Source organism: Manacus vitellinus, unplaced genomic scaffold, assembly GCF_001715985.3.
Source record: "Manacus vitellinus isolate BGI_N305 unplaced genomic scaffold, ASM171598v3 scaffold_26_pilon, whole genome shotgun sequence".
Taxonomy (NCBI): domain Eukaryota; kingdom Metazoa; phylum Chordata; class Aves; order Passeriformes; family Pipridae; genus Manacus; species Manacus vitellinus.
The window spans coordinates 7359249-7430895 of NW_021939960.1; the positions used below are offsets into that span (position 1 = coordinate 7359249).

A 71647-nucleotide genomic window follows, 5' to 3' on the forward strand; every position below is an offset into this window, starting at 1 on the left:
AAGCTGATCTGTGCTGAATGACCAGCTGTTCAAAAATGCCTTTGAGGAAACAAAATGGTTTGATTACAGCTTCTAAGTCACAAAATCAGGAAGAAAAAAAAGAGATTAGGAATGCAGAATATGCCAGAACTGGTTCTTTTCCACAACCACTGGTTTCTGAGGACTGGGATTTGCCTGTTGGGACAAATCTTGGCAGCACCAAGTAGGGCAGCAGCGTCCTTTTACTGAGGTGTTTCAAGAACTGCACATCCTGGGGACACAGGCAAAGCCCTCAGGGACAACCTGGTCTCCCAAATGCTCCACTGCTGTGGAGGGGGTGGCAACACAGTTAAGGAAATGCAAACTCATTTCAAATGCAAATACCAAGGCAACAGTTTGCATTAAAAAATTAGCAGCTCTGAATGTCAGGGAAAGAGTTTTACAGGCTTCGTCTGCCTCCTTTCAGGCAAGGTGTCCAAACGTGGGCAGGCTGCTATTCCCAGAAATCTGGGCTGGAATGGGAAGAGTTGTCTGGGAAGGGTCTCTAATCATTTCCACGGGAGCAGTGACATGGGGGAGCTGTGACCTTCTGTGAGAGACCTTTGTGGGAAGCCTGGGAGGACGGGGGAGTCCCAAAGTAGGATTGCAGCAGCAGAAATGGGCAGGGAATGGCCCAGGCTTATGGAGACAGTAAGAGGGTGATTTGAGAACAAGATACAGACTTGCTGGAAAGCAGTAGCAGAAAAGGAGATGTCTGGTAATGCCGAAGGCTGCAGTTTGAAAAACAGGAGGAGAAGCAGCAGGGATGGGCCAGGATTGACATTGCTTTAGAAAAGGAAGGTTCAATGATCTGTCTCAGCTTTTGACCTGATACTTCTCCCTCACATGCTGTAAAATCTCTTTTGCTCACTTTTTTTTTTTTTTTTGGCAACAGGATTTCAGGTTAAAAAGAAAAATACACACAGCTTTCCAATGAAACAGAAGCTGATGTTACCTCAACAGCTTCAGCCATCGCTTGCCAAGTTCTGCTCTGGCACAAACGGGTCTCTTCCATCTGCTGTGTATTTCCAGCTCTCTAAATTGATGTTCTGCCCATGTGATCCATTCTCTGTAACAGAAAACTTCATGGGCCGTTTCTAGAAGCTCCCTCTGTCTCTCTGTCCCTTTTTCTTGGCTGTGCAGGAGGTATTGAGTTTTCTTCTGCCAGCGTGGACCGTCAGTGCAGGCAGCTCCTGGGCTGGGACCCCACAGCAGGTTCCTGGGTGCAACTTTAAAAAATACAACCCCAAGTGGAACAGCATCTCCAGCACATGAAGAAACTGATTTGCAAGATTCTTGGTTCCTCCAGGGCATTGTGCTCCGATCCAGAGGATGGGAATTAAACTTTCAAAAATGCTACCCAATTTCACTTTCTTTTAATTTTGCACCCTGACCACCATTACAGTTAAGAATGGCTGTAGCTGCTGTTATTACAGACTTTTTTGCCCATACACATTTCTTTACAGAAAGGCAAACTTTCACAGAACTCTTCTTTAAAAAGAATTGTTCTATTGAAGTAAGACCGGAGGCAATGGATAACATTTTCTTTAAATTGTCCAATTAAAACCAAAGTGTCCAAGAGCTAATAATCAAAGCAGATGTTAGCTCAAAATCTAAACCAATTATTTTTAAAATCTGCTCTTGATGGACTTATGCTAATGAACTACTTTGTTATCATGAGAAATTGTAGCTTGTGCTGTGTTTTAACGGTCTAATTACAGAGATAACACTTGTTTTGTGTGCCCATGATAAGCACAGACTTTTAATTCACTCAGCAAATGGTAGTGTGGCAGGAATTGGCCAGGATTCTGCATCTGCAGCTCTACTGAGGGCAAAACCCAGGAGCTTTCAACATCTGAAGAACCTTTCAGAGCTTCTCTGTGTCTTGTCTACATGGGGAATTAATGAGTATTTTCAGCAAAGCATTTCTTTCAGTGGTTGCCCCTGTGTAGACCTTAAGGAAAGTTGGTTTGCCTGTGCTCTATCTGGTGGCTAGAGGTTCTAGGACTAACAGATATTTAGGATATTTACTTATTTTCTATGCCCCCCTTTACTGTTCTGGAGAGGGAGATACACTGGAGATGGTATCCCTCAGATGTGAAGAGCAGGCTGTGGTGATGTTTAGTTGGCTTTTGATTTCCAAACAGGGAACTCATTGAAGGCTCTTAAAAATCCTTGTGAAGAGAGTAGATTCTTAAACCCCAGCCAGGGGGAAAAATCTCTGCCCAGGAGGGAGAGGTCAAGATTTGCTTGGAGCCTTCTTTACAAGCCCTCTGACTGTCTGCCCACCCATCCGTGAAAAACAAAGCTTGTTTTTAACTTTCATTTGGCCAAAGGCAAGAGAACAGGATCTCTTTTTTCCTCTGTAGAAATTGTTCTTCTTTTTTTCCTTTCGCTTAGCACAAACCATACTTTGCACAAAAATGAAAACTGCAGTGTGAGGACTCACAAGAACAAGGATTTCCAGAAATCAGATACCAATCTCATCTGCCACCACATCTATGAGATGCCTGGAGATTTCTCGGACTACATGGCAATACAACATTCATAAATAGAAAAGTTTTGAGACTTTTTCCAAAGTCACGTGAGCAAAACTCTGTGTGTTGCCTCCAGTAGACTCTGGCTTGTATCAGATGCCTTCACTGTAGGAGCCCAAAACTCTGTTTATGCTCAGTCATAGTTAGTGAGTCCCAGTCCCTGAGCTTGTCTTGTGATGCCCTCTATATCCCACTGTCTAAGAAGGAGTTACCTGGTTTACTCAGTGGGATGTGAACAGTGTTTGGGAGCATCCTTGTTGCTGTCCCACAGTTCACATGTGATGCTGGAGCCCACCTATATGGCTCCTGTGAAGGATTCTGGGCATCCCACATGATGTGGAGTAGAGGAACACGTCTGGGTAGCAGTAAAGAGGAACCTCATCAGCTCTCACAAATGTGAGCAGCTCCAGTGGAGCTGCATCCATGGACCAGCAGGCAACAAACAACCACATTCACACAAAATCAGTTATCTGAACTCTTCATCAGAAGGGCTGAATAGGATAAAAAAACCACTGCAATAAGTATTTCTTCAGATTACAGAGGCAAGTTCTGCTGCTTGTGTTGCTCTTCTGCCTACATCAGCTGCCCTGCCTTTCTGCTTCGGAGCAGTCGGAGGAAATTGCCAATCTATAATCAAGGTATTTTTCAAGTGACTGACTGTTGAATAAATGGGAAGGCCATGGGGCTGTTTTCTCCCCTCCTTTTTCTAAAATCCATTTTTCATCCAGATCAATATCTGCAAAGACTGAAGGAGAAAACAGACTTTGGGAATCAAACCTGCTTGGAAGCAGGGCAGGACTATGACGCACTGCAGCAGTGTTATAATAGGGACCAGGATTTATCATTGCAGGACAAGGTTGCCTTCTCTTTCATTCTTCAGCTGGATCTTTCCTTTCAGTGACTCTCATTTCTTCCTAGTACAGCAAGAGCCAATTTAGGATTTACTCTTATAAAACCCCATAAAGTGGTAGGTAAAATTCTCAAATGTTGCTGAACTTTGTGTTGGTGATCTTGGCTTTTTTCCTACCTCCTCCAACTAAGCCTCAGCCACTGGACAGGAGTAGGAGCCTTGTCCCTGTGTGTCCCAGTGTGAGTGCCATTGGAGGAGGCAGTCTGGGATGCTGTGGGGAAATGGGGTTGATGAAGAGCTCCTATTTCTGCAGAACTGGTGGTATTTATCCCACCTTTGCTAAACTCCAACCCATCAAAACAGCTTTTCTTGCATTTTGTGTAACATCACTTTGCCGACTTTGTACCTGTGGAAATTTGATTTGCAAACAACCTGCCTTTATTCCTCTCTCAGACATGCCATTTCTGTATCAAACACCCTCCCTATCAATATCCACCACAGAGCATCAAAGGCCAGCTTCAGCCTCCCTACCCTCTCCCCATTAGGAGGGGATGGAGTAAATTAGCTCTCCAGCTGGTCCCAAAGGCTTCCAGGCTATGCTGGAAGATGAATTGCACCATTGCCTTTTATGACTAATGCAGAGCAATCATACCAAGACTTTACAAGTGCCATACATCTTCAAAGAGCTGTGTGTCCATTAGCTAAATAGCTCTGCTCAACACAGGACAGCCTGCAATAGTGCAAGATGGGGGGGAAATTGTACACATTTCCCTCCATCTGAAATACTCCTGAATCCGTGTGGGAGCTCCTTTTTATCACGATAAGCCTTTAGATGAGGTGAGCACAGTCTCTGTAATCTGCAGGACACAATGCAGGTGTAAGAACACAGGAGCCAATTACCACCACTGCACTAACAAATATCCCAAATTAACCAAGGGATGAGCTGTCGACTCTGGAAATAAAGCTCCTGCACCCTCTGCTGGGGAGAGGATCGTGTTTGCACAGCTTGGCACATCCTGGTCGGATGCTGGCTTTTCACAGGATATTAATCTGAAAGTCCTTATTTTGCCATGGAAATACCCAGAGGGATGTGGCTGAGATGGGGAAGACAAGAGGGGATCTTCCCCCACCTCAGCCCTTCCTGCCATGCTGAACTAGAAAGCCTGCAGACCTCAGATGAGAAGGAAGCTTTGAATAATATATTCGATGCTATCAATAAATTATGGAATAAAATCAAAATGTGTTTCTTCTCCTCCCACCCTCATCTTGAAGGGCAAGAGGCCAGGAAACATAAATACTCAGGTCTTTGGTATTTCCTATGCAGCAGCTTTTCCCACCTCACAGAATACCCCGTTCCTTACAAGAAAACGTTTTGTCCCATTTAAGAACCCTTTATTTTTGCCTGAATCCCTTTATTTTTGCCAATAAGGCTGTTTTCCTCTACAATAGCCAGAGTGAGACATCCTAAGGGAGACTTCCTAAAACTGGGGAAGACCCCAAATTTGCCTGCACTCTTCCCTCATTTAGGAGAAATGAAATCCAGATGCTTTGAGCTACTGAGCTGGGTTGGGGGGACATTGTGTGTGTGTGCTTAGTTCTGACAACAATCTCCTGCTTCTCCCCAGAAAAACAGCTCCAAGGCAGCTGGTTGCAAGGGATGCATCCCTGAAAGTCCTTAGAAATTCCACTGTGTTTGTCTAATTGGTGTTTACCTGTAGTTACCAAGGGTTTTCTGGGCTCTGAAGGACCCAGAAGCTGAGCTGGAAAAGGAGGAGAATGGGTCTGCTCCGTTTAGGGGATGCTGTGCAGCAGCGGGTGGGTTTCCAGCGCGGTGCTCAGCAGCATGTTCACTCTGCCATCTAGGGTCCAGCTCCGGGCAGGCTGCTCATCTCCCTCCTCCCAAAGAGGAGCTCTGGCATTTCTGCAGGATGGGCTGGAGAGGAGATTTCAGCTTTGAGCCTCTCTCGTACAGGCAGCACACGTTGGTAAGTTAATGCAGGTGGGTTTGAAGCGATGCCAGAGCCTGGAACTTTAGGAGAGGGAGATCCAGAGGTATCACCACCTCCCTTGGTCATGCCACTACTGAGCAGGAGCTGTTTTGTTTGAGCTTACTTTTATATTTGCTATTTCCCTTTCCACACAAAGAAAATATGCCTCTATGTGTTTATCCATCTGACAATGCTCCACTGGTGAATAGCAGGGAGCTGGGATTACATGATGCACCAGTTCTCCCAGTTCATCCATTGTGCCTTGGTGAGTGCTGCTGTTTGGTTTTAGCACTTAATTGAAAGTGTCTTCATTGATTTAAATTCACTGGCTCCTTCATACTCTGATTTCAGTAAAAGCTTCATCTGAGTCAGGAGAAAACAAAATCACATTTTAGCATTTATCTTTTAAGAAGAAATCAGGACCTGAAAACATATAGATGCCATGTTTTTTTCTTAGTTTGGAAAACCAACCCCAAACTTGTGCGCTGCTTTTGTTCTCAAAAAAGAATTGAGCAGAAAGCTGCAAAAATTAAAGTAATGCCAGTTCAACCAAACCCTCACACTGGTGCTGACCAGTGACACAGGGAGAAAAAGAAACAGCAAGGATTTCTACTAATTTTTGGTACTAGATAGTTGGAGTAATAAAGTGTGTCACTGCATCTAAAACATTTGTTTAATAAATCATTGGGAAATGTGTAATTTATAGGTCTGGTCATGGGGGAGTGTCTGGGACTGGCACAACCAAAGCCAAAGTGGAAAGAGGAGCTCAGGGATATTTGTTTTATTTAGCAACTAAGTTCAATGGTTTGAAGAGCAAACTTATGGCCTTTTTAATTGTATCCAGAAGTCTCCTCCCTCCACCTCTGCCTCGTGTTAACAGTCCTTCAAGGGCAAGGAGATAAAAAGTTTGCTCATGAGTTTTGTATGAACAATCTCATGTTCCATTATTCACCAAATTTCTTATTCATGCCAAATTACATAAGCTTTTAAAGTGTGTCCCATGCCCTCTTCCTTCCACTTCAATTTAAGTCTGCCTTTCTCTTTAACTATGTATTATTAACTTCCTTACATAAGAGAGTGACCACCTTGCTGAAAAAGGTTTCTCTTTCCAGAAAGACACTTTATGCCCAAAACCACCATTAGGTTACTACTGATGGAAATGGGAGAGAGCTGCCAAGAAGGCAATAAGGGTAAATTATATCCCAGAGCAGAGCTGGAGCAGCATTAAATGAATCAGAGAGATTTCATTCATGGTTCTGCCACTGAGTTATTGCACAGTTTCGGGAAGGAAAAAGGTTTCTGCCCACCCAGATTTGGAAACCCAGATGCTGGAATCAGGTGTTATTGGGATCAAAAGCTGGAGTTGGCCTTTTTTTCACCTTGGACTGAGAAGCACCAGCTCCAGGTGTCTTAAATGGGGTGCCCAAAAGTAGAACTGAGATTTTACAACCTGAGCCTTCATCTTGTAACAACTCCTGCTTACCCCTCCAGTGAATAAGGAAGAAATGTTTCTTTAATTTCCAAGGATAGTAAATGGTCTAATTAGTTAGCAAACAGAAATACCCAGACTGGGATTCTGCTTAGGTACAGAGCACAGCAGAGATTTTGGCAATGGGTTCATCCTGCAGAACTTCAGACCCTGTATCTGCATATACAATCCCAAACAACAGTGCTTGTTTGGGAAAAATTTTAATTAACTTATTAAACCTCGTTGGAATCAGTGAGCTGTGAACTTCCATGGGAGCATCCCTGAGTTACTGCAGCATTGTGTTATCACACCACCTTGGGATCCAGCTCCTGGCCTCCTGAGGGACCACATGCTAGAAAGCACTGAGGGCAAAATATCCCTGCCTAAAGGATTTGAATATAAATCATTTTCCCTTGAGAAACTCCAGCTTTGAGAAGAGCAGGTAGATGTGTTCCCTTGATAGCCAGGGCAACCACAATCCTAGGGGATTTAGGTGGTTTGCATTCCTATGAATTTCTTCTGAGGCTCCAACATTTACTTCTGTTGCCAAAAGAGGGACATTCACCACTGCAGGGTAAAGGGCCCTCCTGAGTTTTCTTCTGGACTGGACTATCAGGGTACTGGAGGCCAATTGGCAGGGAAAAGCAATGCCTCCTCCAGCCTGTTCTCCTCTCCTGGCTTGGTGAACATGTGAGCAAGGGCTGCAGGTCTGCCCAGCAGTTTTGCTCTGCTCTGGCTCCAGCAGAATCCCTGCTCAGGTTGGGGGGGAGATGCTGCAGGACAGCCTTTGGATGCAGCACATAATCCTGTTCAGATGATGGGGGAATGTGCCTCAGCAAACTGAGAATTCTCCTGCTCATCTCACTGGTGTGAAACATAATGAGATAAAATCTAATGACGTTCCTTAAGCACACTCAGTGTGCTGTACCCACTGGGAAATGCTCACACCTGGCCTTCTCTAATAGCTCTGGGCAGGATGGAGCTGTTGAAGGCTTCGAGCCAAGTCCTCTGGCACAAGCAGGGGCTGCTGTGCCTGAGCACAGTGTTCCTTCTGCCAAGCCTCTTTCACTGCCTTGCCCAAATGACTGGCAGGCTCTTTAAAACACAGGCCCTGGTTCTTCTAAATTCTCTCATTTCATCTTTCTGGAAGAAATATCAGTATGGAGGAAGGATTTTATTTTTTCCTTTTCTCATATAAAATGGAACTGCTGTTTCATCAGCCACCCTTACTGTGGGAAGCACTGTCAGTCAATCCACTTCACTCCTAGACAGCGCTCCAAAATCCAGCACGTGATTTCTTAATTTAGGGCTGATGCCTGGTAAGCAAGATAACTCGTGGGACAGATAAAAATCCCTTCCCAGTGCCATATATTGGCTCTGAGCCCACCTCAATGACACCAGCCTCAATTTTTAGCAGGGTGATGAAGAGCTGGCATGGGTAGTGAAGAATTCCAATCTTTTATCTGTCAGGATGTGGCTTAAAGAAAGTCAATATTACTAGAAGACTCTGAAGGATCAGTGTCCTTGTAACTAAGGGCACTTGAGATTTCTGAGCTTGATTTTATAAATCAGAAAGTATTGTTTAACATTTGGTATAAGAAATGGAGGTGTGAAGGTTTAATGCCAGGAAGGGCCAGGCCCTCAGCCACCATCTCACTCCTCTTCATCAGCCATTAAATATGTCCCCAAAACACCAAGAAATCCCCAGAAATAAAGAAACACAGAGAACAGAAGAAGTGCAAAGAAAAATAAATGTGTATTTCATCTCATGAAGGTTAAATCTCTGGTATTTTTACTGAATGCAAATTTTCCATTCTGATGCTTCGAGGCTTAAATTAATGACTGTGATTATTTAATTTCCCTCCGTTTCCCTTCCGATTGCAACCGTCGCTGCTGTTTTTCACATCACACATGTAGAGTTTTGCAGCTGCCACAGTCTTTCATGTGAAGGTACACTCTGAATCACACTCAGTGCTTCAGTGTAAAAGTCTGGGCTACGTCGCTCTCCCGCGGTGCTTTTGTAAAACCGTCTGTGACTGTGTCACTCAGCTTCCAGCTGAGTCCCTTAGGAGACTACAGGTCATTCCCCTGGCACCTGACCCTATAAAATGTACATTGCACGAAGTCATGATTGAAAATGTACAGAGGAAATTACACATTCACCAAAAAAAAAAAAAAAAAAAAAAAAAAAAAAAAAAAAAAAAAAAAAGAAAAAAAAAAAGAAAGAAAAAAAGAAAGAGAGAAAAGAAAAGCCCGATTGCTATTTTACAAGAGGAAGTGTGTACCATTCCATACATACAAAATGTTTTAAAATTGTACATAAGTACCAAAGGCATTATGAGAGATTCTTTGGAGATGAAACGAAAGTGCAAGAAAGCCAAGGCAACAGAGCAAATGAAAGGAAGCAAAGCAGCAGCTGTCTTTGCTTTCTGAAGGACAACCAAACTTCCGCGCTCAGCCGAGCCCCAGAGTTTTAGGAGCGGGAGGTGAAGGTGTGCAGCACCCACCCTCGTCCCGGCGTGAAAGTCACCTCTCAGCTCTCACTGCCAGGACAAATGCATGAACCATTTTTAGCCCAGTTAAGGCCAAATGAGCCAGATGCTGTTATAAACCAGGATAACGTCCAGGTATCTCAGGGAAACGGCAACATACTCCAGCAATGGATGTACCCCTTGCTTAGTAACCTATTTAAGACTTTTTTTTTTTTTTTGCAGCTCTTAAAGCTGAGAACTTCGGACCTAGAGACGAATTTCAGGCCAATGCAAAAATTTGATTGCTATTTTTTCAGTGGCATTCAGCAGTACTTGACTGGAAAAGTTAGCTCTTCATGCCTTTGTTTATTTAGATTAAACACTGAAGGGTAAGTTGTACCCAATGTAACTCTTATATCTGTGAAAATATGGGTAAAATGAAATCCCAGAGAATGATTCATTTAGTGAGGCTGGTGAAATCTCTGAATAGGGGCAATTGGAGTCTGAAGTCTGATCTGCTTTGAGAATCAGATTTTGTGGTTATAACCTAGTCATTTCTTCCATAACTCTAAGATCAAAGATGGGCTTTTGATGACTCTTTTCTTAAACATCTCTTAACTAGGGACGTTTTTTAAAATATGTAGGCAAGGGTAAGACCCACAAGGCCATGGGATCCTCTGCCTGGGCAGGAGCCAGGTTTGTGGGAGACCATGGCATTGCCATCAGCCAGCACTGCTGCTTTGGGACACTCTGTCACAGCACGTAAAGCCCCTGGCTCTCTGATGGCATGGGACAACTGTTTGGCCACATATCCTAGGAATGGGCTTTTTGGACTTGAAGTTGGCACTGGCCACTGAATTATATTTGTTTGTTTGAAAGGAAGCCAAAGAAATTATCATTTAAAGAACTGCATTGCTCTGCTGCATGGCCTGTGCTGCCTTCAGAAGTAAGATTTCTCCTTGGGATGGGAGTCACACATCAATTCCCACTGCAAATCTTCCTTTTTGATAGAAAGACATTACTAAAACAGTCTTTTGGTTTTGTTTTACCCACTCTCTCACCTCCAAAATTGAACTTTTCCCCCTCCTTGTGCATCTCAGATGCAGCTTTATCTGTTTTGAAGCATGTGTGTGCACGTGTTCGTATCCACGTGCACATACAGCAACACGTAGGTGCATGTACACAAACCACATGCACGTGTTTTTGCAGCCAAAGTTGTGTTGTCCTTTTATCTTGCAGGTTATGACAAAGATAAACTGTGAACTTCATTCAATCTGTACAGAATTTACAGTTCAAATGTATAGCAATGAAGAATATATAGGAATACAGCAGCTGTTAAGTATTTATGGGCTGTGTGTGTTTGTTTTGTTCCGGTTATTTTTTTTTAATTAACATTACAAAGGCAATCTCTTATTTTAGCTTCCTGATAAAATCTGTTTAAAGAAGCATTCAAATGCAGTAAATTTCTTAACAGGGTGTTCATTTTCCTCTATTCCCAGTTATGTTGAGTCACATCACAAACCAGGCAGGTGACACTTTGGTGTCTGTTCAACGCACATACGCTGATTACATGTAGAGATACCTACCAGCATATGGCATGTAATGTGCAATCTGTGTGCAGCACACGTGGATAATGTGCCAAAGTGACACTAAGCAAGATAAATTTCATAAATACAACGTCTATATTGGAGAAACAGGAGTATAGTTTTAGTGTGTGGAGCATTGCTGCATAAGAACAGCGGCACCCACCTATACAAATTACTGATAAAAGAATGAAACATTTATAAGAATAATTTATTGAATCTCCTAAAGCATTTGATATACCACGCAGCAACTGCCACTATGCTTTACATGCTCTTGATTTAAAATAACAAAATCTCTGTCATTTATCAGCTATATCTGGTTTTGCCTCAGTGTTCCTGAAGGTCTCAGGTAGTCTACATTGTGCGTGAATTTTTTGAGAAAAAGTGAAAAAAATTCAAATTTTAGGGTTTGTTGGGGAGGGAAGAGTAGCCAACAAGGAAAGGTCTCCATTCTGCCTGCTGACAGAAGCATGGGATAACTTCAGCTCCAGGGAAGATGCTGGACCGGTGCGAATAACCAGGCAGGACTGAAAAGACCTGTCACCAGCCTCGATGACTTGTCCTCAGCAAGGCTGAGCATGGTGTTCACAGAGATGCTAAAGGACTGAGACCTCCATATCCACATCTGTGATAAACCCTTTTCATGAGCATCACTGCACATGGAAAACACTGGGTCATGGCCACTGTGCTGGTCAAGTTTAAGGGATCACCATGAAATGCTGCTTCTGCTTTAATGGGAAGTGCCCATGGCATATCAAAGTAAGGAGGCATTTTCCCATTGTGGCTTGCAAGGCTTGTGCTGACCTTTTCTTGTGTGGAGAGGGAAGAAGAGAACATCTCCCCAAGTCCAGAGTCATCAGTGCCAAATGGAGCTGAAATTCCAAGGCAGGTTTTGTTGGCAGCATGACATTCAGCCTTGTTCTGGGGTCAGAACCACATAAACTGGAGATTCTGACATGGCTTCTACCTGAAATCATTAGCCCTGCCCTAAAATTATCAGTGTAGCTGCAGGTGAAATCCAGCCTGAGCTTGGCACTGAGTTTTGGAAAGCTCTGCAGTGAGCTCAAGTTTCTCAGCATTAGGCAAACAGATGCTGCTCGAGAAATTAATCTGCAGCTGTATTTACAGGAATTGGGAGAGGGCAAGATGCTTGCAGGTTCACTGGCAGCTTTGGAAACAGCACAGCTTGCACCAGCTGCTTTCCAGTTCTCCCCATTATCAAGCCTGCCATGCACAGCCACACGTATGGGTCGCTAAAGGGGATGGGGGTCTTGAAAACAGCTCCTGCTTCAGGAAGCAAAAGCATCCACAGTGGTAGAGCCTGTGAGCTCTTCTCTGAGATGTTCAGCTGGACAAGAAAACCTGAACTGAACCCTCATCCTTGTTTCACTGCAGTCAGCAAAAGCCATGGGGACAAACCCTCACAGGGCACTGCACAGAGGGACAACACAGACTCCATCGCTGGGTGGAAAGGCTCCAGCAGAACAAACCAGGGATGTGTTGAGGCCATGGTGGCTCAATAAGGAAGCAAATAAAATGCCAATAAAAAGCAAAACTGTCATGCTAACCAAATATGAAGGCTCTCTGGTGCATCTAGTGATGTCAGGCCAACAGCAAGTCCCAATGCAGAGTTCTGGCATTACAGCTTCACTGGTAAATAGTATGGATAAGGAAGGTGAGGATATAGGACCAGGGTCAAACTAGATCATGGCAGCAGTGCCAAGAGATACAAGAGACTGCAAACATGAGCAAGATGGGCAAACACTGAAGGCCTCATGACAGTCTGGTATTAAAGAGGGGAAAACAGTGGCAAAACATTTATGGACATAAAAAGGTAGCTCAGTGCCACTCCGTGAGGAGAGTAAGAGATGCTTCCATGAGGAATGGCTATGGCACAGCTGCAGGGTCCCCAAGACCACCAAGGGCTGTAGACAAGGGCGAATGAAGCTTTCAAAGAGGGATTTCCAAAGTTTTGGAGTGACAGCCCCCCTGCCCCTCAGGCTGTGCTGCAGGCACAAACGCACATGCACCCCAAAGCAGGGTGCAGGTGAGAGTGTCCTATGGAAATTAAAACAGACATATGGCAAGTCCCACACATGTGGGTTCAATTGGCATCTCTGAAATTAAGACCAGTCCTCCATCCTTGGCACTGCCTGCTCCTCTGGACCCTCAGAAAGGGGTATCTGGGATGCTCTTTTTCAGAGGCATCTGGATGGAAAGGAGGTTGTTACACACGGCCAACACAATTCATTTTTTCCTCCCCATGTGTACATTTGAAGGAACCACAGGTACAAACATGGTTTTTTTACCCCGTAGTTACAAGCAGAGGTGGAGTCTGTGCATGCTGTATCAGAGGGATGGGGCAGTGACTGGTTGCAGCATGACAAACACTTGGTATATCAGTGTTACCTACAGAAGCACCGCAGCACCGTACGAGATGGTCACTGTGGGGACAGGCTCTCCCCAAAATGATGCTTTTGGCAACGTTACCTTGTCAGGTACTACAGCAATCTGGGAGTGCAGATACAGCTGGAGCATACTGCTGTCTACTCATCTCAGGCTGCATGCAGTAGCAGGCAAAATTGAGAGTACAGTCAGTGAGATAGTCCAGAAAGCACATTCATAGGTTAAAAAGGACCCCGCTGCTACCTAAATTAGAAGCGTGATTAATAGTGTATCAAAAGGTGTGTAATCCCTCTCCCTCTAGACACTAATATAAGGCAAGCAGTATTGTGTCACTGGGGCATCAAACACTAAGATATACTAAAGAAGATTCCTATGCAGTATTATTATCCTTATTATTAAAAACCCACCCTATTGTTATTGTTAAAAAAAACCAATGAGCCCACACCCCTGCTCGAAGCAGATTTTGCTCTGTGAGGCAGAAAAGTCGGGTTGTTTGTGTGCTAAAAGCAAGAGTTTGCTTTTACACCTCCGAGCAGCAGTGACCTCGCGGGGCTCGGAGGGGCTGCTGCCCTCAGCCCTCCACCACGGCCCTCTGCAGCCTCAATGTTACCTGCAGGTGAAGGAGCTTTTGTATCTGATTTCCTTGTTTCTGGTTCAGGAAAAGGATGCTGATGAAAACAGAAGGTGCCGACCTGTGATGCAGAGAGGGGATGGGAGAGGATGCAGGAGCACAGCTACGGTCAGAGGGCTGTGCTGGGAAGGAAAGGTTGGAGGCTCAGGGCTTCACTCTCAGCCTGAGGGTTCATATGAGGGAGAAACAGAAATCCTTATCCTGCTCCTGGGCTTTTTAACATTTCCCAAAAAAATACTCACTGCTAAGGGTCTTCATATGGGACAACATTTGGGTAAAGTCCTTAGGAATTTCAATTTCTTTTTTAATTTTTACATTTTAGTTTTAGCAATAATGTTGCTGTGACCAAAGTAGTCTGAGGATATCAGGGAAATGAGGTTTCCAGTAATTCTCTCTAGGAAAAAGTATGAGTGAAGGTGTTCTTCTTTTCTCTTGGGTAACTGGCTGGAAGGGGAGCATTTGTATCTGAGGTGATGCTCTGGCTTCTCAGGTAGATAATATAAACTTGTTCTAAAAATTCACATAATTTAAAATTTTAAAAATCAATTAAAAATGTAAAAATATACCTATTTATCTGTAAATAGTAATGACCCTGCAGAATTTATTTGGATCTATTAAGTAGCATTTGAAATAAAACACATCTTTAGAAAATCTGATCTATCACATAGTCTGCCTAAAGAAATATAATGGCTTTCTGAGTTGGACAAAAGGTTTGTTTTCGGTGAGCTCCTTGACATTTTTAGCTTTAAAAAGTATTATTAAGAAAATGATTCAACAAGGAAATTCACATACAAAATCTGCACTTGAGTAACATTAAAGTCCCTTCCCAAATATTGGGAAATCTGACTTATGGCTAGTGCTCTGTTCCTGTGTTTGGGGTCACATTATGAAAGGCCACCTTGCAACATCTCCAGACACGTTGCCTGGTCAGAGACATGAACTCCTCAGACCACCTGAACTCACACTTGTACCTGAGGCACCCAAAAACTGACTGTGGGTTCAGGTCCCAGTCCCAGACATTGCTCCATCCCACAGGGAGTCAACTGCAGTATTTCTCCCTAGACCTAGAACCAGATTCTGAAAAAAAAAAAAAAAGCCCACTCAAAACCTTCTTGGAGACCAGATCCCAGGCTCTGATCCAAGGTCATGGCTTCACATTCAGCACAGACATATCTGGAAACCAGGTTCTGGGCACAGAATCACACAGGGACATGGGCATCCCTGGAGCAGTTCAAGATGGATGGCCTGCTGGAAATTTGGCTTTCACTTCTTCTTCAGCTCTCTTTGGACTCCTCTGTCCACACTTGGCATTGCCTAAAACTTGTTTCTGTCCTTCAAAAAACATGCAACAAGACTTGGGAGGGAGAGGGGAGCAAAGACCACCCCAAGAGAGGCTCAGCAGTGGGACAAAGTTTGCTTGTCCATCCTCTTAAAGCCTGCTGGGACCTTTAAAATTGGGATTGCTTTATTAGCAAAACTGATTTCGTTTCTTTTAATCTAGTATTTAAGATTTCTTGTGGGAGATTATCACCAGGAGTGAGTGATACAGGCATGGGGGAGCTCAATGGCTGAAGGTGAAGACTTTGCAGGGAGTAGTGGACTACAATTTAGGGCAGGAATTAAATTATTTATGTCAGTAAGCAACAAGCAGGCAATGTCATTGTTTCTGCAGGCTTAAATCATTTCAGGGAAAAAAGGAGCATTATTTGCAGCTAATTCTGGTATAAGTTAACCCCCAAATCCAGGTCTGGGTGAATGAGAAGTGATTATTTATGGCATGCTTGTGGATGGAGGTGTGTGTCAGAATTTCTTTGATATGAAGCCACAGAAAAAGGTGGAATAAATCTTACACGTTTCAAAAAAAATTCTGTGTGAAATATGTTGCAGCCAGATATGATCTGTGTTGCATATGTATAAAACCAGTTTTCTGCAATTAGTGATTATGGAACAAATCCAACAACTTTTAAAGATACACGTTAAAAGATGTGTTTTATAGACTCCAGTAAGCTGAAGAAGGTAAACTCAATTCTTCCCATGCAGGCCCTGAAGATCAGCTTTAAAGTCCCTTCCAACCAAACTATTCTATGGCTCTATGAATCTATGATTCTGTGACTATGAAAAAAGACCAGTTGTGTACCTGTGCTGCAACAGGACTGCATGACATCATCCTCAGCCTCATCTGGCATTCTTGCCTTTATATCATACCCTTCTGTGACAAATTTCCAGCAGGCCTTGAAAGGTAATTGCAAACAAATAAGACAATAAATCTTTGTTATCTCTGACTTGGACAAAATTTGCAGTGAGCAGCTGGCTGGAGCAATGTTGATTTTTGCCTCACCTAATGCAATTTCTATTCTTGTGGGCAGTAGAAAACACAGGCCACCAAGTCTGATTTAGGACCTGCTGACACTTCTTGCTCTACCAGAAGGCATCTCATTTTGGAACATGCCACAGGCAAATCTGCACAATTTACAGGCATTTGGCATTTCAAGTTGCCTGCGTGTGGAAGTCAAGGGCATCACTGCTTTCACTCTGCACAAAGAAATCTGGAGCCAAAAAGAGTTCTGGAGCACAAACAGAGAGGGAAAAATTGCAGAAGTTAACCAAAATATGGCTCAAATGGTAAAGAAAGGAAGTAGCACGGCTGGAAGCCCAGGGTCCCCCTAAGAAAAATGTTTTCCCCTCCTGAATGGTGAAAAATGGCAGGAAAAATTGCTCAGAGCCTTTATTCCCCTTCCTCAGTTCACGTGAAGACCTGTGTGTTGGTCCTGGGCACTAGCAAAAGAACAGTTTTATTTCCTGTCTGCAAGCATTCAGACTGCACCCACATCTTCCCTAAGGCTGAAATCATCCTGGGTCTCTCCTGGTTACTGTGCCTGGCCGAGCAAACAGGTGGAGAGAAACAGGCTGTGAGTCTCCCTTCGACCCGAGCAAGCCGATGTTCAACCTCTGAAAGGCCACACAGAAATGAAATTCTCACCTAAATGTCCTTAACAGGCTCTTGATATGACACAGGGAAAATGTGGCAAGACAGGGTTTGAAATCACAGACACAGCCCCAGCAGGAAACACGTGTGGGATTTGGGCTGTGAAAGCACAGGAGGGTTCAGAGGCACAATGCCAGCCATGGTGTCCCAGCCCTGGAGATGGATCCCAAACACAGCCTCTCCTGATCCACCTCCTTCCAGAATAACCCCACCAATCTATCCATGTAAAGGATCACTTCGTGACTTTGTTTTGGTCCCAAAAGAAACTTTGAGCATCACTTTTCCCCTCACCTTCCCCCAGCTGAACCTCAGCACCACTGAGGTTCCTGGTAATGACACAACAATCTTTCCAAAAGGAAGTACTTGAACAACAATGAAACGGGGCAGACTTGGATTGGCACAACTTGCAGCCAAGCATGGGTAAGAGGCTTCTGAGACAAAGAAGAAAACCTCTTAACTCAGCTTGAGGGATCCAAACAAACCAAAGGATGTCCCAAGAACATGGGTGTGAGTTTTCTGGCAGGGCAGAAGAAGAAAGGGAAGATTTTCACGGGCATAGTGTGTGCAAAAGTGTTCAGGCACGATGCAAACTGTAAGAAAAGTGCCCATTCAGACCAACAGGGCTTCCACAGGATGGAGCTCAGCAGCTCGCAGCAGCACGGGGACCACAGAATCCTGCATATCCACCCTCCCCCTCTGGCCTGGTGGCTGTGCCTCCACAATGGCCATGAGAATGGCTTCACACCATGGCAGCCTTCCAGAGGGGTTGCCTTTGGTTTGTCTTTGCTTTCAAAGCACCCCCAGGTCCCTTGTCAGCAGGAGGAGAGATAATTAAATATAATACATGGTTTAAAATAGAAAATTCCAGCCCTGTAGTCTCTTGTCCTCCTTCTGTCTCTTTTCTCTGCCCCCTGTCCCTCTTCTTGCACTCAAGATCATAGTTCTGAGTTTTTCAGTTTCCTAAGATGGGATAGTTTCCAAACTGTTCTGGTCCAGAGCAGTATCCTAACCTATCCCACTCCAAGGCCATGTCTTTTGCTCATGCAGATATCCTGGCCACCATCCCTCTCCTCCAGGGGCTCTATGCAACATTTCCATATATTATATTGGAATTATGCCACCTTCCTGACAGCTAATGAGGAACCACAGAGTACCAACCCCCTGTAATTACACGTGATCTGAAATCTAAGTCGGAAATAATGTGTTCATTCCAAACACCAAAACACCTAAAGGTGTAATCACGGGTGCCATGACGTAGCAACTCCCACCTAACACTTGTCAGCCACCAGTTCCTGTGATCTACAGAAGCCCTGGCTGGGTGATTTATTCCTGCCCTGCGCTTCTGAAGATTCCCAAGAAATGCAAATTGCCTACCCTGCGCCATGAAATAATTTCACCTAATGATCTTAGAAAGAGAGTATGAAAGAAATCTGGACTTCACGGCTCCAGCTGGCCCACCACCGTGACCTCTTCCACAACCACAGGCTTGGACCTGCTCGTTCCCCCACCCAGAGTAAGCTGCAAGAAAGTATCTGCCAGCTAAGGATGTCCTAGGAGGAGGAAAACCTTAGCTGTCGATCTCCTTGAGAAGTTCAGCATGTGGACAGCTGGAGCGGGCAGCTGCCAGCGCTTGGACGTGGCTCAGCGGCTGCAGGAAGGCTTCACTGCCGGGGGGCTGACCAGCCCATGTCACTGAAGGGTCCCTCGCCCGTGGCCGACCTGGGAGGGGGACCACAGGGCGTGCAGAGGTCAGAATCGGTGTCTGACTCCCCTTCTGCAATGTAGGGTCTGATTTTGGCCACGGCTGCATAGCAACCGTTGTTAAGGATGTCCAAATTCTCTTTGGACTGGGAGATGCTAAAGCCGCTGAAAGAGCGCTCCAGTTCCTCGTGGTCTACCGAGGGGATGGAGATGGACGTGTCGCTGTCTCTCATGGCACTCTCGTGGTGTTTGGTTGTAATGTCTTCATTCCTCAGGTACTCTGCGCTCGCCCTGTGCCCGCCGCTGTACAGGGAGCGCTCGTGGGAGGGCGGAGGTGGGATTCGGACCAGCGAGCTGGGGTCTCCGACGGGAGAGGAGCCGTGGCTTTGCCGCTGGCACGACGTGGAGGGCGGGCATGCGTTGGTTGGGGCTGGTGGGGCGGAGAAGTTCTTCTGACCCATGGAGCTGGTGGACCTGATGATCTTGATGATGCAGCCGTTCTTGTCAATGTGCTCCCTGCTGTCTTCGGGGCTGTGGTAGGGAGGTGCCGGGTCTGGTTCTTTGGACCCAAAATAAGCCTCCGTCTCTGTTGGTGGGATGCCCATCCGCTGCATGTAAATGTTCACCAGGAAGTCCAGCTTCTTCTCCATTGACTGAACCTGCAAAACACCACAGTTCCAGTGCCACGTGCAGGCTGAAGCACATTAACATCTGGAGTATAAGCAACTTCCATCGAGGAGCAAGAGTGGGGCTGGGCTTCGTAGATGACCTCTGCCTATGCTGACCCACACCACCTCAAACCCTTAGTAAACATTTAATTGTCCTGTTTTCCAGGTTTAATTCTCCACCTTGTTACAGGGTTTTCCTTGTTACAGTGTTTTCCTTATGCTGCTGTAATCTTTCTGACAGGCACCAAATTCTAGAAAAGCTGAAGCACACCTGCATCCTTCCAGCTCCTTCCTGCACTTGGCACTTGTCTGGGCTCAAATGGCTAGGGGGATTTCTGAGCCTTATCTTCCAAAAAGATTTTATATCTTCAGCAAGGCCATCAGCTAGAGCAGCCAGGCTCAGGGACTCATTTGTAATGTGTCTAGTGTGGTGGCAAAGAAATTAATGTGCTGTTTTCAGAAATAATGTAAACTTTTGACAAACTCACTAAAAAAAGGAAGACTATATGTCAGACTCCAAAGTGCCTGTTTGAGAGTGGCATTTAGGCTTCTAAGACATTTAGGGACCTTTCATAACATCCACCTTCCTTCTTTTTCAAAATAATCTTGGCTCTTATTTTTTTTTTTTTTTTACTAAATGGTAACACCTCGCTTGGAAAAAAAGGCAAGAGAAAACCAGCGCAATGCATGCAACGCTCTCTGACAAGAACCCCCTCCTGACCCAATATACCTGCTTTTCAACTTTTCCAAGCCTGCCCATCATGCTGGGGTCTTCAGGCAGCTCCCCCTCTGCTGGCCCTTTGGTCCGATCCTTGTCAGTCATGGAGGATCCTCTCCCAACGATCTGGTCAACTCTACCGGGATCAGAAAATCCCCCCACCCCCGGAAAAGGACCTGGAGTCAGTTGGAGGCAGCAGGTGAGGAGGGCTCTGCTTGTCGCGCCTCCGTGGGACAAAGCAACAGCCTCTCGCCCAACTAACACTCCAAATTACTCACAGACACACAGTGGCACTGAAGTGTTAATTCAGATGCAAAATTCAGAGCAGTATTAGCAGAGTTTGAAATTATCCATTTCTGTTTATACAGATAAAACCCGGCACATTATGCACAGTAAATTTACCCACTGCAAAGAATTTCTTTAACTGGCTTTCTTCCAAATCAATTAACTCCTTATTTGCGCTGAGAAATTATTATTTTGGGGGGAGATCAAGTTTTCTATCTAGCATGTACCAATGGGATTTTTTCAGTCTCTGCAGCAGTTTCCTCTCCTCAATGCAAATGCACGTGTGTAATTCTCACGTCCATGAAAACGAGCTGCTTGTCCTAAGATCCAGACAAACAGGTGCAGTGCTGTTTTAGTGGAATTACATCAAGGCCATAATTCACCAGACACTAACAGATTGTTTTCATCTCAAAGATACTGCAGTTCACACCTGTATCAGATGTTTTCTATTAGCAGAGCTCCAAGCTGGGAACAGCAGAGGATACTCCTGCCAAATCAGCAGATACAGGTACTAACTTCTTTACACACGTTACATTTGCACCTTCTCATTCCCAGTATAGATACACCTGGGATGATATACAGCTCCATAAGTATAGGAAGAAGGGAGGGAAGAGCCAGTCTGGAAGCTGGAACTCGATTTTATTTGAGGCATCAAATATAAATTTTCTTGAGAAGTAAACACAGAAGCTTTTTGATCCCTCAAAAGTCAGGGGAGCCTCTCAGTTTTGCAACAGCTTCTTAATGGCAGGCCGGTTTACAGCCTAATTCTATGCCAGGCAAACTTTACTCTTGCATAATGCACCAAAAGTAAGGGTGGCAGGGGAAAAGAAGGGTTAATTAATCTGACTGAAACCAAGTTGAGGTATCTTGAGCGAAAACTCAAAATGCTTCTTACGCAGTTCTGCCGTGTGGGCCATGGGTCCATGCACCAGGAGGAGGAAAAGGAAGGAGCTGAACACAGACAGACAGGGGAAAATGAACAAACAAAAACCAAGGAAAGGAATGAGACGTGAGGCTATTTCCAACACAAGAGCCATCTGTTTTCTTTACATTTGACAGGGACTTCATACGTATGTTGGCTGTTTGACATTAAGGGACAGGTATCAGTGGGTATGGACCAGCGTGGCTCCCTTAGCTTATATTAGAGCAACAGCAGTTTACAGCACCAGCTCTGGCTCAAAGAGATGAAGTGGATGAGCACATCACATCAAAGACAGAAAATATAAGCCAACAATTATTTCAGAGTTTAGCTTTGATCCCAGAAGATACTTTATTTGGGCAGGGATGTGACAGAATACTGTTCTGCTTAGAAAGCCATGTTTGACCCTTTGCTTAGCAATATAAGCACAGGAGTACAAGGAGCACACCAAGTGCTATAATTACAAGTGTGAGGAATATGCATGCCTTATTTCTCTCTTGTAATGGGAGAAGGAAATTATTAACAGGTACAGGAACTCCCCACAAGGGATGCAACTACTGACATGACATACAGCACAAGAAATCCTATGACAATGCCGTTACCATGTAAGCAAAGAGCTGTTAAATTGGATACCTCGGGCTACCTTGGTTTGGAATCACAAGTCAAGGCGTAGTACAGCCACTGTACGAACTCCTCTCCTGTATGCACAAGCAAGTAGACTTGTAAAACAATGAACATGCATTTAAAGAGGCCCAAAGTCTAAATGCCACTGAATGCTGCAGAAGGCCTAGAACAAACGGGGTGCTCTGTCCTCCTGGCCCATCCAGCACAGCACTGACACTGATATATGTCCACTAATGGAAATGAGATGTGCCTCGACAGTTGCTGAGTAGAGCAGGGAGGCAGGACAGACTGTAACACAGAGAGGGAAAATGAGTGTTGCATTGTAATAACAGAGATAGTCTCGTGCAACCCTAATTCTAATCTTGCAGAAAATGAGGCAGAACTTCTGCTCTCTTTCGTGTCTTGAGAGAAGAGGTATCTGGTAAGTGAACCTCATACAGCCCATTTCAGGGGCCAGCTGGCACTTCACAGATGGAATGATCACTAGCATCATCTAGAACAGCACTGACTTGTCCATCCCCTTCAGGCTGGACACAACTTGCCTCTAGACCTGCTGTGATTTAGGGGCAGGACTGAAGTCCTTCACAGAGCTCACCCATAAAGCATTGAGAAGCCTTTTCCCATAAACTATTGACACCAGAGCCCAGAATTCCTGCTGGATTCATTCCCTTTGTGTCTATATTTGAACACAGCCCTGAGGAACCAGAGGGCCAGATCTGGCCTTGGAGGCAGGTCAGCACCAAGGATGGTGTGAAGGGCAGCTGTGGGACACTGACTTCAGCGCAGAGAGGGGAGAAGAAGGTGAACCAAGTCCTTCTCTCTTGATGGGAGAAACCAGGCTCGAGGTCTCCCACCCCTTTGCTTCCCATGGCTGAAGCTGGACCACAGGAGAGTGCTCCAACCCTCAGCAAAGCGCAGAGATTTCATTTGTGCCTTATCTGATGTAAGAGAAAAGAAGAAATTCCTTGTGAGATCTCAACCCACCTGTACCTAGCTGAGGACTGCCAAGAGCAGGAGGTCCTTTTAGCCATTATAAGATTTTGAGATTTTTTCCAAATTGGGCCACAATTGAAAGATGAAGAAGACAGAATATTTTCTATTTCTATGTCTATTTTGCAAGCAGAGGGGGATACTTTATGTTCTTACTGCATGACAAAGGGCCAAGAATCTTCTGACATGGCCATGCCACTTCTACACTACACCCTGTGGGCATCCTTGTGTCCTCTCAACACTTGCTTTGGCTGTGCCAAATACACACGTGCAGAGGGAAGAATTCAGCTGAAGCTCTGACCAGTCAGCCCCATGTTTCTCCCTTCCTAGCAGAAGAAGATTCAAAGATTTCTAAGGATGCATGACAAACTGTGCCATCTGCTGTTCTTGGTAGGCTCTGCTGGGTCTTAGTTTGGGAGGGAGAGAGACAAGGGGATTGCTCTTTAAAGTGAACTTTGTTATCTTCCCGTCTTTCTAATGATACAAAAAAAATGTAAAGTCTTGCATCAGCCACAGTGCAGGTTTTCTCATGCTTCATTATGCTTCATGCTAACAGTGCATGCAAAGAGGTGTAATATGTCACCCTCGGGCCAGAAGCAGACATCAAAAAGGTCAAATGGCTCAAATGAGATAAAAATGAAGTGTTTGGGAATATCTATTCAAGTCTTTTCTTTTTTTCTTTATCTCTTATGAATTTTTGTAAACAATCCAGGCATTGAAGCCAAACCCCCTTCATCCATGTCACAGGACTGGCTACTTACCCTTTCATTTGGCAACAAAGTTTGCTCTAAACAAATTTTGATCAATAACTGTTGTCTAAAAAATAACAGCTGAGATTGCACTTATTCTAAGTGGATTTGGGCTTGGGGCTGCTCAGAGCTCTGGTTCCCATCCATCAGGCACCCTAAGCACCTCACAAGTCCCACTGGTGCCTGTGGGAGGATGTAGCTGCCAAAACTTAAGCACAGCATAAGCCTTCAGCAAAGACTTCAGCAGCCTTCTGGACTCTGCTGTTTTCTGCAGCCACAGCTGAATAAAGGAGGAAAGAAAAAAAATTCACTGGAAAAGGGAGCAATTATTAAAATAAAAATCTAAATGTCCCAGGAGCATAGTGGGCATGTGTGAACAGATTTTTAATCAGTATTAGAAACTCCAAAAACAGGGGGAGAGAAAGTCATTAACATGAAGCTGATACAGCAACAGACTTGGATTGAATAAAATAAATATCCCAGTTTGAGGCCTCCTCCCCTCGAATCCAGAAATCAACTTTTCTCTGTGCAAGGCACAAGCTTTCACATGAAAATCTTGCCTCTAGTAAGGTTTGTTGCACGTATAATCTTACAGGTTAAATACAACAAAATCCACTTGAATATGTATTTTTATTTTAAAATCTAAATGTTTCTGCAGATAAGAAGGTTATTTCATTTTCAAATACTATTTTGGGGCCTCATCATTTGGCAGGGAGGAGAAATGGGAAAAAATGCTTTTCTATCTTTTTTTCAAGCATAAAGCTTGGGGCTTCTGGAAAATTCTCTTTTTTAAATGTTTGAGCTAGCTGAGTGGGTAAGGGTAAGCTTTCAATATTCCTTTTACTCACATTTCTCCAGTGAAGATTACTCAGAGCAGCTTAAATAAAAATCAAGAGATTTGTCACATATTAGCGCTTAGGGAGGTAAATATATTTAGAAAAAAAAATATTTGAGGCTAAGCTTTCTGCATTTAAGAATCATCTACTGTTTCTGCATGGAAAATGACTTTCTGGCAAATATTTATACCTCCCTTGTGCTCCAGTGGTATCAATGCAAGGTGAAAATACAGCCCAGTCATGGCCTTGCTGCCCAGAACTCGGAATGCCCTAAAATGGGTATTTTGGTGAGAGTATGTTCCTCATGGCTTGAGCTTCAGGTATGGTTTTACTTAAGGAGAGAACTTAATGAGAAATATTTCACTGTGGGCTGGGTTTGACTCCTGCTCTTTTTCCTTGGAAAATCAGGATTTATTTATTTTTTCAATGTAAGTCCTATGGTAGTAATATTTTAACATATTTTTTTCCTCCATGGTCAGTAGAGTGGCATCAGCAAGAAACAGAGATCACTGTGTTCATCAGCTACAAAACACTTCATTCTTACTTTGTGGGTAAATATTCCACCTTTTACCCCTGAAGACAGCCTGATAAAATATGAGATTTTAGAAAGATATAATTTAGCCTTCTAGCACCTAGAAGAAGACTGACAATAGAAAGCACACTCTCTGAAGGAACTGATGGTTATTGATGACTGTATGGATGTCCCTTTTTTGTCTTCCTTTGGCTGGCCTGGTTTGAAAGCTCATCACTGAAAGCAAATCAGAGCACACCCAGAGTAGCAAGCCCTTTGTGTCATGATTTCACAGGCTGCTTTGCTAAGTGATAGATGCCGTCATATAACTGGCATGAAAGGGGTTTGACCTTAAGCAAATGAAAAAACCCAGAGAAAGCGGCATTTTGGTGAATCCTAACCTAGGCGAGTATTGGGGAGATTCTTTGGAAGAATACATGGGTCCTTTGGTTGGATACTTCTTATGCCGGGGAGTTGAAGGGGGTGGGGGACCCACAATCATATCTATCCTGGCAAAGTAAATAAGAGAAAAGACACCAGCAAAATGCATAATGAAGCAACACGTAGAGAAAAGTTGGTCAGAAAAGTTGCAGAAGGAAACAACTGAAAAACAGAACGACAGAGAGAGACAGAAAGAGAGAGAATTTGAAAATATATTCCGCTGGAAACAGAAGGCTCTCTCCTACCACCTGGTTGTTGGTGTCTTACCCACCTCAGGGTAAGATTTGGAGATTTAGGCACCACGGCAACACCATTAGGAGTTCCCCCCGCCCCAGATACAACAGACAACATGCTTTACCCTCTGGAATATATTTGCATATGTGTAGCAATATCCCACTGAGGTGCTTGGATATGAAACAACATATATTCATTCTCCTTTCAGTTCCAGGGCTAGGGAACACATCCTCAGCTAGCTCAGGGAAGCATGAGCTGTTGGGAGTCGGCGAGGTACGCTGCGGGATTGTGTAACTCAATGAATGGGAGACATCCATGGCTGGCGAGGTGTCAGGATGGAACACGAGACAATGTGAACATAACACTGAAAAGAGCACATTGCAGACACAGTGACAGAGGCTTTAATGATTAAAGAGGAAAGTGCATGTAAACACCCCAGAAATATGCTTGAATGCAGCTGTAATCCACCAAAGCCTGGGCTACGGGAGGTCACAGCCAGCCCCGCTGAGCTGAGCTGGCAGGGGGAACACAGCTCCCAGATTGGTTGATGAAGGAAAGGGAAATTAAAATATCTGTTCTCCAAGGTACCCTGTGACAAACCACCCTGGGATCCACTGCAGGGGTGCACGGCCCTGGTGCTGGTTGGTCATGAACCAACATTGGCCGTGGCCACCCCAGGCACACACCTTGTCTACAGGGTGCCCTTCCAGTGGTACTGGGCAGGTGACCAGCCATGGGACCTCTTGGTTCACCTGGCTATGATGATGAGGACTCCAAAGGGTAGCCCCAAAGGGATCTGCTCCCATCATCATCACTGATCTCCTGCTCAGTGGGAACAGTGAAGCTGCCTGGTAGTCTTGGGTCCCAAATCCAGGTATTTCACATTTTTGAAGCAGCTCCTGGTCCTCCTGACTTCCCTGTGATGGGATGAGTGGCAGCCCTAGCCTCATCCAGCCTCAGAACCTCATCCTCACAGCTCCATGGGTACAGCTAAGAGGACAATTCAGTTTGGTCTTTGAAAGCTGCAATTCCTTACCCCAACCTCACAGAAAAAAGCAGCCAAACAAACTACTTTGGCTTTGCAGCACATCACCTTGAAGGCTTGGCAGTGGGAGACTTGTGTGGGCAGTGAGGCAATCTGCCACATCAGCTTGGGTTGAAAATTCAGGTGTCCCTCCTGGAGCCAGCAGAGATGACAACCCCCGTGGCTCAGTACCCACTGCAGAGGCAGCTTGGAGGCCTCTTACTTCAGGTTATTAAAGCCAGGAAATATCAATCCCCTCCTCCTCCTCTTCCCCCTCCATATTCAGCTACACATCTTGGATCTATAATCAGTGAATTTGTACTGAACAGGAGTGAGAGGCTCAGAGAGAGGAAATTCTCCAGGATATTTTAGTCTCCATCGCGAGGGAAAATGTACCTTCTGGGAAATGCACAGTGTGCAGCAACACTGAGAAAGTTACCTCTGAGTCTTGAATATCAAAAATAGCAGAGTTAAAATGGTCTCTGAGAGATTCATGGCAGAAGAGAGATTCCTCTTTTTCCCAAGACACTTTTCCTACTTCATTCCTGTGGTTCATGTTAGCTGCTTGCATACCCAAACACATTTTTTTGCACATTTTCTGACTCTACCAGGGACCTAGATGAGTTTGAAATTAGAGGAAAACTTCCTCAACAGATTTCAGAGGAAGCTGGGCTGCCACAACCATCAAGAGAAATAATTTCATTCTCCAAATGTAAAAATAAATGGTGTATTATTTTGACAGGAGGTTGCCTATGGCCAAGTCCTGCCACTGTTCTGGGTGTCCTTCAAGCTCAGCAGAACTTCTGCTGAGCTGACACAGCCGTGGGTGTTGGGAGTTTGGGGTCTCCTTTTCAATGTGGGCCACCAGGGCTGAAGGAGGAGTGGTCAGACAAAAAGGTTTAGCTCAGATCCTCTGTTCAAAGGACTAGATTTTTCTGATTGAGTTTTTTTTTTCCCAGGAGAAACTTGGAAAAAAAATGGAACCTCCTCGGTTCCATCTGTGCCCTTTTCACATTTCTTCTCCTATTAAAATTAACATGTCTCCCCCTAAAATTTGAGCACAGAAGCTAAAACACAGCTTGGCTAAACCCCACCTACATCGGTGAGCTTGGATGAGAAACCCCCATCTGCACAGATTTTCGGCAGACTGTGCCATCCCAGGAGGGATCCCTCCCCAAACAGCTTAGCATCCCAATGGTGGGAGGAAGCTGCTGCCTCCTCACTGCTCTCTCTGTCTGTGGCAGCAGGGCCACAACCAGGACACCAAATTTTTTCTTATACCACTCCAGAAAGTTATCAAATGACCCACATTTGCCTCTAAGACTGGGGCACCAAACCTTTGCATCCCGGACCATGGAGATACGTACACACCTTACCTATGGGATATAATACAATGCCAAAAGCTCCTGAAATAAAATAGGAGGATGAGCCACGATTTTTGTATGTCCTATGGTGGGCAGTAAGGCAGTTTTAGTGGCATAACACTCCCTTTCTGCAGTCCCTGTCCTGCTCATCCCTGTGGGTTCCAGCCACAAGGACCGATGTTTTCCTTGAGGATTTCTCTTAGGAAAAGAATAAGCTGTAGCTGCAAAGGACAGTGTCTCTCTCGTGACAATACCTCTACAATGAACAAAAACCAGTGAAAAAAAAATGAAGCAAAGAGAGGGGTCTCTTGCCTGGCCTGAAGGTTTTTAATCCGGGAGAGCATGTCCAGATGACCAGCTGAGTACTGCTCGATGACATCCATCACGTCGTAGGGCCGAAGGCTCTCCTTAAACTTGCGCTTGGAGACGAGAAACCTCATAATGCTGCGGGAGATGGAGAGGAGAATCAAAATATGGTCCCTGGGCTGCAGCCTGACCCGCTTAATGGCAGATAAAAAACACTGCAGGGAGCTGCTTTGGAAGGAAAATGGAATAAATCCCAACCCTGCAGGTTTGGGAGAGGATGCGGCAAGAGGAGAGGGGAAGGGGATTGCGGGGGCTGGTGGCTGAAGCCCTGTCTGCGACGGGGGGTCCCTGATGCCCCTTGGACTGTCATCTGTGCATGTGCTCTCTGCATCACTTTTATAAATGTCAGCGCTAAATCTCAAAGCTGGTGAGAACGATCATTTGGATGCATCCCTGCGGGAGATTTTCCTGTTTCTCCATTTATTCCTTCCCTAAGCAAAAATCACCCTTTCTGGCAAAATTTTCTGTAAAGCAGGGCAAGCCACCCAGGGGAAAAACAGCCTGCAGCACAGACATGTCAGCATTTGCCACCACTTCTTGGGCTTTACACTAATTTTTCCCTATTATTTACTTTCCTGGACTGCTTCCCCCCTCTCCCTCTCTTACCACACTGCCCTGATGCTGACTTTCAGCCCTGGTGTCAAATCTTCTGTCACAAACTCGCAGTTGCAGCTTTTGTTCTCATCAGGGATGTCTTCTCCAGGGAGGCTTGCTTCTGGGTTTGGGAGAGAGAGGAATAAAAACAACATGTTACCATTTCCCGCGCCGGTGCCGCACAAGGGAAGGCGAGTCAGATCACAATCAGCAACTCCTGGGCAGGCACCAGAGATGCCTTTGCTGACTATCCAAAGCAGAGCATTTCCTGAGACGTGTCCAGGTGACATTCAGCAGTGCCAACTGCAGCTGTCATCCATCTCTTGATCAGAGAATCACAGTATCATTTGGGTTGGAAAAGCACTCTAAGATCCCTGAGTCCAACCATTACCTCAGTATGGGCCAAGCCCAACCACTAAACCATGTCCCCAAAAGCCACATCTGCGTGTCTTTTAAATCCATCCAGGGTTGGCAACTCCACCACTGCCCTGGGGAGCCTGTGTCAGGGTTGGACCATCCTTTCAGTGAAGAAATTTTTCCTAATATCCAACCTAAGCCTCTCCTCTCACAACTTGAGGTCATTTCCCTTTGTCCTAAAGCCTGACTCTTCCTCCTTTCCCCATCCCTATATACCGAAATATATACATTGCCATGGGTGTCAGAAGGGCTTTTGTTGCCTCTTGTAAACATCACTGAATAGTCTGAGTTGGAAGGGACCTTTAAAAGGCCACCTAGTTCAACACACCTGCAATAGCAGGGGCATCTTCCACTAGATCAGGTTCCTCAGGCTACTCCAAGCTAAAGGACTGGGGGGGGAAGGAGACCCATGTAAGCACCTTGGATGGCACCTCCTTAGGTGGGGAGGGAGAGGATGTCGGGGCCAGTTGGGAATTTGGGGTCTCTCACAGTGCCCCAAACCCTCACCTTCCGAGTTCTGCCGCGACGCCGCTCCCTTGATGCGGAAAGCTTGCCGGGCTCGGCTGCGGTCTCCGAAGCTCCAGCTCTTGGGCACTTTGCTTGGGCTGTCCTCGATGCTCTGGTCAGCACTGGGGGACCTCCTCATGCCCTGAGCCTGTGGAGAGCCTTTCCCTTTGGTGCCAGCACCGCGGGGACTGGAGAAGACACGATCTTTCAAACTGACCTTCTGACTGTTCAGAGAAACACGTTGAAACAAAGACAAAAAGGAGACAGCAGGAGGAGTCATTCTGGAAACCACGCAGTCCTTCCCCACCAGCCATTAGAAACCAAGAGCACTTCCAAGCAGCAGTGACATGTAGTTTTGCTGTTGGCTTTTTTTTTTTTCTCCAATATATGTGGGTTTTTTATTTTTTTAAAAAAAGAAAGCTTTGTAGAGATGTTTCCGTCATCATGAGTGAAATGGGAATGATTCTTAAGAGAGAGAAAATAATGAGGACTTAAACAGAAGCCCCTTGTGGGATGCCAGGGCTGGCGGGACAGAATGACATCAACAATGAGGTTATGATTCCTTAAATCACTGATCAGCTCCGGTCACGAGTTAGGAAGCTTTTCTTTCACAACTGCCTTCCAAAACACTATGTCTAATAAAAAAATACCAATAAAAAAATCCCCCATTATCTTATAACTTTTAGCTTTCATGGAAACACTTCGCTTCTGGTGCTCAGACCTGTCCTTTCCCTTTCTTCAACTCCTGCGTTTCCTCCCTCTTAAAACACGATCTGCCCCTTTTATATATTCCAAAGGGTTCCTCTTTATCCAGTCATATATTCAAACACTTAAATACAAACACTTAAACGTGCAACTCCTTCATATCCTATAAAAATTCAATCTAAAAGCTGCCATCTCCCTGAAGGTCTGCTACGGGTGTCATAAACATGCAAAGCAAAATTTTACAACTTCAGAATAAGGCATTTTATTGCTTTTTTTCCTGCTAGAATCCTTGGATTTACGGTTTGAAAAGAAGCACTCTGCAGAAACAGAGATGAACTCACTGGGAAACAGTCTGCTGGCAACCCAGCTCTAACTAGTTTCTGAATTCTGAAATTTGCAATTAAAACCTTTCACTCAAATGAAGATAACAAATTTTCACTTGAAAATTGCAGAACAAAGAGATTTTGTGAATCATTACAAAAGGGCAAACTTTATAGAGACAGCATTGGGGAAACCAAACTGCAAGTACTTTTGAGTCATTTGATATTTTCTCAATAGCAATTAATGATTAAACTACACTGATAGAGGTTGGATAACCAGTGCAACGTACTTGCACACAGAGCCAATATTTTATATATAGGTATATCAAAACTGAGTGAAAACAGGAATTTAATTCCCAACACTCTGTACCATCGCAGTAGCCACTTATCATTTTGCTGCAAATGCTCTGCCTGAATTCGCAGGAAGAACATTTGAGGAAATTTTGATTTCCACATCAGATTTCTAGCTCACCAACCAAAGACCTGCTTTTTTTTTTTTTTGCGTGCGTCTTTCAGCAACACCACCTGAACACTCAGAGCCAAACAGCCCTCCTTTGCCTTCAAAACTGGCAGGGGGCTCTTCAATCAGAGCTTGGCTGCTGGTTTCTGAAGCAAAGCAAAACGCGGCTCCCTTTTCGCAGCCGCCGGCTGTTCTCTGCTGACAGGAGCAGACACACTCCCTGCCCAGTAAAGGGAGAAGACGTGACCCGAGGACACTCAGGGAGCAGATCTGTCGAGTAAGAAGGTGCTATTTTTACAAAGTCACTTTACATTGCGAGACAACAAACACTGACAGGGGGAGAAAGGTGCTTAGGCAGCAGTTTGCAGAGTTGCATCCCCTGTGCTGCAGGGCAGGGTTAGCTGTGGCCACGGGCTCAGCAGCAACTGCACATTGAAAGACACATTCGAGAGAAAATAAAATTGCTCATGAGCAAGTTAGAAAAGGCAGAATTAACCCAATTAATGATGAATTATTAATTCAGATAAGTGCTGGAGACTGAATTCCCAGTCTGGCGCCCACCTGCAGGGGCTGTCTGAAAGCCATGGGACCAACAGACCTTCAGCAGAGCTGAAATTCAGGTCAGAGGTAAAAATCCACACAGGAATCTGGGAACAAGCACGTGCCTAAATACCTTTCTGGATGTAAGCCTTAGCCACTAATGCTACCAAAATCATTGCACATAATGAGCCAAAGGTTTAAAAAAGCAATTCTCATTCTGTGTTTATTGGATAAGAAACCTGATTGAAATTTTGTCATTTGGTTCTAAATAGGCCAATTGGATTTTTTTCCTTTATTTTTTTGTTGATTTTACAGAAGAATATTTCTTGAATCCATTGGGTTTCAGCAGTACTAATACTTTGAATTACCTGGTCTTTTCTAAAAATAAATTTTATAAAAATGCATTAGCAACACAGAAATATTCAGAATTCAAAGCAGTCTCTTTGTGCCTCATCCTCTGCTGTGTTGCTCCCATCACCGATCCCAGCATAAAATGAGTTGCCTTTCACTGAGTAAAGCAGAGCCTTTTCCTTGGGGACCTTTTCCCATTCCCACAATAAATGTGCTGAAAATGTTTGCAGGAATCACAAAAGGCAAAAAAGAAAGAGTTCAAGTCGGTGAGGGATATGAGCAAAGAGTTTCAAGCCTGACAGCCTGAGGTGCAACACACTGAAAAATCTCACAGAAATCTGATGAACAACTAAGATCTGGGTGGGTTTTGTTCCCAAGTACTCACTACTCAGGAAAAAAACCCAACACCTGATACAACCTGTTTTTTTTTAACACAGATGACATGAGACAACACAAACAATTAATTGAAATTTTTTCTTCTGCCATGCAATTTTCTCCTTGGAAACGACACCTGGAATCACATGCAAGTACAATCCCTGCAGAGGAGAATGCTGTTGGGGTCAGCAGGAGCTGGTAGGAGAAAGTCCCAAAGAAATACAGACATATATAGGGATATATGTTGCCAGCTAATCCAAGATCATGTTCTCATTCAACCAGAAAGTCATGCAGAGGCACGTGGAGTGTCTTGGAGAAGGGGTGTTTGGATGTCACTCGAGAGGATGATAAATGAGCCTCAGTTCAGTGGAGAGTGTATGTGTTGGTGACATGAACATGAGGACAGCAGTCCCCCAGCCACACACACAGCATGGACTGATGCTCACAGTCGTGCCCTGCTCGTGCCAGGGGAAGGGAAGGGAGAGAGAACTGTGGCTTTGCAACCAGAGACAGATTATGGGAAGCCATAACATCCTAACAGGGCGTGCTTTAGCTCTACATCCTCGTAACCGCTTTCAGTTGGCATCTATGAAAACATATTTGATAACAAAAGAATTACATTTCCAGGCTGACTTTGGAGATGGTTTAAAAAACTTTCAGCTTCTGACTTGAATTTAATGAAGGATAGAAGCTGAGTTGGTTTTTCTGTGCTGCCAGCCAAAAAATAAGAGCCCAGTGCTGGACAGACATGAAAGGGCCACGGCTGATGGAGGGATTCTCACTGCTCTAGTGGGCTTTGCATTTTGGTTCATTTAAGTCCAACAGCTCAGCACTCAGCAGGGAAATTCTTGAGAGCTGACCTTCAAAATGAGCTGCCATCAGCCTCCTTAGGACACCAGGGGTTTGAGGTCCTGTTTGAAACACTCTGGTTTGGGGTTCATTCCAGTTCTCTACAGTATTAAATCAGCACTTTTAAAAAATGTGGACTCATTACATTAGCAGTAATTTTGGATCAATAAAAAGTATCAGTTGTAATGTCTTGTCATTGATTTTAAACTATGCTTGAGCCATTACTTCTTTTTCTCCTCAGTTAGCCAAACTGAGTTGGACTAGCACAGACTCAGATCCATCTCTGCATCCAAACTCAACCAGTACCAGTGCTCACTCTTCTGAGAAGCTGTGGCCAGGAGAAAGGGGTTGTCTCCTGTTGGTAAATTAGGTACATTTTTTAAATCCAGAGTCTGTGCTGAGCTCGTGGCATATGAGAACTGCTCATTAAAACTAAGCAGCCTTTGTGGCTGACTAGGCTCCAGTCTGATTGCAGGTGTGAATAAGAGGCAGAAACCAATTACTGGGGATATGAAGGAAAGGAAAATACAACTGCGTGTGCAAAACTTGCCATGACTAAATCAGAAATCATGAGAGGGCCAAGCTCAAGCCTGGTTTGCCTTCAGTGATTTCAGGTGAATTCAGCCTAGAGGATGGAGTTTCTAGAAGCAGAATAACCTGGGCATAAGGGAAAGAAAATGTCAGCCAGTGATCATGTCACAGTGAGTAATCCCTCTTCTTTTCCTCCTCCACAACCACAGTGGAATCACTGGAACTATAATGGCAAAGACTGGGGTTGCCCCATCCCCACAGCCACCACATAAGCATGGAAAAGCATGGGGCCTTGGATGAGTGAAGGGACACTGGAGCCAGCCTCAAGTCTGTAACCTTGGCTTTTTGTATTCTGCAGCATTCCATTACAATCACCCCTCTCTTCCTAATTCACAGCCTTTTTTTTCCCCAAACTGATGAGTGCTGTCAGACACCACATCAGCCACATCCTGCATGTCCTCCCAACCTTTTGCTATTCGCCAGCTCAGCTGTTTTGCATTTCAGGAGCAAAGCAGAACAGCCAGATTGCACCTCCAAGCTGGCTGATTGTTCCTGAGCAAGCTTTTCAGACACCTGCTACACCCAGAGCCACAGGCCAGTGAAAGGTTGTGCAAACACCTTTCCTTCACTGGCCTGGGTGCCACTTCTTCCCATTGTCAGGTCTCTGAGGTGCCTTCATCTGTGAGTGCACCAGGAAAAGCAGAACACAATAGACCTGATAACCTGGCTTGGTGTAGTTACATTACTGTCTAAAAATGAATGTGTTATTGCACTTATTGACTAAAGATCATTGGTTTAGTACATTAAGAAACCACAGCTTCTAAGGAGTTTCCTATTAATTTACCTACATTGAGTTTTTCATGATTGCTTCATCGTTTACAGTTATTTCGTTTTATGCATCCTAGATGAAGGCTTTTAGCACTCAGCCTTAGATGCATCAAAGTGCTGGCATCTGCCACAAGAGCCTGTGCAGTGGGGATTGTGGGCAGGCACCCAAGGGTCCAGGAAAACAAGACATCTGAATTATTTTTATGCCCCTTCACAGTTCACCTACAGTTATACTAAAGCACAGGGTGTATAACACTACATTCAGGATGGATACAGGTAACAAAGATGCCCTTGTAGCTACTCCAAAGTTCCAGATTCCTTTTTTACTGGAAGAACTACAGTTTGTAATGCTCCTTTTCAGGGTCACCAATGGATTAAGAAGACCTCGAGGTAATACTTTGTTCCATCCTCCCTTTCCCTTGCAGAACTCGAAACGGGGAAGATGAAATGAGGACCACAGTGGGAAGGAATTCAGTAGAAAAGAGGAAAAAAAAATCACACTGGCTTTAGCAGTTAAAAATACATGCCTAGGAAGACATGCAAGGAAGACATTGAGATCAGAGTGGCTGATTTTCCAGAACACAGAACTGGACATGGACAGATGAGAGGACAGCATTACAAACAGCACTGCTCGTTTTCATCTCTGCCAAAAACAACCTCAACGTTAAGTAACTGAAAGGAGGCTTTCTCTGGGGAGGAGTCCTTGCTCACACTATGCCTCCCCAGATAAAACAACCTCACCTGGCAAAAGGAAACACTGCAGAAGTCAGGATAATTTTTTCAGCTAGACTATTGACCAAGTCTTTGCCATTTGGAAATGTCTCGAAATGCTGCCTGTGCAACTGCTGATCACCCATTATTTAAACCACAGCTTTCAAGGCTAAACTTCAAGGAAGGCCCCAGCACCATCAAAACATTCAGCAGGAGGCTGACTCAAAGCTTCAGGCTATTTATGCCGGTGTAAAGGATTTCCTGCCATGGAGAACTGCTCATTATGAACCCTACATCATGCCCCATTCCTCTTTGTTACCCATTCAGAGATGGGATTTACCACTTCTGAGCTCCTGGTACACACGAGCCTCAGGCATGAGTCCTAACCTCTAGACTGACAGATAACAAAAACAGCTAGCAGGTCAAAAAAATTGCAAGAAAAGAAAAGATACAAGTTGAAACAATTAATGAAGAAAATCAGAGATACATATACTGTTAGAACTGCAGTTTTTATGCTTTTAAAGCTGTAGTTTGTTGGCTTTCTGAGGGAGACAGAGACTGGTGATTTTGAGAATTAAGACGGACTCCAAAAAAGAGCATGCAAAAATCCGAGTTCACAAACATGCGGCATCACTCAGTGCCCTGCCACTCCTGGGCTGTCCACCTGCCTGGCTGCGGGGCGAGGAGCTGAGGGGGGTCCCCTGCCAGCATTCACAGCATGCAAACTCCGGGTAGAGGGAATTCTCAAGAAGGTGCATGTTTGCTGCTGGGAAGCAGTGCCTGAGGTGGGGGAAGAGACTCTTCCAGTGCAGGTGTGGATGTAGACGTATTTACGCACAGGTAACATGAGATATGTGTGTCTGTGTACCCTTATGGCCACGGGTGCACTAAGGGATGCTCGCTGGGAGTTCCCTGAAGCCACCTAACAATTGTCAGCTTGATGAAAGAGATGCAAACCCTGCTTGTACAAAACCCTCTGCTCTAGCTCTAGCTGTCTGTTCCCCACGGGGTCTAGAAACAGAACCATTCACAATGCCAATGTCAACGCTCAGGGGAACCCGTGTCCCCTACGTCTGGCGGGACAGGCTGAGATTAGTCCTTCTCTAGCTGCGTAGTAGAGGTGCTAGATAGGCAAGCCATGGCTTCCAAAGGCCACAAGACTAGGAAAGGTCAATTTGTCGTGTTCAGAGAGCCAAAGGAACGGTGACTGAGCAGAGGTAGGAAGCTGGCATTTCTCATGCTGCTAACTGGACACTGCTGTACAGAGCAATTCAATTTGCAAGGACTCCCTGGACCCTGATGGAGCGATAGGGAGGAAGGGGCGTTTTTTTTTTTTTTTAGAAAAAAAAAACTAATTTTTTAATTTTTCTTTTTTTTTTTTATTTTTAATTTTCCATCATTTGTTAAACTTCATGTCCTGGCCTCCTCCCTCGCTCAGCAGACACCGGCTTGCTAGCCCAGAACAAATTCCCCATCCTCATCTCTTTGGTTCACGTGCTCTGCACGATCGGCAGACAAGGAAGCCTCTGATTTCTGAGCGGGCAGTGGGGAGGCTCTTCCACCTTTTTTTACTCATCTAGTACCTCTATTAAGCAGAGAAGTGATCAGAACGGGTGGTAGCAGGGTAGAGGGAGAATGAGCCGTGCAGCTTTTGATTAGTTTCGTGCGACGCATTTCCCGTGGTACCTAGAGTTTCCTGAGCAGCATCCGCAAAGTGACTCTCTGCACGGTTTGCTCTTACTGGAAATGAGGGGAGAGTAAAAATTAGACCTGGAAGCAAATGCCAGACAGGAAACTTTTGATTACTGACTCTAGGTTTAAAAGACAGGTGTTTTGAGGGCCGGGTTCATGACAGGATTGTTCTCTTTGAGTGCTAAGTGAAAAGAAAAACTTTAAAAATCAAGAGGGTTTCTGAAATTTGTCTCACTGTGGTCAGTAAATTTCATTATTAGAACTGATGCATTCTGCATTGAGTTGGTGGCGTCAGTTTATCTACAATTAACTACAGGAAGATTTTTTTCATCTGCATTGGAAACAAAAAAATACTCTCCTCTTCTTCTAGACAAATAAAAACTCCATAAGTTTTTTTAAATTGTCTAAGCAATGGAAAGCCAAAACTTTAACTTGTTTTGTCAAACAGTATCAAAAAAGCTCAAATTTCTTCTTTTTTTTTTTTCTTTTCCAAAAAATCCCCACTCTCAAAGAAAGCTAGTTAATCTGTGAATTATTTGCACTTCTCATACAGGAAATAGAGTTAAATTAAGCCTGGCATTTAAAAAAATAAAAATAGATAAAAAAGGGGCGTGGTGCAGTCCCTTATGGGAAGGGAGTTGAACATCTGTGTTCACACATCTGGCTTTCATGGTGCTTTTTAGACAGGCCCTACCACTTCTGGGGAGTTACTGACTTTGACAAGGCACCACCACAGCTCCATCCCAAATCACTGCTCAGGCACTGCCCTGCCAGGAGATCACCACCACGACCAGGGTCCTCCACGCCATGGAGCAGCCCTCTACCTGTGGAAGGGGAATGACGTGGCCCCCATCACCCCACCAGGCCACCAACCACCAGCAGGCAGCACTTGCCAAATTCATGGGCAGACTGAAAAGGCTGAAGGGCATCAAACCCCAATTTCGTGTTGCACTTGAAGTCGGCAGTCGGAGGAGCGCGTGGGCACAGCATCCCATGCAAGCTCAGCCGACACCACCCTGGGCATCCTGGGGACTCCTCAGGTGCCCACAATGGCACCCTGCATCCCCAGGTAGCCCCAGGGACTGGTGGTGCTAATGGGGCTGTTCTGGAGCTGGCGTGGGAGTGGGACATTCAGCATGCAGAGCCTCAGAGAGACGTGTGGGTTACTCTCCTCTTTGCCTCTCCAGAAAGATGCAGTTCCTTCCGCGCAAATAATCCGCTCCCCTAAAGGCAACTGATTATTTCCAGATTACTGTCAGTCCCAGCATGAGTCTCTGACACCAGTTTAATTGGTTAGAAGGGCAAATGCCAGCCCAGGCTAATGTGGCCCCTCGGGCTCCTGTGATTGGCCCTGGTTTCCACGGACAGTAGAGGTTAGGGACACCTCGGACACCCTAGGCTGGATGAGCAGGGGCCCACTGAGTCAACCAAAGGCATCCTCCAGTGCATACAAAAGCCTTAATCACACCCCTGGACAGAGATATTAATGTGTGTATCTCAGACAGACATAAACATACACTGATAGAGAGATATACACACAGATATACACACACGTTACAAGGTGGCCCAGTCCAGCATCCACTCAATCCATGGCCAAGGTCCTGCTGAGTTCATTGGGGTCAAGGACAAACCACAGCTGAGAACAACCTTCCAAAGAGGTTCTTCTCATTACCTACAGCACTGAACTCATGCTGGACAAAGTAATCTGAGTTTTAGCTTCCCAGTTCCCTGGAATCCTTCTGTTTCTTTTTCTCTGATATTAATGTATTATTACAATCATTTGGCTCATTAATTTTTAGCTTTTCATCTCATTGTATTTTGGAAAATACAAGAGGAATAAATGTGGTCATGGATGCCTTCAGATGTTTATCAAACCATCTGTTTAAGAGCATCTGAAGCCCACATTTTGTACAGGAGCCTCCATAGCCCTGGCTAACCATGTGTCTTTTTGACATTATAATCAAAGTAAAATAAACAGAAATGAGATGCCACAGCTAATTTCACCCCTAATTAACAGAAGAGTAATCACACCCCATTACCAGTCTGTTCTGCTGCCTTTCTGCAGCAGAAGGGGTGAGGAAAGCACCACCACAGAGCAGCCCCACCTCCCTGGGGATATGAGGCAGAGAGGATTCGATTTGGACCCTGCATGACAGCAATGGTCTCGGAGGTGTGATGGGTTCTCAGTGCCCTGGCAGCACAGCCAGCCTGAGGAGGGGCAGGGGGCAACTGCTCAGCCAGGGCAGATGGCAGGGTGGACACAGCACCCAAAGCAACAGGTAACAGGAGGCCCTGAAAGCTTTACTTGTTTTAAAAAGGGAGGAAAATAAAAGCAGGGGAAGAGGTATGTAGCACGTAGAAAAAGGCCAGCCTCTTTTCTGCTCCTCACAGCCTGAGTTCCACGCCTGGGGGAGGTGAGCTCCTGGCCCCCGAGCAGGTCAGCAAGGAGCTTTCCCAGCTCTTGGTCTCGGATGGATTCAGACAGGCTTGTGGTGGAAAACAAAACAGAAATAACAGAGAAAGGACGTAACCTGTCTCTCAGATCAGCTGTCCCGTTTTATGCCAAGACCAAATCAAAAGCCACCTGAGGTGACCTTGAGCCCCTGCAGCACCTCACATCCTCCCACCCTCGGCAGCAGCTCTCTGAGTGCTGCCTGGGCAGAAATCAGCACGGCCACAGCAGCACTGGGGTCAGAGGGCAGCATCACCACTGTGAACAAGCATGACTGACAGCCACCCTGTGAGCTGACAGAATGCTTGGGATGCTTGTTGACCTCACAAGGCAATGTTTTTCCTGCACAGCACATTCCCAAAAGCTGTGCCAGCATCCCTTCTCTAAATCTCTAAACTTAAAATACATTAAGATGCAAAACAGTGAGAAAACTCTTTCTGTTTCATTTGCTGTAAGGACTTTGTGGTGTATCAATCATGGAAAGACGGATATAGGAAATCAGCCACTCCCTATATATCACTACACCTGCTATCTCCAGGTGTTAGACTGTTTCCTTACAGCAATGGAAATGGAGAGTGGCAAATCCTTTACCAGCTGAAGCAATAAAAGCTTCTGCTATGAGAGACAATTCATCCCCAGGAGCTTCCTGAGTGAAGCATCATCAGCGACTGGGTGATTAACTATTGGGTGGGCAGAGAAACAGGATGAGTTCTCTTTTCTAAGGGCAGGATGACACACTGAGCATCACCAGGAGGCTGCTAGAAATTAAAGTGGGTGGAAGATCTGGGATGTAAATGCAAAAGATCCAGAAAATTTTTTGGGGGAAAATAGGTAATTTGGTCCTCCCTTAACGCAAAATTCCTTCCTGAGGTCTGAGACATTATCAGACAGAAAGAGGACAGTGGGAGCAGGTAGAATTGATATTGTTCTAACAAAACAGAAGGAAAGAGCTTTGGTGCTGCCATGGCAGCTGAACTAAACAACACAGAACATACTCTAATGTTATTTACACAGCAGCTGCAGACCCTCAGCTTAAGCCCTCCTGGGTCTGGGTTTAGCAACAAAACCCATCGGTGTCACAAGAGACAGATGCACCACAGCAGCAGGAAACAGCATTTAAAAATGACTCTGATGAAGGACCTATATATAGGTCCTATATAGTAAAAAATACTCTGGAAAAGGACAGGGGAGGACTATTTTTACCTCTTTCTGTGACATAAGATTGAGAAGGCAATGTAGAAAATGAACAGGGAGAAACCTGCAACCTCTACGAAGAAATATTGTATACAACCTAATGTTTTAACTGGTGAATATGAACCCTGTAAGACAGGACTGAGATTCAAAAATAAGAAATAAAACTAGTGCCTGAGAAATAAGACTAATGCTGGATGGAGGCTGCCTTTGCTCAAGCTACACTTGAGACCCCAAATAGGAAAAAAAAAATCTGGATAGTTGAAACATGATCTTGGAGATTTGGGTTATTTGGCAGGAAAGTGGATGGAATGCTACAGAGGTTCTGCTTGCAAAGAAAAGCTCAAATGAAAGACAGAAAAAAAAGAGGGAGGGGAGAGGGGGAAGGAAGGAAGGAAGGAAGGAAGGAGGAAAGATTAAATTTCACTCTTTAGTCAGCACCATATCTACCCAGCTATCTTTGGTTGGCTTTTATGCCACAGAAAAATTAGTTTCTGGCCTCTTATAAGTTAAAAGGCATGGCTGAGAGGTACATCTGCAGAATGCCATTCATTGTTGAGAAAATTTAGGCTGTAAGCTATGTTTTGAGGTATGAGATGGGCTTTCAAGCAGATGATCTCCACAGATCATCAGTTCTGTGTCTCTTCACCCAAGAAAAAAAAAGAGATTCAGTCCCAGAATTACTTCTTAAAAGAACTGGGAAAACATAGGACAAAAAAAAAAATCCCAGAATCAAACACTTTTAAGAGGATGAAAAGTATCCTAAGGGTATCCCAAGCACCAGCCCTGTTGCTTTCCCTGGGACACATGAGTAGCAGAAAGCTCTCCCATAGGTGAGATTTACGGCTGCCCTTGGAAAGTGCTCGCTACGTTTCAGACCACGCTCTGCGTCGTGGACTCGAGGCGTGGAGGGAAGATGGAGCAGGGACTGTGCCTCATCCAGAGGGAAGGGGGTGGAGAAGGGGTGTCTCTAACATGCCACGCTGCGCCGTGTCAGAGAGCCCTCCTGTGTCCCACGGAGCAGCAGGTAGGCGCGGCCCCGTGCAGTGCCCTGCAGCGAGAGGAGCTCAGGAGAAGTTGCTGACTTGGTGACACGGTGATGGTTTCGTGTTCCCATGTCACCTCTGCCCAGCACAGCCTTGGGTGATGGAGACACGGGCAAAGCATCACCCACCCATCGGCACACGTTGAGCCCGTGTTATGCTACTCCAGCTATGACTCCAGCAACGAAATAAAATAAAGAAGCATAAACCAAAGCCCTGCTGTCACCCCGGGTGAGTGTCTGCCAGCTCTGCCCGTGCTGCCACCACTCTCCCTACCTCCCGCAGCCTCACTACCCTCGCAGCTACAGCCCGAGGCAGACTGGAAGGAGGATATGATTTAAGGTCCAGCATACACGTGGATACATTGGACTGGCACAGCACAGAACAAGCACGTCAATACCTAGAATGCTTCCCTCGATGGCGCCACGACATGGTACACACACACACACACGTACACAGAAATCTACAGGGAATGCATGGGAATGGCGTGTTGGCAGTGATACAGACCTTGGCGATGGTTCGGGCTGCTGCTCTTTCCTTTAAACAGAAGCAATAGTACATTAGCATGGTGTCAGGTGGCAAAAAGATGTTGCTGCTTCACTGTTAAAACAGAACGAAACGACAATACCAAACAATACAACTAAGTGGAAGTTGTGGACAGAAGAAAGGGAAAGGAGCGCTTAATTCCTGGAGTTTCTGGCCTGGACAGAAGATCACTGGAGACTCACACAACCTCAGAGAAGACACATACAACGCACAGGGTTGAAGAGTTTATCCCAACCCATCCTTGTGCCTACGCAGGACTGAGACACCTGAGGGTCGTGTGATTTGTGTGAGCACAGGAGGACTTCTGTGGGCTCAGAGAGCGGCCCCCTTCCTTTGGAATTGCACTGTCCTGATGTTTCTGCACATAGGGAAGGGTTTGAATGGCTCCCATGGTCCTGCATTCTTTTCCCTCCCTGGCCACTGGGACAGAGCCAATGTCAGATCTCCGGATCATGGATTCATGCCGCAGTGCCAACGCAGGGTGCCGGGAGGGGCACATGGGTGGGAAGGATCACGGAACCCTGCCCTGACATCCTGACACCCCAGGTGGGGTTTCTGCCTCCAAAGCCTTTGGCAGCTACTTTACCAAAGTAACTGGCAAAGGCTACATGGAGGGAATGGGATGCCAGAATTTTTGTATGTGGTTTCCTACTGAGATCCCAAACTTGATTGCCCTGAAAAATCACTGAGGACAAAGTGAGCTGAACACCTACAAAAGGGCAGTCACGACACTGCAAGACACACTAAGGTCACACTGAAAAAAATATCTCACCTTCACTGACCAGGCATTGTGGTGGCATTTCCCTCCAGCAACGAGGAAAACCTGTTCTGCCTTCAACTACTCCAATTCACAACCTCTACACAATGGGGAATTGCACTTAGTGTGGGACCCCAATCAGCCTTGCCCCTGCAGCCCCCCAAGAGAGGGAACAGACTGTGTTTCTCAGCAGATACAGATCTGTCTTCCCTAACACAGATGCTCTCTGAGCATGATGCTGTACCAGCCCTGGCCCTGCCACTACTCAGCAGCGACTGCTGAGACCTGCACAGACCCTGACCCCTCTCCCTTTGGCTAAAGGCAGCAGCTGGAGAGACTAAAAAAATCCCCCTCCACCCTCTGCTCCTCGCTCAGAAAAGCTTGGAAGCCCAGCCTCAGTCACTAGCTCAAATACTCATATCTTAATGCTTTCAGGCTGACCCGGGGTCTACAGATCTCTGTTCTTTGCTGAGGCACACAGCCCAGGGTAGGTCCCATCCCGTGCATCCCCAGTGGGCCCCAATGCCCACCACCACAGCCAGCATCTCTCCATCCCTCCCAGGGTCTGCAGGCTCCCCATTCACCAACAGGGCAGCCTTGACTGCTGAAAACTCCAAGAATTACCCCTCCTGAGCAGAGGGTGAAGCTGCAGGACTCCTGGCCTTCTGGGAGAATCTCGTATACCTTACCACAGCAAAATTTAGCAAAAGTCTCTCACTGCTGCAACCTTGTCTGCACTCACTGGAGGGAACAGAGAACGAATTAACACATTGTGGGCCTGAATCTCCTCTGAGGGTGTTGAAGAGCAAAAAGGTCAGAGGAAAGCTGGGAAAACTACCTCAATCACCCTCTTTGAGAATACAACTTTTCCTTGTCAGTCAAGCACTGTGACATTGCTCCAGAGCCAAGTGAGGCTGAAGGAATTCATGTAGAGCATTGGAGAGGGACAGGGAGGAGGTCACTGAAGGACCCATGGGGGACCAGCTGTCAAACCTCTCACATCTTCAAGGCTGTCTGTATGCAAAAGCCAGGAAGGTAAAAAAGAAAAGAAAAAAAAAAGGTTGCAAAGTGCGTGCTTTCCAAACTCTCTTAACTCTTGCTAACCTGAATGTCAGTCCCGACTTGCTCTTCAGGTTCCTCAGGAGCTCCAGCTGGTTCAGAGGAGGGATTAGTCTAGAGGGAGAAAACAAAAACCATTAATATACAGACAGAGCTGATTCCAGAGCCTCCTGCCTTGGCAACTTCCCCTGCTGCCCCATCCTTTCAACCAGAACCAGCTTTGTGCCATCAACTGCAACTGGGGAACAGCTCAGGAAGGATGGAGAGGGATTTGGCTGCTGCTTCCAGCAGTGTCCTAAGGCAGAGCAGTGGGGTAAGAGAGAGAAAGAGACAGCAAGAGAGAGAGAGAGAAACTTGTCTGCACCATTGGATTTTGAACCTCCCAAAAACCAAGTGGCTGCCAGGGTTCCTGGGCAGCCCAGTGGTGTTTCGGCAGAGCTGTTTCACCACTTGTAGTCTGGCAGGTTGGCATTGCTGTCGCTGGAGGTCAGCACTTTGGATGTGTGCTAAGTGGAGAGAAACTCCAGTTTTGGGGCAAAATGGGAAAAATCAACCCTGCTGCTCTTGGGAATGTGGGGAGGCAGGGGAAGGAGCAGCTTATGGGGCAGAGAAAACAGGGACCTCAGGTTGTGGCCATCCCAGGAGAAACAGTAGTGTGCTCCAGGGTCAAGTTTAACCAATTCTTTACTGTCCATGTCAGGTTTTGCCTTAGAATTAGGCAAAATCCTGTATCGTTGCCTTCTAGGAACCATGGGCTTCCTTCCTTTCTCAGTTACAAAAAAAGAACCTGATGGTGGGAATCCTGGTTAATAACTGAAAAAAAAACCCAAAGAACAAATACCCTGTGGCCTGTCCTGCTTTTGTGCTAAAAGCCATTGAATTAGCTCCTACATCCACTTTTGGTTTCTTCCCTCAGACCCTGAGAGGCTGAGGCTTGCTCCATAAATATTTAATGCTGACATTCACAGCCAGGTTTTCAACCAAGAGAAACATAAGCTGGAGGCGTTGGGGGGGAGGACAGAGAATGCTGCACACGGCTGGGAAGAGCAGCATCTGCTTAAGAGCTCACTTGGGGGCTCTGCATTCAGGGTCAAGGCCAATGGGGCTCATCTCATGACTGGCTGCAAAATCCTCCCCGGGCCACCAGCGTGCCCTTGTCAAACTGTGGAAGTGCCACATGGCACCGCTGTGCCCAGAGGGTGCAGGGTCAGCACAGCAGCTGCCTCGGGTCATGCTGGTGACAAGTGTCTCAGGGATGAAGGGAAGGACCTGGGAACAGGCTGCCTGTGCCTGCCCACATCCACCACAACCCAAAGTGCCACAGCCCCAAGGCAGCCTGTACTTATGACTTTGCTTAAAAATGAGCCATGTAGGTTTCAATGGAAGCAAGAAGGGTCTACTCAATCTGTCCCAAAACTGCAGCTCAGGATGGGAAGGAAAGGAGTGCAGGGGCTTGCAGACTAACAGGCTGGTCTCAGCTGAGGTGCTGGAAGAAATGGGGCTCCTGCTTACTGTAAAATAAAGGCAGAGATATTCATGCCCACATTTTTTCAGCCATTATGAGACCAGTAGTTTTACACTTCAGAAAAAAAAAAACAAAAACACAAGCAACTGGAAAAGCCTCTTCTCCTCTGCATGCACGAAACTTATCCTCAAAAACACAGTTGCTCAGCAGAGATTTGGTGTTCACAAGATTGAGGCAATCAGAAAATTTTCCAATTCTAAGTATGGAGAAAAGAATAAAAATAGGCCTGAACATTTTGGCTCAGCTCCCCAGTCCAGCTCTGTTCGCTTCCATCCAGAGAAAAGCACATCCTGATCTGCTGAATTAATGATCCTCTTCACTCCAGTCATCAGGATGAAGCCGACCTTGGTTCAGTGGAGCAGTGCATGAGTGCTGGGCTGTTACCTCCCTTCAAAACCACCGTAGGGGTTGGAGATTCATTCCAAGATGGGAGAGGTAGTGCATAAAATCAAGCACAAAGTGTACTCAGCAGCTAATGAAGGATGCACAACTGTTCTTTGGTGAGTTACCTTCTCAGGGAGGTCCATACCCAGCAGAACACAGCCCTACTTTCTCCAGCTGGGATCACAAATCCAGGGCTCTCACTCATGCAAGTCTCAGCTGAAGAGCTCATCAGCTCACTAAATTGAAGGATTCAGGATTCCAAAAGGAGCTACTTCTTTTGCATTAGCCCATGGTCTGCACTGTGCTGAAAGTGACCACCTCTTGGTGGCCATGTTTCCATGCAAAGGTACAAAGACACAGCAAACACAGAAATCCACCATTTCTGTGGTTGGTTGATGGGCCTGGTAAACATGAGATGGAAATAAGCAATATTTTACTGAAACAATAATAATAATAATTATTAAAAATGGGTGTAAACTCATCCATGTACTCAATTTAATCTCAATTTAATCTCAATTAAATGCTCAGCCTAACCTGTCACTGCAAGAGCAGCCTGGGGAACAGCTGCTGCATCGCACCATTTCTCCAGATCCTCAAAAACAAACAAACAAAAAAAAGGCAGAACTCTGCACAGCTCTTTAACTGAGCTTTGCTATGAAATGCTGGATGCATGGCCCCCTGCCCTGGTGTGTGTGCCCAGGGGGCAGGTGATGCAGGTGCCACCGTGTCCTCCAGAGACGTGCAGAAAGCACCCCTGGCTGGGGCGCCTCACGTTTTCTCTCTCTCCTCCTGGTCCGTGTGTCACTTGTTAGCAAGGGAAGCACGTTTTGGTTAAGGGGGAGCTGGGTGAGGAGCTCTGCACACCAGGGAACACACACAGCTCATGCCACCCACCACAAAACCACTGCTGCAGGGGACCCAGGGGAACCCACAGCTGCTCCCATCACCCCGCCCAGAGGAGCACAGAGAAACGTCACAGTAACTCCGGGTGCCAGCTACCACATCCAGAGGGAAGGCAGACCTGCTATTCCTGGCAGCACAGACAACTGTCAAGCATTAGGGGACAGTGGGGATATCATGCCTCGGGCCACGACACCACCAGAACCCCACAACACGAGGAGGGCAGCAGGACACAACACAGGGGGGAGCGTACACAGACACACACACACACCACGACACGCACACAGAGACAACGATGATTTTTTTGAACAGTCCCAGTAGGAACAGTTAGGGAGAGGGTGGCAAGGAGATGGATGCTGGAATGGGATGGGGGCCTAAATGAGTCTCCATGCTATGCTAGAGTTCCTATGAGCAGCCAATTTTTCCCTTAACCATGACTTTATGTCTCTGGCTAAAGCTATTTTTCATAACTGAGAACATTTATGAAACTCATAAAATACTCTATTACAACAAATGGGATGGAAGTGGAACATTCTTATTTCACTCCCAGCAGTAGAAAAATGTCTGATTCTCAAAACAGACTGTTGTTCAGCAGAACAGGAAAATATATTTTTAACATTATACTTGCAGTTCATTGATGCAATTTGGTGTAAATTAAGCACACAAAGCTGTAAGTGTGATTTACTAAGGCTATAAAACTTACATCTGTGAAAACTGGAGCTGGGTTTGGAAATCAGACACGAAATCACATCAGCTCTAATGGCATTACTGCCTCTAGTGAGGATTTAAACTGCTCTAAAACGAGAGCTTGACCTGCAGTCTTGAAATGCAAGTCATTTATTCCCCATCTTAAAATATTAACTTGACTATACCTTCAGATACCCATCTCATTTAAAATATGCCTGTGATTTGCAAATCTACTCCTTTCTGCAGAACCTGAGATAACGTTATTTATCATAAATCTTACACAGTCACATCCAGGTCTTTGCATTTGGATTGGTCCCAAAAGGTTAAGTCCCAGATTGAATAACTGTGGCTAATAACTGCTTGGCTCTAGGTCGGTCTTGGAAGGAAAAGCTGAAATGGAAAAGTCCTGCTGAGATGAAACATCTTTTTCCCAAAAATCAGACTGGATTACTCAAAGAAATGAATGATTATTTCAGTTTAGCATCTCAGATCTTTCTCTCCTCCACATGCTGTCCTCAAAAGCAGGCACAGTTGCTGTGGAGATTTTATTCTGTGCTCCCACTGATGGGTCCCATGGTGCCACCACACCAGCAAACTCAGCAAAGCCAGCATTACTGGGTGGGCACAGCTCCTGCAGCATAGAGCCAGAAAAATGACACAATGAAGGGTGGGAAAAGAGGGCTGGAGAAAGGGAACACGAAGGAGTGATGGCAGAGGGAAATGGAAGTATGAACGGGGACGTCTCCCTGTTAAGCATTGCATGGATTGGAGGAGGGGGGTAAGACCATCAAGAAATCATCCTTAAAAAAGCAAGCTTATCAAGTACTCTACCATTCTCCTTCCTTACATCACCATTTTGGCAGAGTTTCCCAACACCTGAGTGTACCAATAGCTAAAACGGCCATGGAGGTGCATGGGGTTAGTCTATCAGCAGCAGGAGGGGGCGTCTGCTTTGGGCTTTCACTCATTCCTTTGAAAAAACTCATCTTCAGAGGTTTCTTTTTCTTTCTTTTTTTTTTTTTTTTTTTAATTCAAGGCTTTGCATATTACAGTCCCAAATGAAGAACAAGGAGTGACATGACACACACTTTCAGAGTCACATGCACTTCATACCTGGAGGCACCATACGTTTGCGTTTGCGTGCTTTTCAAGAGTTTTCACCAAAGAAAACCAAAGGGATAAGAGAAAGAAAAACAGGGGGGGAAGAGGCAGGGTGGAGGAAAGGGGAAAAAGAAACAGAATAAAGAAAATTAGCATATGAACGAAGTGTCTCCCCGGGAGCAGATGCTGTGGCCAGGCTCACAGGTGAGCACGGGAGCGTGGGCTGAGCTTGCTCCCGCTGTGGCTGGCTCAGAAACCACCACACACCCGTGTCACCCTCGGGGACAGGCAGCTGGCACCTTGCTCCAAGAGCAAATTGGCACCACAGAGCAGGGAAAGTGTGGGGGCCTCCCAGAGACCTTCCATGGGACATCCACAGCCCTCGGTCCCACCAGCCAGGAGCTCCTCGGGCTGGGCTGCTGACGTGGGCAGGATGTGCCCCATGGGTTTGTGGGTTTTTTTAGTGAAGGCCAGTATGTGAATGTAGTTGAGATCAAGGCTCTGCTCTCATGAATGACAACGAGAGCAAACTTTTTTTCCCAGTAAATCCAGTGGCTGATGCAGAACAGGTTAGGATGTCTGAGTGCACCAAGCTACCCACACATCACAACCCAAGCCACACCTGCTCACAATGAAGCCTTGTGCATATTTCAGATTTGGTTCTACCACATTTTGTATTTAAAGGTTAAATTTGAGATTCTCTAAGAAGCCACCATATTTTCCCCAAACAAGTTAGAGCAGCTCTACTGCAGTGATTTGAGTGATGTTCTGGAGCCACGTGAGCTCCTCCAAGGCATGTGTAACAATTTGCTCATATCAAGCAGCCACGCCTTTTCAGAGATGCCTTGGGAAGAGGGATGAGCTAAAGGCACAGGGCTCCTGCTATGAGGAATAAGCAGCCTGATGTTGAGCAGAAAGGGTGCCAAGGTACTGGTGACTGCAGATCACCCCCGGGGCACCAGGGAGGGGGATGCTGTGTTCCTCCAACCCACTTCCAAACCACACCGTGGGTTGCAGACACGTGTCAGCAGCCATCACTTTAATGTGGTGCTGGGCTTGACGTGCTGCCACAGCTGCACCAGCACCAGCACAGGGCTGCCAGCCCCTGCCAGCCAGCTCAGGGAAGTGGGTGGGCAAGGAGAGATGGTCAGTGTGAGTGACAGAAGCTGCAGCCAGAACATACAGTTATTCCCTTTTTAAAAAAAAAAAAAAATCCAATTAATTTATCCGAGTGCACCCAAAATATATTCAGGTGTTCACTGCTTTCCTGGTAAAAAATGCCGTTTAACTAATGCCTGAATCCATCAGTGCACCCACAGCTCACTCACTTGGGAGCTGGGATTTAAGGGAGAAGCTGGGACTGCAGTGAAACCCGTGCCTAGGGAAGCCCAGGGTGACACTGCAGAGTGGGGCTGAGCAGCACCCACAGCATCAGCCAGCGAAACTGCTACAACCCTGCTTCTCATCTGTCCTGGTTTTTTACTCAAGTGGGCTCTTTTAACTACATTTTTTTTCCCTTTCTCCTCCCTAAAGTTTTTATTTAGCCCCTCCTGGAGCTCTTTAGCTTAGTTCTCCTCCTGCGGACCAGCTCCGTGGAAATACAGGTTTTAACGAGCGGATTAAGTAACAGGTAATTAAATAACCCCAGTACTCTGCAATCAAAAGGGTGTCACTGCATGTCTGGCTGCGTGGTAAGTTCAGTAGTTCAAAGAGAATTAAAACCTGGCAAAATCCACTGAAAAAAAGCCCTGGGTGTCTGCAGTTTGCAGTGGACTTTGGGCCAGGCTCCATCCTCACCCTTTCCAGTAGCTGATCCCAGCCAGAAGGTCAGATACTGGGAGGGAGAGCTTCAATGGGTGAGTTTAATGCTATTGGAAAACAGCTTTGTTCTGGTTTGTTGGGTTGTTGTTGTTTTGGGTTTTTTAGAGAAAATCTTGAAGTTGCCTCATCAATTTCCAGGGAAAAAGCAACCAATCGGACACACACTGGGAATGAATCCAATAAAAACTTACTGACCACAACAATGTGACTTCCAACAGGTTTTTATGCTGGATTAAGAGGCTGGCTGCTGTGTTTTAAATATATACTAATGCTTACCCCAGGAAATACATCCAGACTGTCTGCCCAAGGGCTAAAAGACACCAGTAACACGGGAAAAATCAGGAAGGGATGATACCTGCACTGGCACAACCCAGTGCTGGACCACAGCCCTGTGTGGGAGCAGGGAGATGGGGCACAGGGAGCCCCACCAGGCCCAACAAAACCCCACAGGAACATCTAACCAACATGTTTAACCCCGCTACAAACCCAGAGGGACCTGGGTAGCCCCCAAAAACACACCAGAAAGGGATGCAGGACGCAGGGCAGTGTGGGGTGAAAATGAATAGCAACACTGTGCATTTTAGCTTCTGAGGAAGCCTCCTACTTAGATACCACCAAGCCCAAGAGGGACATAAAGGATGCAGTACTTCCCCATGTCCCAGAGGGCATTGAGGTATGGCAGGGAACTCTGTCCCCACTTCCATGAAACTCCAAATCCCAAGAGGCTGTGAATTCCCACAGCACTGCTCTAACCTTAACAAAATGCCTGGGTACAATAAGTAGAGCAGGTAAAGCAAGGCAGATGGATGCTGCCAAAACTCAGTGGTGTTTATCTGCCTCATCCATCAAGGCTCCACCATCCTTCCCTACTCCTGTCAACAGACTGGGATGGATAAATGAAATATAAGAAATGGGAAAACGCTCACTGAATCCTGAGTTGGTTTTCCTCATCTCAGAGAAAAAAAAAGGAAAGGAAAGGAGGACACAGGGCAAATGCACCCAGGAGAGTACCAGGCTGGTCAAAGGAGGGAGAAAAGTTTGCTGAAAGGCAGAAGGACCATTAGAGACCAGTTGGATCAGCAAGGAGAGCCTGGAAGGGCACGAGGAGCTGCAAGTAGGGTGAGGGCAGCTTTTACCTACGATCCAGAGCAGCTTGGAGGGAGGTCTTCACACCTGGGCACGGCAACTGTCACAACACAATGCAACTACCAGCAGACATGGAGAAATAAAGGGGAAAAGAAGAGCATGTACAACACACAGAGACATGGAAATAAAAAAAAAAAAAAAAGGCAACATGAAAATTAAAATCAAGTCAAAAAGAAATACAACAAAAAATACAAAGCAAAAAAAATTCCGAAAGACAAAGCATACACCGGCCCTTAAGAGCCTCTTGAAATCAACTTTTTCAATGAAAAAAAACCCAGAAACAAATAAATGAAACTATATATCCAGATAACGGAAATAACTATGGAGGCAGTGGCATCACGAGGAAGGCAGTGGAAGAGGAAGCTGGAGGAGGAGGTACCTGTACATGGGGACGGTGACGGTGCGCTCGTAGTACTGCCAGGTGGAGTGCAGGTCCGTCCGGGACAGGTTGGTGGCATAAAATCTCCAAGCCGCCTGTGGGGGACAAGACACAGTGGGGTTGTGGGCCCAGGCATGAGCAACACCACCCTCAGGTTTATAAACCTCAGCCAACTCTGACTCCTCCCTCTGTTTTCTATGGGATGGATCCAGCATTTTTGCCCCTTCCTTGATTTGATACATGACAAATTTGGGGTGGTACCATGATGCTCCTCACCATGTGAGCCTGGTTAAAAATTTTGTGGGTCTCGGGCACGCACACCGGCAGGCTGAGGGCAAGGATGAAGTGGGTGTTGTTGCCTATTAAGGAGTTAAAAATTTGGAAAGAGAGGAGCAGGGGAATGTAAAATGACTACTTTCAAATCTCCAAGATGTACACCAAGGCCAACCTTCTGCACGGACATCTGTTATCATGAAGAAAATGCTCCCAATTGTAATTTTATATGAGTATAAATATTCTCTTTGGGGAAGAAGAATGAGTGAAAACAGACTGTCCTAATGCATTTGTCTTGCTGTGCTGGGCTGAATTTCATTCCTTTTCTCCCCTAGATTCCCTGCCACATATGCTATTTTCCCATGGTTGATTTCCTGGCATTTATTCCCAGACAAAACCAGTCACCAGCTGCTGTCTCACACCTTAAACACACGGCCCCACTTTTCACCAGCCCATTTCTTCCCCAACTTCTAAAAGTCTGTTAAGCCCCCCAAAACCAGGACAATGTAACCCCAAGGCTCCCTGGATGTGATCCTCACCTGGATCAGGCCCGCTGCTGGGTTTCGCCTCTTCTCAAAGTGTTTTTGTCGATGCTGCTCTTGAACCTTCAGAGCAAACCCCGAACCCAAGATGCCCTGGAAGAGAACAATTTGCAGTTAGCAGGGGTTTAGCTCAGCTTTCACTTGAAAGTTGTGGCCAGCTTTCCCTCCAAAGTTTTTTTTCTGGCTCAGTTTTTGTTTCAAACACAGAGGAAGGAAGGAGCCTCCACCCCAGCAGCCTTGGCAGACATTCTCCAAGGGGCAGTAGATTTGCTGGCATCCACTGGAATTGCAGCTTTTCCCAAACCACCTCCAGCCAGCTGATAAAACACAAAATAACCCCAGAGTGTTGGCATTCATCAAATTATCCCCATGGGGATCCAGATCAGTGCAACACTCTGAAATACATCTGCGAGTGATTTGCTGAAACGGTGTAATCACAGAATCACAGACTGGTCTGGGTTGGAAGGAACCTTAAAGCTCATCTCATTCACCCCCCTGCCATGGAAAGGGGCACTTTCCACTAGATCAGGTTTCTCAGAGCCCTGTCCAGCCTGGCCTTGATGGAGCAGCCACAGCTTCTCTGGGCAACCTGTGCCAGTGCCTCACCACCCTCACAGGGAAGAATTGCTGCCTAATAGCCAATCTAAATTTACCTTCTTTCAGTTTAAAGCTATTAATTACCCCCAAGAACAGCCCTCTGAGGGAAAAAAATCCTTTATATTGCTCCAATAAATATTTGTGCAGAGCCAAATCTAGAATTTCCACCCCGTTTGCTCAAAGTGCCCCAGCTGTGGATATTCAGACAGGGTTTGCCCTTTTCTCCCTAATTTTTTTGATTCAAGAGCCACAGACCATTGCAGCCAGGAGAGTGCATAGCGTTGCTGGATGCAGCTGTTGCAGCGGCACCAGCTCCAGGGGCTGGGGATAAGGGACAGGTGAGGTCAGACCCCCTCCCAGTGAGACCTCACTCCCAGCACCGTCCCACTTACGGCAGGAAGGGCGAAGAAGGAGACGCCGATGAGTGTGAAGGTCGCCGCCAGCAGCCGCCCGTTCCAGGTCTGCGGGTACTTGTCCCCGTAGCCGATGGTGGTGAGAGTGATCTGCAGGGAGGAGATCAGTGCCCAGCCCTTGGTCAGACAGCCTTAAAACTGAAACGACACGGCCAAAACCCCCGCAACACTCGAGCGGGAGGGACATGGAGGAGCCGGGATCGCTGCGTGCCCTGAGCTGACCAAGGGAAGGCGCAGCTCGGGGACCCGGAGGACCGAGCAGGGATGGGCAACCCTGCAGGATGCGGATGCCCCGACACCCGCCCTGCTCACGTGCTGGGTTTTCACACCAGTTGGGAGCATTTTCTGTGCCTTTTGCTGTCACGGAGAGAGCTGCCATCTGGTGCAGAGGCTGGCGGCAGCTCGGAACCTCCCCCGGGAGAAGGGGTTGTGCCTTCGGCAGGGGAAGCGAACCCGCACCGTTCCCCCAAACTCCCTTTCGGCATCTCAGGAAAACAGGCAGGGCTATTTGCATGCATAAAGACCTGATTCTGCCTGTTCCCAATCCTCCCAGCAGTGCCTATTAGCTGGTCTCCCTTCCTGTTTAAAAACAGCCTATTAGACCAAGAGGATGAATTATAGCTCCTTCATACCACCTCATTTAGGAATGTTTTTTCCCCTCCTCAGCATTTTTGCAGTGCGGCAACAGAGATCTGGCAAGTTGCTGTCTGTATTTTGGGGAAAGATCTGAGCGATTTTTTGGAGACAGAATCCCCTGAATGTCAAACTGCAGGAGAAGACACCTTTACCCACTTCAGTCCACAGACATCAGCATGCTGGGTATTCCCCCAGGGCTTCCAAGAGGATTTGGAGAGCCTGGGTCTGCCAGGGCAAGGTAGCGGGGAGTGGTCTGATTAGAAACATCTTTGAGACTTCTGATCCCAAAGGTCCCTGTGACACATGGAAGTGTCTCTGTCCCACAGCCTCCATGGACAGAGCTGGCCCCAGGGATGGCAGCTGACAGCACGCTGATGTGGCATTGGAAATGTGCATTTCATTCAGAATAAAATCACTTTTACACAAATGGAAGTATGATCTCAAAGCGCCCTTTAATTAGACCCACTAAAAGCCTTATCAATTAGATGCTATTTTGACAAAGTGGTTAAAAAATGCATCTACATGCCTCCTTCTTACTGAAACAAAGTCAGAGCAATGCTCTCTCCATAAACACTGCAAAATTGGTTTACAATTTTTTTATAATTTCTACAGACAACTACAAGGATTGGGTGCAGCAAGATCAACAAAGGGATGAGTTTATGAGCCTGAAATTTGATTTATCCCATCTCTTAATATCTGCCTGTACTGGAACCATGAGATGGACAATGACAGAAACTACTTATTTTAATGAGGCTCAATTTTTTTTCTGTGCTTCTCAGTGGCAAAACAGTCTGGTGCATCTCTGCATCCCAAAAGGCAGAGCAGTGATCCTCTGTTGAAGGCCTGCAGAGCCTGGGAAACAGGAGGGATAAATCTGCCAATAGTTCTCCCCAGACTAAGCTCTAATCTGGGCTGTCACTTTTCCCCCATTGTTTAATTTCTGGTTATGTCAAATTGGGCTTTGTTTTTATTTTTTTGTCATAACTAAGGGACTTTAAAAGCAATTTACTGCTTTTTTCCCCTTTGTTGGAACAGAGGAGCTGCTTGATCAGCCGATTCCTCCCCAAGCCTGTTATTGGGATTTGATCAGATCGGGGATTTTCATTACATGCTTTGTAATCAAGGCCAAACTAGTGATGGAGCAGAAGAACAATAACGCAAGAAGATTAGAACGTCATTAATTCTCTCTTTGTTAATCGAGTAATCCAATAATTCACATGCACACGCACACACAGAGCAAACCAAAAGTATTGCCCTTTCCTCCTCTGTCAGCAGAGATGTGAAGGGGAGTGCTCGCCCCGCTGGAGTCTTTCTGGTACTTAGACCCTATTAATTTTATAAACTTTATTCCTGCGTGTTTAACAGCGCCTTGCCCAAGTGCAATTTAAATAATTAAAGGGCAGCAATACTTGTCAAAACAATGATCAAAGCAGTGTGGGGTCTCTGTCTGACCTGCCTCTGCTGTCACGACAGAGCTAAATCCCACAGCTGGGAGCACGTGAGTGCCCCATTCCCCTGCAGCTCCAGCTAATGCAGAAATGTGATCCTTTAACGTTTTCTATGAGGTTTGTATAAGAAAAAGAGCTAAATGGAGCAGCCCAAAGCCATTTAATAAAAATGTTAACTAAGCACTCTGTAAGTCGATACCTCACGTAAGTGATAGAAGATGGAGGGTTAATGGACGTTTTATTTTAATAACCAGCAGCTGTTCTAAGAAAATTACTTACCAGACCCCACCAAAGTGCATCTGCGTATGTATCAAAGTGCTCATTTTCTCCTTTCTCGGCCAAGTATACCAGGAAAGAGGCCAGAATGAGGCACAGGAAGCCAATATACCACGCAGTAATCAGCTCCTGCGAGATCATTAAAGGAAAGAAGAGAATAATTGCAATCCTGGTGCGCATCTCTGAACGTTGAGTTACTTGATTGCGGCTGGATCTGAACTTTCCCTGCATTTATTTAGGTTTGAGGGCTTTGGTTAGAGGCCAGTAATGACACTTTTTTGAGATGGGACCATGAGGTGGTGGCTCTGCCAAGCACATGGGGCAATCCCTGTCCTGAAGACCCCAGCATCTAAACACATACAGCAAATGGAGAAGGGCATTTAATAGCTCCATTATTGCAAGATATGGACCTGAGACTTAAAAAACTCTAGCATTTCCCCAATTCACATAGTTAGAACTGAAATAGGAATCCTCAAATCCTTAGGGCTTCTACTTACAGAGGAGGAGCTGCAAAGTTGGGGTCTGGATGCAATATACCCCAGTTGCAGAGGATTTTTAATTCAGAATTCGCAGAAGTGATTATTTTTGGATTAGGTTAATGCAAGGGTGGACAAAAGGGACCCACAAATTCCCTGTGATAGTTCTGGCTAAGGTGACTAAGCTTTTCAGGGGAAAAAAAGTGCAGGAAACAGGAGAAATGTTAAATTCACAAATTCAGAAGCAGTAAACAAAAAATTATCAACAAACTCTTCCCAAACCGATCACCTTATACCAGGGATCAGTTCTGTGACTGGAACCTCTCTCTCCCTTCTCTCCTTGGTTGGTCGAAGCGCTCCATCAGACCTTGTCCCTGACTCTGCATCCCTTCCCGTGTTACCTACGGTGTCTTTCCGATCTCCTCAGGCCTGGGAGAGCTCTGGGAAGGAGAACTGAACCAAAGCAGTGCCTCTGTGGGGGAGGGAACACCAAGAGCAACTCGATGTCCCTGCTTGGGACCTGCTCACCTTGCTGTGTGCGTAGACCACAGAGCCCAGGAGCTTCCAGGTGCCGCCCCGCCGGTCCATGCGGATCATGCGCAGGATCTGCAGGAACCTCAAACTCCTGAGTGCTGAGGTGGCAAAGACATTCCCTTGGGACCCCGCTGCCAGCACGGCGATGGATGCAATCAGCACCATGATGTCTGCAGGAACAGAGGGCAGGGAAAGCTGAAGGAGTGCTGCTGGGCCACCACCAAAGGGGATGGAATTCCCACTGCCTCGGGCAGCAGAAGGCTGTGCATGAGAATGATCTCCTGGTCACTTGTATTCTGCGCTGGAAGGACATAGCATTAATCTTAAATTGGATGAAAGGAGCTACTACACACCTTGTGGAATATCCTGGTTTCCTTCTCCACGCTCATCATCCATAAAAAATGTGTCAAATACTGCGAATTTTGATATGATTCAGTGTTAACACTGCTAAACTGGGTTAAATCCTTGCAAAATGCTTGGCCTTTTTTTTTTATCAGCCATAGCTGCCTGTTACACAAAGCTGGGAATTACACCATCTAAATTGGGAATGAAAATCTCCAGGTCCTCCATAGCAGTCCTAAGGTGCTCACAGACAAAGACCAAGAAATAGGCCAAGAAAAAAAGCCTTTCTCTCTATATACAGGAAGATTCGGTAAACCTTCCTCTTCCCTAATTTTCTATGCAAATTTTATAGCAGTCTTTTTCTGTGGAATAAGATCAAATCCTGCATATGACCATTGCCAGCTCCTGGACAGTTGAAGGCAGCTTCCATAGCGAAGGGCATGGCCTCTCTGCCCATTTCTTATCCCAGAAAAAAATCACTGCTGTGCCCAGATGGCCCCTCTCACAGGAGGCTCACCGAGTACTTTACAAACAAGAATTAATTAAGTCTCATAACTCCCTTGTGAGGCAGCTCATCAGCACCAGGGAAGGCAAAGTGACACACCGAGCTTCAGTGACTCGTGAACGATTCGGTGCGGAGGTTGGACACAGGATTGCAGGATCCCAGTTCTTATGCTCAGCTTCTCCTGGCTAAACCCCCTTTCTGGGCAGCTGTCAGCGATGCCTGAGGTACACAGGGCACTGGGATGGCTCCCAGGTTGGCAGAAAACAGGGAACGCGCCGTGATGAATAACGAAAAACACATCCGTGGATTAGGACTTCTGCCTTTGTGCTTTTTCCTGACCACGAAGCAGCTGAAGATCAACCCCCAAAATGCATGCAAGACACCAGAGCCCCGTGCAAGCAACTGCTTGCAGTGGCCATCGTGGTTTGGGGAATCTCATGCAGGGAAGGAGGTCTTACCGATGACGCAGAAAGGCTTGCGGGCAAATTTTAACCTTCCCCTCCAGCCCCGGTATCGGCAGCAGCAGCCGGCCGCCCAGATCCTCACAAAGTATTCCACCCCAAACACCACGATGGTGACGATTTCCTGTGAGGGAGACAACGTTGTTAGTCGGGAAAGAAGGATGGTGGAGAGCCTGCTCCAGAATCAGGGACAAACGCGTGACCTCAGGAAAATACACCTCGGACAACACGTCACCAAGCTGTCTGCACCGTTCAGAGAGCCCAGGCTTGAAGGATCATCAGATCTCTGCTTTTGTGTCTTCCCTCACCCCACCCAGGGTGGGGAGAGGTACTGCATGTTGTAGCCATGAACTAGAGTTTCACACTGTCCCTATTGTCTTTGTGTCCCCCATCAGAAGACTGGCAAGCACCTCCCTGTCTCCCTGCCATTAGTCTCCAGGACTCGAATCGGTTAATGATGAGCAGCTCAGGGAAGAGCAGAAATGGGAATCACTGGTTGGGAATCATCCTAGGACTCTTCAAAGGGGATTTCAGCTTTTTCCCTAGAAAAGTGGCCTGGTTGCCTGAGTGTGCTGGGCTATCTGGTGCAGGGGGGTGTAGATTCTCCATCCCTTAATGCCACGCGAGCTCTTTCCATCACCATCTGAACATCCCGTGCACGCTCCCTTCCCTCTGAGTTCTTTACTAGCAGCACTTTTCTCAGCTTTCTGATGTGTCAAACCTGATGAACCCATAATTAGTCTGCAGCACCTTTTGATGTCGATGTACGGCAGGGACTGGGGAAGAGGAAGGCAGACAAAAGGAAAGATGTGTGAATCTGGCAGCCCTGCACCACTGCCGTGGTGGCAGGATCTCTGCTGGCTCTTGGTGGCAGAAGCCACACTGTCAGTGTGAGGGATGCCGGGCTATTTCAGGAACAAAACTCTGCAGCTTCATGGTGGATCAAATAGTTGCAGGGATGTGATAGTGTGGGAGAGGAGGCAGCTCTGCCGGCTGCTCCTGACGCAGAGCGTCTGCAGCTTTAAATACTGGGAGCTTTCAGTTGGGATCAGTCTTGCTACTGTGTTTTGAAATTGAAGATAAATTCAGGAAAGAAAAAGAAAAGAAAGAGAAAAAGTCTAGGAAGAAAGGTTTTAAAAGACCCTTCAAAATATTTTTAGTTCATTCCTGATACAGATTTCTCCTTTTCACATTTCTTACCCATAGGTTGTACTGGTCCCCCTCTCACAAGTGACAGTTTAAATCCTTGCCTCTAACACCCCCAATCTCAGGTTTTTGTGTGGTTTTGCCTTTATGTTAATACCTCACTGTTGGCCCCCACTTACCAGGATGTAAAGGGCCCCTTCTGAGCTGTTCTGGTACTCATCAATGGTCGAAAAGACAGACAGCACCAGGCAGGAGAAAACTAGTAGAAAACTACATAACACAAATATTAAAACAAAAAATAAAATAAAAAGGGGAGAGAGAGAGAAGGTCAGTCTTCAGGGCAGGATTTTTTCATACTCATCAAAGTAGTCCAGAGAGCAATTTTGGACTTATTTCTCTATGAGTATTTACTGCACTGCTGCTACCACACCATGTAAAAAGGGTGAGTAAAGTGGCCAGTTTTACTAATTGAAAGGGTTATGTGTGGATACACCCACTGGACTGGTCAGTGCCAATCCAATTCCCCTCCCAGCTGGCAGCTCTGATCACCTCTGACATTATTTCCCTAAGGAACTGTCAGGTCTTTCTGCAACACGCTTTCAATAAGCATGCAAATGAACAGGAACATTTCTAACTGGGATAAGAGGGAGTAGACTGGCTGAGAAGCAGGAGCACAGGCTGAGCACGAACCCATAAAGAACTCCACTGATGCTCTACATCCACAAAAGCTCACATAGGAGTGGGACTACCTTTCTTGTCAGGATAGGACATTTTTGGGTGGATTTAATGTTCCTTCCTTAGGCAGGTACTCCACATTAACTCCTCATTGCCTGGAAAAGCTGGTGACTTTTTGGGTTTGTTGTAGCATCAGTGGGAGGTTGGTAGTTGTTACTCTGCTTTTCTGTGGCCAGTCACATGACACAGTAAGGGCTTGATCCAGTCCTAGGGAATGTCATCTTGGAGTTTTTGGTACCACAGAGCCTTGGTACACCCTTTGGTACACCCTTGCCACTGGGGAGGGACCTGAGCTGGCCTCTGTCCCAGCCCTGCAGGGACTAAAGGAGCCTCATCCTGCCATGAGCTGGAGAAGACCCAACTTTGATATCAGCGCTCTCAGTCTCTTATTTGCCACAAAATAGGGGAAATTCTCAAAACCCAGCGTGCATCCAGGTCTCATTGACATCTACATCCACGGGCAGCCTCCCAAAAGCAGCCTCAGCAGTGCCACACCAGCCTGTCACTCACAGCCTGTCCCCATCAATGCTCCCTGCTTCTCCTGAGTGCTGGGTGTTCTAATGCAAATCAAAGGGCACGAAATGAACGACAGGAGCTCAACTCTCCTCCAACACTCAGCGCCTCAGTCCACAGCTACAGAGGTGTCCTGGCATCTGCTCAAGGAAGGAGGCTTCCACCCATGCCCACTGCTTGCTGCAAGAAAGGGAGGGAAATTAATTTACTGGAGATCGATTTACTAATAGAATAAAGTAGGCCAGTGCAAGGAAAAACTAAAAGCTGCATTCTTTAAGAGCATTAAATAATTCATCTGTCTGACTTTGTCTCACATTCCTACAAACTGAATTTTGAATATTTATAAGGTTTGGCTCTGCTGGTGGGGGCTGCTCCTTTTCGGTGAATAAAGAAAAGGAGTTTCACACTGCCAGGTCGTGCTTGTGGCTTTGCAGTGACCATTAATGTCACAGCAAAAAGTAAAAATAGGGAGATTTGCAGTACTTATTCGAACCACAGGCTGAAATGTGGTGGTGAGGTAAGGGACTGCTGGAGGTAAGGGACCTTCAGAGCCATCTCAGCCAAGGCTGAGCTTTGTCAGCCACAAGATGAATTCAGCACAGAGCAGATAAGGATAATTACTTGATTCCTCACTACAAATTTTCTCTTCTAACACCAGGTTTGGTACCCAGACACTTGGAAAAATCCTCAAGAGAGTAAGAAAACTTTCCTTTCAAACTCACTCATGATGTCCCTTAATGTCTTCTCTAGGTCTCACTTAAACATCTTTTCTCCCCAGGCTGTTTATTTAAAACCCTTGCCATAAACAATCCTACCACAACCTGCCCTGCAGTCAAATGGACTCCATCCATCCCAACATCCTCTGAGTTGCCTGGGCCAGGCCCTGGGAGTGGAGACAGACCCCTGCTGCTGCCTGCACTGCTGCAGGGGGAGCAGAGCCCTGCACCCCAGTGGGGAAGGAGCTGCAACTGGGTCAGGCAGCCCCGCTCCTGGGGTGGCCCAGATTTTGCTGCAAACTTCTGTGTTGAAGTGAGAAACAAATGAATAATCAATGAGAGAAGAAAGAGAAGAGGAAAAAAAGTAAACAAAAAAAAAGATAATAGAAAGGGATCAAGGGAAAAGAAATCCTAGGTTTTCTGATTAAAGAAGCAGAATGTGAGTTGCATTTCTTTTTGTGACCAAACATCACTGTAAAATGCCTGAGGAGATGCTGAAAGTAAAGTGCAAATATCAGCACAGGCTTGCACAGTGTTTGCTCAGGTGACCACCTTGGATGGATCCAGAAGGAAGCCACTCTTAAATGATGAGTCCTGGCAGGGACACACACCACAAAAAAAGAGGATTCCTGTATATTCAATTGTCACTAGACAGATATTGATGGGATAGAAAAAAAAAAAAAAAGGAAAAGAAATTGCTTTATCACTCCACATCCCAAGGGTGGATTGTGCAAACCATGGTTATAGGGAGAGCTGGGGCAGCTCTGGGCACTGCTGGGGCAGCTGGATGTGTCTGTGCTGCTTCTTCCCTTCCCTAGCACATCACTGCAGCCTCATCCCCGGCCTCTCTGCTCTCCTCATTTCCCCAGGACCAGCTCAGCACTGCTGTAATTTCAGCTCCGGGCTCCCCAGGGCTCCCATTGCCAGGGAGACCTGATGCAGATCACTCTTTCAGGGCCAGCATTAATTACTACACTGCCAAGCATGGGAGGCAACAGGGAATGCACCAGCTCATTCAGTGAAGCCATGGGAGCTCCATGGCCAAATCCCACATGGACAAAAACCTTCCCTGTCTCAGTCCTGACGAGTAAGGAACCCCCTGTCCCAGCCCCCAGGTAAGGAATGGTCCTGACAGCAAGGGATGAAGGCTCTGGCTCACCATAGGGTGAGCTGCACAAGCATCCCAAAACAGCTCCATGGTGATGCACAGCTGCTTGGCTTGACCCTGTGGTCCACAAATCTTTGGGAGGCTGAAAAAGGAGACTCAGAGAATGAAACCTTTCTGCAAGGAAACTGAACTCAGGGGGTTGGGGTCTGTATGGCTCCTAGGAGGCTTTGAGGGATCTACAGAACCCCTGTGGATAGAGGAGTGGAAGAAGCAAGCTAAGAAGTGTGTCTATGTTGGAGACTGTGTGTATCCTCTGAGCTCCCACAGAGTGAGGGCAGTGGGGAACAGGAAGCTGGGCTCTGCTTTAATTCCACCTAATCTAACCAGACAGATCAGGAAAGGGCTTCAGATAATTATGGATAGCTAAGGAAAGGGAAACAAGCCAATAAATAGTGTAGGTACTGGGATGAATCTAATTTTTAAAGCTACATATCTAATGAAAGCAAATTATGTCTGCAGCCTGACTCTGGGAAATGTTAATGTGCAATAAGGAACATTAATTAGGTCCCACCTAATGATTTTTACATTAAAGATGCCAATTCTGCTTACAGCTTTGGAGAAGACAATATCCTCCTCCTGAGCAGACAGGAGCTGGGTCCTACATGATGCATGGCTGGAGTCAGCACCAGCCTCTCCCAGATCCTGGCCAGGATGCAAATGGCAGCTGGCAGTTTGGGAGTAATGCCTCCTCTGCAGAGTGATGGCAAGGAGAAAGCTGTCTCCAGCCTCCTGGAGAAGGACACCTCATGTCACTGCATCTTCTCACCCACCATCCATTCCTACAGGCATCCAGTACCACCTTCTGCTCTGACATGCCCCACGCCTGTTGCCGAGACCTTTAAGCTCAGCCAAGACTCAGCTGTGCAAATCTGACTGCTGCTAATACCAATAAATCCAAAGACCTGCAAAGTCTGACTTTACATCCAAAGGTTATGTTGATTTAAAACACCCATGCAAGCTTCTTATTACAGTTTATAAATCCCAGCACAAAATCTGCATATCCATATTTCATATCCACTCTGCTTCAGGTTAGCAACAGAAAAAGGAATGACTGAACTCCCTCTTGGAAAAAGAATACTTAAAATGGCATGAAACAGGAAAGATTGTCCTTCTCTCTTTTTTTCCCTCAGTGAAAGCACATGATGGAATCATCATAAAGCTTCTCAGGTTAATCATCTAATTTGCCTTCCAAAAGAAACCCCCTTGGAATCTACACACCCATTTACATAAGAATTTAAAAAGACCTCTGAATTTATTCCTGAAATACTCATATTCAAATAACGTTCACTGACATTCAGAAACGTTGGGGTTCCTCTGGTGGAGCACCACTAATTAGCAACCAGATTCTTGGATGTGATGGAGATGGATACAACACAAGGAGGTGACAAAACTTGTAACTTTTTAACTGTTGCCCACTTTGCTGGCCTTCCCTGGAACTGGGACGTTAATTATTTGTTAAATTAGATGGAGTAAAGCTGGAAAGAGCAGTTTACTACAGGCATTCAAGAGATGCACAATGAATATTACTCTGGGTATATAAAAAAAGGCATTGATGATTGTGCTAAAGTAAAACCAACATCCTTACGGGCAATCCATCTGCAATCCCAGCAATCCATTTGCTGCGGTCTCTGTAAAATGCTGCAGTTCAAGCACCTAAAACTTCAATGGAAATCAAAGGCCAGGAAAATGCAGCAATGACAATGAGTGAAGGTGAAAGAACATCCATATCAAAGAGAAACAGAGACTGGCAAATGCCTTTTAGTGCTCAGAGAGCCTCAAAATTGGAATGGGAGTATTTACAGCTCAGTTTAAACCTCCACTGAATCAAAAGCAGAACTGTGAGAAAGCCATGGCTTTTCCAGGGATAAAAACTGTCATATGGCACCTACTCTTAGCCAGGAGCATCTATCATCTTTATTCATGTAAGCAATCCTGCAGTGACTTACAACCTGGCTGTTCATTTACAAGGCTAAACACAAGCCTAAATGCCTCACTCCGGGTTTCCACATCCCTCAGGTTTCCACATCCCTCGGTCTGAGCCAAAATCATCTCCCAAGGTAAATTCTGTCACTACAAGAGCTGAAAATAGAAATGGGGAGTCCTGCCTTTTGGTCCTGTGCCTTAATAAATCATGTCCTGTCCAAAAATTCCTCCTGATGGTGTCTCCCTGTGGTTTTGGCCACACCCAGCTCCATTCCCTCTCCCGCAGTTATGCTACTTGGATGAGCCTGGAGGATCCCTGAGCATCCATGTGGGTAGGAAACATTGGTTTTGGCCACCAGCTGGCTCCAAGGCAGGGATTGTCATGGTTTATAAACTTGTTAATAAATCATTATCAAAGGTCTGTGTGGGACAGCATCACCAGATCCTGTGCCTTCTCAGTGAACACAGGTGATGCCTGTGTTCACAAGAAAACCTCTTCTCCTGCCTTCCTTCTATTTAGGCAGCACATCTCTAAGAAATAAGAGCAGGATATAGGTTCACATATATTTCCTCCTTCAACATCCACCACTTCTAAAATCACTTTCCACTCCAAGAGCTCCTCCAGCCTTTTGTTCTTGCTCGTAACAGACGGAGAGCAGAAGCAGCAGCATCTGTACCCAGTGCCCAGAGCCAGAGTCTTGATCCAAACCCATGAACTGCAGGAATTTGAGCAGAAATGGGTTTTGTATGACATAACTTGTCCCTAGTCCAGCAAAGGATTGTGTATCTTCACACTTAGAAGCAAGAGTGAGCTTAAGAGCTTTTCTGGACTGAAGCCTCAAAGAACAAAAGCCATCTAGAAATACCAGGGAATGGAGATCAAGATCTGAACACTTACAGTGGGAAAAGAGTTAACTGCAAGGAATTGCTTGGGCTTTTTTACAGGCTGGCTCTAATAATTTAACTTACTCTGAATAAAAGCCTTATTAATAATAATGACTGCATACAAAGTTCTAGCTCCAGTGTTCCTCTTTGTCCTCACCCAGAATGAATCACTTGGAAACGCTTGTCTGCGTCTTCTCCTCACCCTGCACACGCAGCCTCAGAGGAGCCAGATGTCTGGAGGAAAACCCAAAGTATTAATCAAGCCTGTGCACCTGCCAGAAGAGTCTGTTCCTGCTGGGATTCAGTGCTGCTGGGCTGAGGCTTTCTTTCAAAAAAATTTGGTGGGGAGAAACATGTTCATGCAGCTGCAGAAACAGCCCATGGGAGAGGATCCTAAAGCCCACGGTGCAATTACAGTGCATTGGGAGGTAAATTAAGAGTATAAAATATTGGACATTTGAGTAATTCTTAAAACATCTGTGCAGCCATTTATTCAGAGTATGTTCATCGATTTTAATGTGAGGGAAAGTTGCTGTCTCATGCAATACCTATATTATTCAGATTGAAATCTGAGCTCTGCCTCTGTTTCATCCCACAAGGTATTCCCCCAAAAGAGCCTCCACTTTCTCCCCACCTCTGAGGAATCACTGCTAGTGAGTACAGGAATACAAACCTTCCTAATCTAACCTTTATCTCTGTCTGAAGATCAAGCTATTTCTGTTTCTTAAGCCCTGCTTTTCTGCAACACCCCAAGAAAAATAAATTTCAGAAGTCAAGGAAACACTGCGTGGTTGGAGCATGCAGGAATCAAAATTTCCCTGGCTGAGGTCAAGCTGCTCTGGCTGACCTGGGCAAGTCACTTGACCTGACTTAACTGAGCTCTAAAACTGGGTTGAAAGCAAGAAGTCCCAGTAAAATGTAATGCTGCATCTCATCTAAACATTCCTCGAGGGAATGGGTTACACAAAAATAGGCTCTGGTCTAATTGCAGATAGGAAGATTGTCTTAAATCGTGCAGGGCTGGTTCCCGTGGCAGACAGGAATAGTAGCTGGTTTTTCAAAGGTCTGTCCCAGAAGCAGCAATTCAGCTGGAGCCTGAGGTTTCCCGCCCACCAAGGACAAGCTCCATCTCCCTGAGCTCCTCCAGCTTCGCTCCCCCATCTCTGACTTTGCACTAGTTCTGCAGCTCCCAGAACTACAGCACCTCAGAAACAAGCATCATCACCGAGAGCCTCTGCAGGCAGCTGCCAGCACAGAGGCTTGACAGCTCTCAGCAGCTGCATTAACTGTCCCAGACCCACATCAGGCAACTAAATAGCTCAAAATCCTCATGTTGCCCTTAAAAACTTCAATTTTCCCATGCCTCAGCCCATGGTTTGTGCTTCTGTAAAGGCAGGACCCCAGAGCTGTGTCCTTGGGCTCTCTCCCAGCAACAGCGAAGGAGAATGGCAAGAGATATTGGCAATGTTGAAGGCACTTGGATGTCCCAGACATTTCCCAGGGTCTATCCCCAGCTTCATCCCTCAGTAGTTAGAGGACAAGAAAGTGGTTTCTCAGAATCAGAGGCTAATGGATAACACAGAAGCAAAAAACACAAGTATTACCAAAGCCCTGCAAATTTCATTTGCTCACCGGTTTGTTTAATTAACAGAGACTTGGGGGAAAGAAAGAAATGTTTGCAAACTGCCTGTATAATATGCCTAAGAGTTGTCAATTCCAACATCTGTTTAATTTTACCTCTCTTATTCCACTAGTGATCAGGAAGGAGCTCACAGCCAAGACCCAGGAGAGTTTGTTCACAGCCTTTTGATTTTAGTCCCCAGAAAACAATGATGCCCAAGCTGGGTAGAAAAGCATACCCAGAGGAATAATGGGAATGCTGCAATCAGCAGGACCATGTTCCTTCCTACTTACACCAGTGCAAAATAGTAATAATCCCCTGAAATCCAAAGGGGCTGCAATGCCACAAGAGAGGGTCCAGCTCAGCTGTATCCAAACCCTGCAATGCCTGAGAAACACTTGAGTTTGGCACAAGGGAAAACACAGGATTAAGTCCAACAACAAGAAATAAAAGGCCAGTGGTCAGTTTTGGAGCTCTGCATCCCTTCCCCAGGTTGGTAGGAGGGCATGATCCTCCATGGCAGAGGAGGCAGAATATGGCCCTGGTGCTTTCCATGTCTGTGAATTTGATCCTCTTGGGATGGGAACATTTTTGCCAGGAGCAGCTCCTGGGCCATGTGGACAGGCAGCCCAGAGGAGCTGCCCAGGGTGAAGGGATGCAGAACAAATTTGGATCTCCAGAGAGTTCAGCATTAAAAAGGCAGTGCTCTTTAGCCCTAAAAAATTGCTGAACCAGCCAGTTATACCACAAGAAGGGGAGAGCATCACCACAAGAAGGGGAGAGCTGCCAGTCAACTTCACCACTAACAGAACTATTTTGGGGATCCTGGGAGCTGCAACTCTGAGTTCAAAGTCCTTTTGCACCAATCTCCCCCTCCATCAGCAAAGTTTCCCTGAGCAGTAGCCAAATTTGCCCCAGCCCTCTGCTCCCTGTGAGTGATGGGGACATCCTCCTGCCACCACTCACGTTGGCATCTTGTTGGCTCGAGACAGAGAACGGCCAGCTCGTGACATCTGCATGGACAGTGCTAGATCTACCAGGGCACAGCCTGTCTTTGCACCCTCACTGCTGCTCGTGGCTATGAACCACCAAGACACTGGCAGATGGGAATCAGGCTCAGACCAGCATCAATTACGTGGTGAATAAACCTCTAAGGCAACGGATGAGACTCACATGATTTTCATCAGATTTGCCAAAGGATAGAGAGCCAGTGAAGGGCAGCAAAGAGGAAAAGAACCTCTTTTCCTCTGCTTTTGCCCCTTGGAGGAGGCTGCCATGTGAGCTCGGCGGGGTTGGCACATGGCAGCCAGGCTGGGAAAGCCACGAGCTCACAGAAACCAGTTTTCCCAAGTTCCCCCGCACAGCAAATGACAGGTTTGTTCCCTCTTCTTATTTCCCTGTGCCAGTAAACACAACAATAAATAGCAAGCTGCAGGAGGCAGATGATTGTGTGGTGAAAGGTGGAAAACATCTAAAAATGATTTAAAGCAGGGAGGAGAATAGGAAGAGAGGGATGTGGATTATATTCTCTGAGGAGGAGGAGGAGCTGTTCGGCTCGTGAAAGGCAGCAGAGGCAGGGAAGGTTTTTCTGCCCGCCCTGCAGCTCTTTGCTCCAGGTTATGCTTAGGACCTCTGTGCAGGTCCCTCTTTGCAGGTCCCAGCCCTGGGATGGGACCCCACCAGCTCCAGCCCTGGGATGGGAGCAAGGGCAGCACTGCAGGTCTGGACCCTTTAAAAACTCATAAGGAACAGGGACACAGGGCATGGACACATTAAAGCTGAAAAGAGATTATCTAGCTGCCATTTCAACACCCTGGTAAATCAAAGTCGATGGAAGCCATATGCTCTGCTGGGAAGCATCCATCTCGTTGCCAGGGAAACATCCTTCCCATTTAAAATGGCAGGCAAAGGCTTGTGAAAACCTGTTTTTAACCCCCTTTTCTCAGGCACGATCCAAGTTCCCCAGCAGCTCCCCCAGCCCTGCAGCATCGTGCTGTACTGCTGCCTGGGAGAGCTGCTGCAGCTTAACCTGGGAACAGGAGAAGGAGATGGTGCCTCTCCATGAGGTCCTGAGGAAATCAGATCCAGCCTGACAACAGTGAGACCCTGCCTACAATTCCCAGCTCACTCTCAACCCCTGGAAAATACAGGGGATTGATCACCTGCCTGGGTCACATCAAGCAGTTCCACTCAGGCATACAGAGATGTGCCCAGCTGTGGGGCAAGACAGTGCTACAGAGAGGGAATAACCAACAGCAGGACCATGGCCCGAGTTCCTGCTGCTCAAACACAGCCTCCTGCAAAGCAGCAGGTACCACCCAACTTCTTACAAGCAGTGAGCATGGATCTGACCTTGGGAATTACGGCAATCCGCAGCCAGGACTGCAGGCTCCCAGAAACCACAACGAACCAGAAGGATAAAGCAGCTGGTTGGAGTCTGCAGCTGGCCCTGGGTCTCCTGCTCTGCATCTGCACCTCCTCCTTGCTCCCTCTGAGCCAAAGGTACAGTCCTTGCTCTTAAAGGCTGGCTTGCCAAGGTCTCTGCCAGCTGAGGGAGGAGGAGGAAGTGGGGGTGTGGGAAGGGGCACTCCCAGAGCACAATCTGTAATTGGGCATCACAGAAATCACAGCTGCAACCACTCTTCAGCCTATTAACACTAATGAATTCGCATGGGATTTTGTTTTGAACAGAAGACATAAACCAGTGATCACATGGGTACTGGGACAAAGCTGGACATCCTCTTGTGAAGATGTTACTTCTCTTTGTTTACCTAAAACCTCAGCTTCTTGTGATTTTTTTTTTTCATGAATCACAGAATGGTTTGGGTCAGAAGGGATCTTAAAGATCATCTCATTCCAACCCTCCTGCCATCAGTAGAAATGCCACTCACTAGACCAGGTTGCTCCAAGCTCCTTCCAACCTGGCCTTGAATGCTTCCAGCCCTCCCCTCTTTTTTTTTTTAAAACTCTTCTTATTTATTGTAAATCCCACAAGCAGATAAAGCCAAAATCAGCATCTTATATTCTGATAAGTAACTGTGCTTTAACAACCTTTATAATGGAGATCAGAGACAATATTTAATAATTCAAAGCTTAGGAAGGCCTGATGGGACAAGGATACATGCTGTCTGTATGGGAAATGGTTATTGCAGCTGGAGGAGGGAGAGGCTAGGGTTACAGTCTGGGGAGCAGGGATGCTGGATTTCATGCTGCAGGCATACTGTGTCACTGAATTCCTCCCTACCTCAGCTCCCAAACTGGAAAAGAGGGTAATGATTCCCCCCTGCACAGAGGGGCACAGCTGAGGTTAAGCCCAGGAGTAGTTCAAGGCATGCCCATGGCACTCAGCAAACAACAAATCCTTCTGGAGTAGAACAAACCCTGGCACAAAACCACTGCAAAGCACACCAGCAACCAAGGCTCAGATGGACCAGAGCCAACACAGCATCTTAAATGACAGCACAAAGCCACCCGGGAGCAGGCAGGAGCAGCATCCTCCAGCACGTGACACCAGGGCATGCCCAGCACCAGAGCCAAGGTGTTCGTCCTCCCCCGTGTAACAGCTCAGGGCAGCTGCAACAGTCCCAAATCCCGTTCCCGGACGGTGGTTTGGCTCCGGACCCAGCGGCCGCCAGCCGGTGCGGAGCCCGCGAGCAGACGCCGCAGCACGAATTCCCCATCAGGGCATCCTGCTCCTGCCAGAGCTGGGAAGGAGTCACCTTCACTCGGTGGCAACGGAGCCAAATCTCCCCGGCGACTCGTCAGCCGGCTCCGAGATACGCTCGGGCTGTCTGGGAATTATGTCACCGGGCACTCTAAGTACCAAATGGCCCTTTTATGATCCCGCACGCTCCCTCCCACCTCCTCCTTGGCTCGGAGCCTCGCAAGTGGTCAGTGCCGTCCGCTGAGGACACCGACAGCGACAAAAAGCAATGAATGGATAATAGCCAGGTAGTATTTGGAGTTACAGCATCATCAGCCTGCTGCTAAACCAGAGCAGGAGCAGCTCTCCATCCTGCTTGTGTAACCCGGCCTCACAGGACATTCCCTATAATTAGAGGGCCTTTCCCTGCAGTCCCACGGGGGCCATATTCTGAATTCATGAAGGAATGCTCAGAGCTGAGCTTCCTCTCTAGCACATTTTTTCAGTCTTCCCTAGAAACAGCAAAGAGCAAGAGGAAGCAGGAAGGAGGAGAAA

The 71647-nt window shown here is 46.3% G+C and overlaps 1 protein-coding gene across 1 annotated transcript; it reads right to left on the minus strand.

Annotated features, from left to right (window-relative positions):
- Window positions 1–15139: 15139 nt before the first annotated feature.
- Window positions 15140–60659, minus strand: KCNQ2 (potassium voltage-gated channel subfamily Q member 2). The gene is made up of 17 exons (XM_029960397.1): window positions 60622–60659; window positions 60068–60158; window positions 58740–58866; window positions 57429–57604; window positions 56428–56553; window positions 54044–54154; window positions 53052–53147; window positions 52240–52334; window positions 48906–48935; window positions 44342–44410; window positions 42442–42471; window positions 29887–30110; window positions 28975–29083; window positions 28315–28446; window positions 25341–25448; window positions 20038–20161; window positions 15140–19298 (listed from the first exon to the last, which is right to left on the minus strand). Exons 1-17 carry the CDS (start codon window positions 60657–60659, stop codon window positions 18600–18602), a joined length of 2385 nt encoding a protein of 794 aa, XP_029816257.1. The 3' UTR covers window positions 15140–18599.
- Window positions 60660–71647: the final 10988 nt, after the last annotated feature.

Excerpts from the sequence above, each read along its gene's own strand:
- KCNQ2 (XM_029960397.1), bottom strand. The coding sequence starts at position 60,659 with ATGTCCTATCCTGACAAGAAAGGTAGTCCCACTCCTAT. Across the intron at positions 60,159-60,621 it reads AAAGGTAGTCCCACTCCTAT|TTTTCTACTAGTTTTCTCCT; the intron begins GTGAGCTTTTGT and ends TGTGTTATGTAG. Across the intron at positions 58,867-60,067 it reads AAGGGGCCCTTTACATCCTG|GAAATCGTCACCATCGTGGT; the intron begins GTAAGTGGGGGC and ends TCTCCCTCACAG.